The 72089-nt window shown below is 40.7% G+C and overlaps 1 protein-coding gene across 1 annotated transcript; it reads right to left on the bottom strand.

Annotated features, from left to right (window-relative positions):
* Positions 1 to 48462: 48462 nt before the first annotated feature.
* On the bottom strand, positions 48463 to 49068 carry LOC114881567. Its single transcript, XM_029198387.2, has one exon. It carries the CDS (start codon positions 49066 to 49068, stop codon positions 48463 to 48465), a length of 606 nt encoding a protein of 201 aa, XP_029054220.2.
* Between the last annotated feature and the right edge of the window lie 23021 nt (positions 49069 to 72089).

The following is a 72089-nucleotide window of genomic DNA, read 5'->3' as shown; positions in this document are numbered from 1 at the left end:
CATGTGGCATCCTCCACTGTACTTTGTATAGTTGCAGCGTGTATTTTGCACCATCTGTTCCAAAAACAGCGTTTTTGTCGTCTCGCGACCGAATCAGAATCAATTCATGATGCGCATTAATCACTATTCGTTTGTAATCTTCGCAGAAACCGAGCAGCATATTTAGAGGAACACAAAAGTTAAAGTAGTCTCCTGTATTGGGTATGTCTATCCAACCAGCGTTTTCAAGCATTTTTGATCTTGTCGTTGTCAACGATACTCCATTTTTTATCATAGTTGTTATTCCAACGTTTTTACAACGATCGATCGCCACGCCGTTTAATTCATATCGAATTTCATCAAACATAAATGCTGTGCAATTCATTTCTAGTCCAACTGAAGTTCCTGCAACATTGTCATCGCTGAGAATGAGTTTTCCTTCGACGTAAAGGTAACTCTCACTAGGAAACGTGTACAAATCTTGTTGTTGAATGGGAATTCGTATTTCGTCATTATTTCCGAACGTTGTGTTGGCGTATGAGCTGTAACTATGTAATTCGATCGTCAGAAATCGGTAAACTGGCAATGTTCAATGGATCCATCATTTTCGTTTCGTAATCACAAAATCCAACGATTGCAGAAATTGCGCGTTTTTGTCGCTCAAATCTTGCGATGTGTTCAGTTTGGAGATATTGTCCTTACTAAATGATTGTAAAGAGTCATCACCGTTTAATACATGATTATCATTCCTGTAACCGTGGTAATTGCTGCTGCAAGTACAATTTGTGCGTTTGTGATTGAAGTTCTGGTTCCATCCATTTTCTAACGATCCTTTTAGCAACTCGTTCAACGGGGTGCCCGATAATGCATTCGGCGGATTGTTGATCGGTTGAGTTTTAGCATCTGTGTACAACAGCATTATGTCTAGTAATGTTTGGAATAAGTGCTGCTAGCTCTCTTGAAAGGCTATTAAATGAACGGATATTTAACGTATATTAAATTAAATATCCGTCGTCGGAGCGTTCGATGATGTGCTCTTACGATGTGTCCGATTTGGATATATTCCCTCTACTGAATGATTGTATAATTGTTATCGTTTTTTACATCATTATCCTTACTGCAGCTGTTGCATCTGTCGTAAAATGTTCAACATGCCGCTGGGCCGTTCAGCGGGCCGATCACGGACAGTTCGAGCCGTTCGAGCTGTTCAACAGGTCATTGATTATTATGTTTATATTCATGTTATTTTCTACACCGCCTAATATGAAGCCTCACTGTCATTTCTTCTCCACGGAAATTTATCAGATTATCGTTTTGATCGGTAATGCGTATACTAAGGTGATCAATGGCTCTTACGATAACTGGAAGATAAATGACGTTCGTAGGACTTTCCGAAATTTTATATCCTGGTGGCACGCGCGGTGAAAACTCATGAATGGTATGAACACATTGACCGTTGCTGTACGCGCCAGTCGTAATATTACATTCGATCCTCAGCACATTTACTTTCATAATATTTACGGGTATATCCGACTCGTGCCATTATCCCGGCAGTAATATGCGATATGTAGAAAACCCGAGAAGCGATCCTATATTATTTGGTTTGGTAAAATCGATTGTATAATCACTATATATTTCACTTTTCAAAGTGCTGTTGTTTGTACGACATAAAATGATTTTTGTCTTGTCCATTATTTTCTCTTGCAAGTATTTATTTAGCGCTTTGAGTTCGTACCAACCATCCGGTATCGTGATCTCACCATCGGCATCAAAGTAAAATTTGTTGTTTGTAAAGTCAACGTTCGGTATTGTGTTGAAAGCTTGAAAATCAACGAGTCCGAGTTCGTAATTATCATCCTTCAAGTCTATAGGTGGAAAGTAATCAGTGCTAAGCACAGAATTTTTTCCGCTTAACGGAAACGTCAACGACATCTTTGCAACTGTGAAGACTATGCGCATCGAAACTATTTTATACATTTCTAGCTAAAAAGTGCAAGCAGAGTTGTCCGCATACACTCGTATCGAATTTTTGATACTGCGTGTGATTGTGTAAGATCGTTACATGGTTTCCGAAGTAGTTTATTAACTCTGTCGGTGGTCTCAGATTTCCAAAAGAATCGAAATATTTAACACGATTACCCCGCTTTACGTAAGCTACCCAGTGTGTACCAGGACCTTTCGATTTATCTAAATTCACGATACCGCATTCGTTTAAGAACGATTTAGATGGTAAATTTGTATGCATGAAAACACCTCGAAAATATCGAAAGTTCAACTTTCGTGCAAAGTTATATAACTGTACATTTGTCATTGCGCCCTGTGGAAGCGTTACAACTTGCCGAAGCGCTTCTATTTTTTTCTTTAATTCCTGTTCCCCGTTTATATAGTGCAAGATAAAGTCCATGTCCTTCCATAACACGATTGTGCCGTTTCACTTCCTCTAATGTTTTCCGTGCTGCAGATGCATCGTTGACTGCCTTGGCGATACTTGCTGCACCGCCAGCCACCGTACCCAAAGCTGAAAGGCCTGCAGAAATAGGTACAAGTGCTGGAAGAAATCCCCCACGTTTTATAACTGGAAGTTTGCGCGACTTCGTCTTCTTCTTCTTGTTACTTTTCCGGGGTGCCATTACTTTCTTCTTTGGCTAACTCTTTGGCTAACAATATTCCAGCAACGCGCGCAGACAAAAGTATTTTCCAATCCGGTACGAATTCTTTTTGTGCTAATTCGAAGATCAAATGTGCATATGCACATCGTCCGACTATCGTATAGGAAGTGAAATTTTTTCGTGGGATGTTTGGGTTTATATAGGTACAGAGGGAAGTTGCAAATGATGCAATACATTATGATTTATTAAAGTATAATTTGTAACATAATTTGTAACATAATCCTTTTTCCTCTGTTAAGATGTTGCTGATGCAGCTGTTATTATTGCCTGAATACCTAAAGCTACTAATTCGCAATCGATAATTGAATTTGGACCATAAATATCAGTTTCTTTGATATGCTGAACAACCTCTGCAAGCACTTTTACATCTCCGTATTCCCGAACTAATGTAACAAACTCTTTAAATTTTTATTCCACCGAATACAGTTTATCATATAATGCATTATGCATTTCAATTATATAATCATTTAAAATTACCATTTTCTCAAACGTTTTTCTCATCATGCACATACATATATCTTTGCTAATCAATTTAATTACTTTTTCGCCATATAGCACTCCAAATTTAACACTTATATCATTAAAGTTAATATTGTCGCGTGTATCTTTTGAATCGTCAAAGAAGCTGCATACGTTGCTAAGGCTTCGGCTACAATCAGCGACCATGTGACTATGTTCAGGTCCAGGCGGTTGTTTCGGCTGTCTGATAATACGAGTTGCGGGTAGAAATTGTCGCCACGTATATTTATGCCGATTTCCAAATGCTTTGTATAGGAATCCGTCAATGGATATCTTCGGTCCAAAATTCGACTTGATAATTGTGGAGCGATTCTAGAACAAATAAATACCGTTTAAGTATGTTATTAGAACAAATAAATACCGACAGCGTTAAATGAAATGTGTTTTGAACACTTACTTCACGTCATCTTGATGTTTTGTCATTTTTTTGCGTGCCTCTTCTTCTTGAGTAGAATTTGCGGGGCGTTTCCTTTGGCAAAAAAACTCTTTGAAACTTTGAGAATACATATTTCACTTTTCACAATACAATCTCGCAAAACGATGCACTTGCGGTGATGGTCACTTTGGTTTTGCGTGTGCTTCAAACTTTAGCAAACCCCCTACCTTCTATAGTCACGAATTGCAGCGTCAGATTTGCTGCGTCAACAGAAAACCTCATTTCCAAGACGTAGAAAATATCATTTCCAAGACGTAAAAAAAGTGTGCAGGGTTTTATGTCGTAAATAGTTCAAGGTCATAGGGGGTGGGGGTAGGGTGTCACATTTCTGCTAACGGCGTCATTTCCAAGAAAAAATCGTTTCCAAGACGTAGAAAAATAGTGGTCTTCCGATAAGAACAAACAGTTCAAGGTCATGGAGGGTGGGGGTAGGGTGTCATATTTCTGATGACGGTGGTGTCAAATTTCAGTTCAAGGTCATGGGGTGGGGGTTGTCGGGGGTGGTATCATATTTCTGCTGACGGTGTCAAATTACTGCTGAGTCAGCAAAAAAAATGTTAACGCCAGTGATTTAGAATCCGCATATAATAACTACTAACGTAATGCTTCATTTATATCTTCAGGCGTTTAAGCTGCAAGGAATGTACCGATTGCGATGAAACCTTTCATATTTAGTAGGATATACAGGGTGTTACGCGGTTACCTCGACACCCGAAGAGGGGTGATTGCTAAGGTAATTCTAAACAACTTTTTCCTTTGCTAAAATGATGGTTAAGGCTTGGATTTCGAGGTAATAACAAAAAACACCGACCAATCTGAGCGCGTACAGCGCGCAGTCCCAGGTACTGCAGTGTCGCGAACGACAACCGGGCCTGACATAGGTCGCGAACGAACGGCTTAGCACCCCGATGGCATAGCGAAATAAAGAAACTGAACTCGTAGAACATTTTTAGTCATTGTTTAGAATAAATACGGAACCTAATCTCTTGTCGCTTGTCATAATGTAAAATAGGAAATTCTAAGGATTCTAAACAACAAATAAAAATGTTTGAAGTGGAATAATTAATAAACATTTGAATGGGGGGCTACGTTAATGATGAATAATTTGAAAACAATTTAAGTGAAACTTACCCATTCGTTTCTAAATTAACCTGCTACGCTGAAAGCAAATAATTCCCACTGGGTCAATGCGTCGATTCTGAACATTCTACGAAGAAACACCTCGCCTATTATTCATACCAAAGTGCAATAAATGAGGGGAGTTCACTGGCCCGATCATGAAAACAGCTGTTCTGCCGAACGTGTTTCCTCGTTTCCCAGTGACAATTATTTGCTTTCAGCGTAGCAAGTTAATTTAGGAACGAATGCAAAAGTTTCATTTAAATTATTTTCAAATTTTTCATCATTAACGTAACCTCTGTTGCGCGCAGAGAATAAATTTTTTCTCTGGGCAAAATACCGGTAATTTTAGTAAGGAAGGAAGGAGTTTAATAACGTTTAGAAACACCTTTAATGTACGTAATATAATTTAATAAACAAAAAGGGTGTGTTTAGTCTCTTTACACTGCGTGGCCTTTAATTAGTAAAGGCAAAACTGGTTTATACAAATGTACTTTCAGTTGAAGTACGTTGAGCGAATTAGTCGCGTGTTCTGAATCTTTTGGAATAATAACTTGTTTTCGTCGTAAAGAGCGAAAGAGTAGGCCGATCATCGCCGCGTCGCGGTTTTTATAATCGTTAGCGCGATGACAACACCGAAGGGTTTTCGGCGTTTGGCATAACTTTGCCTAATTTAAATTGGCGCGCGCTTAATCCCGAACAACCTCCAATTCAAACGTTTAGTAATTATTCCATTTCAATAATTTTTATTTGTTGTTTAGAATGCTTGGAATTTCCTTTTTTACATTATGACAGGCAACAAGAGATTAGGTTCCGTATTCACTTTGAACGACTAAAAATGTTCTACCAGTGCAGTTTTTTTATTGTGCTATGCCAACGGGGTGCCGAGACGTACGTTCGCGACCTACGTCAGACCCGGTTTTCGTATCAGACATTGCAGTCCCTGAGCCCGCGTGCTGTACGTGCTCAGAGTGCTCGGTGTTGTTTGTTAATAACTCGAAAGCGAACCAACATTTTGGCAAAGGAAATAGTTGTTTAGAATCACCATAGCAATCATTCCTCTTCGCCTGTCGAGGTAGTGGCGTGACACCCTGTATATCCGCGATGATCCCATTTGCAAAAATTTATGAAATTTCTTGTTTATTAATCATTTAAATTCGGTCAATTTTTTTTCGGTTTATGGTTATTAGCTAAGCAACAGAAACCCAAAATCACCTAACACTGTCCTACAAATACTACTGGTTCCACTGAAAAGTGTGAAATAAAATAATTTTTAACAAAAAACAAATGCGACTTCCAAATGCACTAAAAAGTGTAAAATAATTTCTATTTCATTTATACCAATTGCGACAACAGCCGCGGATCGGCATCGCGCATCGCGGGCCCCCACCGCGGCAGCCTCCCCACTCCCGCGAGCGAGGCTATAAGTAGGATCGATCGACGCGTGGATCGCACCGCGGTCGGTTTCCCCGTGCCAGGGTTCGCTGGGGAACAGGTTCGAGAAATAACGAGTCGGTGTTAAGTGGGAAAATAGAAATATTTATTAAAAATAATAGGAATGAATTAATCTTAGGCCGGTGGGAGTGGGCCGCCGGCTGCGGACCCTGGAGATGCCGGTGTTGATGGCGGTATATCCTGCCGGGCTCGCTACAACAGAAAATCTACCGGTGAGCTGCCGATGGAGCCGTGTCGCACTTAGCCTAGTTGTACGTGACTTATGAACTACGGTCGGATCCCGGCCCGTCACAGAAGTTACGCGGTCTTACAAACTAGCGCATGTCGTAGCTGTCGCTACGCGGTCTTACGAACTAACGCAGGTCGTAACTGTCGCTACGCGGTCTTACGGACTAACGGCGCGGAGCGCGAGCGCGAACGAGAGAAACACGGTGTTCTGGCGCACGCGTGAAACGCGGAGTCGTCGGAGATTAGGAGAAGGGATGTCCCATTCGGGCCGCCGGTTTTTTATTCAAAAGTCGCGCTGCGGTGTTTCGCGCCGCGGTGGAGTTGCTGCCCGTTCGCCTACGCGGCTGTCTTCTCGTACACCGTGGTCAAACCTAGCAGTGAACGAGGCGACGACCAATCTTGGCTCGCCCTGAGTCAAGCCTCGGGACGGGACGGAATCGATTGCCATAGGCCGGATGCCGTGCCGTGTAAGCTAGCGTTCGGAACCCCGCGGACAAACCGGCGGATGTTACGGACGCGCACTAGTTTGGTCATCCTGGGTCAAACCTTGGGGCTGACGAAGCTAGGCGCCTACGGCTGTTGGACCGATTGGGAGCTGCCAGCCCGTGACGTACGTCACGGCCCGACTGCCGGTGAACTCGTCGCCTGAACAAACCGCGACGCCGAGTCTGCCGGTGCTCCGGTTCGACCTCCTAGGAGGTCTGCTCGGGGCCTCGGCCCCGAGGCAACCCATCGATCCACGCGTCGATCGATTCTACTTATAGCCTCGTTCGCGGGAGTGGGGAGGCCGCCGCGGTGAGGGCCCGCGATGCGCGATGCCGATCCGCGGCTGTCGTCGCACCCCCCTCCTCCTCCAGGAAGACCAGGCGTATCAGCCTGGTCGCGCAGATGATAAGGAATGCTACGCAAATTACCTCTGTGTACGTGCAGCGGGTCACGTTCCCTCGGCGGTCCAGTAATACCGTCCATTGCTTCCCGGCCCTCAGGAAGCGGTGACGGCGGATGGGCCTCTACAGGCGAATCGACGTCTCGTCGGGGAGGTGACAGCGGATGTACATATTGTCCGCGGCTGCTCCTGCTCCGCAGACGGTCCCTAATGTTGCCCCGGTCGGCTGTTCCGATGGTCGTTGCTGGCGCCACTGTCCCTCGCCCGGTTGGGCCATGGTTGGTAGTGGCCCCGGTGGCGGTCTTGGTGGGCTTGGTGGCGGTAAGTCTACGCCGCCTGCTGTCGCGGCTGCCCTTGCGACCGCTTACGCCGGTATCCTGGCCGGGGCTGTTGCCGGCCTGTTTTCCCCTGTCGTCTGCTTTAGTCTTGGAGGCCGGTCCCCTGGTGCCAGCGGGGCTGGTGTCCGTTTGGCGGCTATTAGTTCGCCGACGGGTGGTCGCCTCGCTGGAGTCAGGACCCTGCTGGACCGTGTCGGCTTCCTAGCCGGGGCTTGGTCCTGTGGGTCCGCCGCTACTCGTTTCGGCCTTGTGACTCGGACGAACCTTTTCCAGTCCTTGCTGGTCATGTTTTCCGGCTCGTCCCTGGCCCGTTCTCTTAAGGCCAGGCGGCGGAGTGCTGCTTCGATTTCTTGGGCGTTGGCTTGTCTCCGAGCCATCGTGAATCTGATTTCGTGGCTGCTGCTGCCGGCCTTTTATCGCCGGCGGGGCTGGCCCGTTGTGGTGGGGGCTGGTGACGTCGGCTGGCTGCGCGTCTTGGTTACGCGGTTCTGGTGCCGGTTACCGGTTTCATGTCTCGCACGTGGACGTGATCTGTGCGTCTGCCTCGGTTGTCGCTGAGGTCGAAGATGACCGGTGAGATTCTTTTGTGGACCCTAAAGGGTCCGGTGTAGCGTTCGGCGAGTTTTGCGTTTCTACCCTGCGCCTTATTTGAGAGTGTATGGGTGCGTTTCCATACGCGCTCACCGATTTTTGGTTGCCAATCGCGCCTGCGCAGATTGTAATGGCGTTGCTGGCGCTGGAATTCTTGTGCCAGCCGGACTCGTGCGAGTTCTTGTGCGTCCTGTAGATGTTTTAGCCGGGTCGTCCACAGAGTTTTAACTTTCTGGCGGTTTTCTTGTTGCAGGCTTCCTGGTGGTGTGAGCTCTCTCCCGGTATTTAGGTATGCCGGGGAGTATCCTGTTGCGTCGTGACGCGCTGGTTTGTAGGCGAACGCGATCTCGGGTAGCTGTTCGTCCCAGGTTCGTTATGATTTGCCTAGGCCTTGGCTAATCATTGTTTTTATCACCCGGTTTGTGCGCACCGACCAGACCGCCCCGTTACATGGCGCCCGAACAGTTTCGATAGAAGCGACGGTGGAGCCACCGGTGTCGAAAATTTAGTATATAAGGAACGAGCGAACGGACCCGGGATGAGAAGCTTACGAGCAATCAAAGCGACAACACCAAGAGCGATCCAGAAGAAGAACACGAGAACAAGAACGAGAAGCAGCTACGAGACCAGACCGAGCTGCAGAATCAAGTTCGAGCCGAACACCGAACCAGAGGAATCATCCTGCGATAACCAGGCCTGTTAAACCTGCCAGCCAGACGACCGAGCTAGCTACAAGCTGCCAATCCAGCCAGAACCAGTGGCAACGAAATAGTTAGCACCGTCCGAGTAACACCGAAGATGCCGAGCGAAAAGAGGACCGGTATCGCATGGGTCTACCGCCTGAAGAAGGACCAGTTGAGCGACGAGCTAAGTCGCCGAAACCAACCGACCACTGGAACTTGGGTCCAGCTGCGACAACGCTTGGTGGAGTACGTGCGAGAGCACCCGAACGAGTTTACCGATCGGCCACAGGACGAACCAGGCTACAAAGAGGACGTCGACCGGACCAGGGACTTCGAGGAGTTTCATACCGAAATCGCTCGCGATTGGCACCAAAACACCTTAGGTGCCCAACCAGCGACGGCATAGTCTACGCCGAATCGCGGCGAGACGACGAACGCCGGTATATCGGAAAGACCGCCATCCCCGGCAGGACCATCTACGCAGCCGCAACCGACCAGCCGACCACATGAAGACCGAGTAAAGACACTCGAAATGATGCGTAAATGGAACTGCCACTTCGACGGGAAGGACCCGTACGCATTCGTGGAACGTCTGGACGAACTACAGACGGCATACGGTCTATCGGACCACCAAATGTTAACGGGGTTTACCGAGCTACTACGAGGTGAAGCCCAGAGGTGGTACCGTAACGTGACAAACAAGGTTTGCACATGGCTAAATCTACAGGAGCAATTGCGTAAATTTTTCGTACCGGCAGGCGAAAAAAGACGGTTGGATCAGCAGACCGCCAACCGGAAGCAAGGTCCAGGCGAACCGCTACGGACCTTTATCACCGAAATCATGACACTGATGCGTCGCCGAGGCGAGCATACCGAGGAGGAGCTACTGGACGCAATCTACTTTAACATGGATGTAGAATTGCAACTGTATGTCAACCGATCCGACATCAAAGACGTACACGCTCTAATCACCAGAGCCGAGATTGTCGCCGGTCTTCTCGCCCAGCGCCAGAAGAGTGCGCCCAAGTACGAGAACAGGCGCAGCACAGTCAGGACGGAGCCGACTGCAGGACCCTCGAACACCACCAAGGAGGGAAAGATCGCCGCAAACTTCCACCGCGATACGCACTGCTGGCGATGCGGCAAACCTGGGCATGACCGCTCCAAGTGCCTGAATCCGGCGATAAAATTCTGCTCCCACTGTGGAAAAGTGGGCGAAATGACCAGGACCTGCCTATGCCCGAGGCAGGGAAACGCCAAAGGGGCCGGAGAGACCCGGCCCGAATAAACCAGCTAGCCAGCCTCGACCGACCAGACCAGGAAAATAACCGGCCAGGAAACGACCAGCCAGGAAACAGCCGACCAAAAAAATTACCGGGTCAACCAGACGACCAACCAGACCGGCCAGGAAACCGACCAGAGGAAAGCCAGAACACCGGCCGATACCAGATCGAAATAAACCAGCGACCAATGGCGGTCGACGACGACCGAATAATGATGAGCGTCCAAATAGGGTTACACCAGGTGGACGCGCTCCTAGACACCAGATCCGCGGCCTCGTATATCAGTAGCGAGACCGCGGAAAAATGCAACCAGACCGGATGGACGCGAGAGAAACACCAACTATCCTCCGCCCTAGCCAATGGCCAAGAGATGACCATCCATACGAGCTTCAGGGGGCTGGGACTTTACAACGGCATGCGTAGAAGACACCGCTTCTACGTCATGGACAGGAAAGACGACCAGAACCAGCTAGCGAGCCTGCCTGCACCATGCACCATGCATCGATCCCACTCCCGCGAGGGAGGCTATAAATAGGATCGATCGACGCGTGGACCGATGAGTTGCCTCGGGGCCTCGGCCCCGAGCAGACCTCCTAGGAGGTCGAACCGGAGCACCGGCAGACTCGGCGTCGCGGTTTGTCCAGGCGATGAGTTCACCGGCAGTCGGGCCGTGACGTACGTCACGGGCTGGCAGCTCCCAATCGGTCCAGCAGCCGTAGGCGCCTAGCTTCGTCAGCCCCGAGGTTTGACCCAGGATGACCAAACTAGTGCGCGTCCGTAACATCCGCCGGTTTGTCCGCGAGGTTCTGAACGCTAGCTTACACGGCACCGCATCTGGCCTATGGCAATCGATTCCGTCCAGTCCCGAGGCTTGACCCAGGACGAGCCAGGATTGGTCGTCGCCTCGTTCACTGCTAGGTTTGACCACGGTGTACGAGAAGATAGCCGCGTAGGCGAGCGGGCAGCAACTCCACCGCAGCGCGAAACACCGCAGCGCGACTTTTGAATAAAAGACCGGCGGCCCGAATGGGCCATTCCTTCTCCTAGTCTTCGACGACTCCGCGTTTCACGCATGCGCCAGAACACCGCGTCCCTCTCGTTCGCGCTCGCGCTCCGCGCCGCGCTTTCACTCCGCGCCGTTAGTCCGTAAGACCGCGTAGCGACAGTCACGAGCTGCGTTAGTTCCTAAGACCGCGTAGCGACAGCTACGACCTGCGCTAGTTTGTAAGACCGCGCAACTTCTGTGACGGGCCGGGACTCGACCGTAGTTCATAAGTCATGTACAACTAGGCTAAGTGCGACACGGCTCCATCGCCAGCTCACCGGTAGATTTTCTGTTGTAGCGAGCCCGGCAGGATATACCGCCACTAACACCGGCATCTCCAGGGGTCGCAGCCGGCGGCCCACTCCCACCAGCGTAAGATTAATTCATTTCTATTATTTTGAATAAATATTTCTATTTTCCCACTTAACACCGACTCGTTATTTCTCGAACCTGTTCCCCAGCGAACCCTGGCACGGGGAAACCGACCGCGGTGCGCAACGTCGTGCGAACTGACCAGGCCGCCCGTTTACCCTTTGGCAACCGGTTATGTTAGCAGGATCTGCTCGGTTTCTGACGCCAATCTGCTATATGATTCTGTCGGCAGGTTCTGTTTACAGAAACGCAGCCAAATGCGGAAACAGATGGCTACGGATTTGTAGACAGATTCAATCAGATCTGCTGTCAATCTGCTGTCAATCTGCTGCCAATCTGCATGCGGATGGCTATCAGGGAATACACAAAACCACTTACCAAATAATGTTAAATATATCGAATTTTTGGCATTGGCTGCAACTTAATTATTTATTGATAAAACTCTATTATATGCTCCTTTTACTGCGGTAAATAGATAGATATTACTTTGCAATGAGAATGCTACGTACTATGTCATGCCGCATTGTCAAGCACTTATGCACTACTAATGAAACAAAACAAACTAGTACATTTACATACAATTAGGCAATATTATTGTATCTTTTGTCCTATTACATGCAATACGTGGATGAATGATCCTCTGGTATCTTAATAACCACCTTGTAAATATTCCTCTACTCTAACCTGTACCTGTCAAACGATTTACATAATTTACTAACCCTAGTTGTTTTATGAAACAAGCATTGCTACACACGGTGCTAAGTCGGATTGTCAAGGAACTGGACATCTCGTTTCTTACACTATTTTGTTAAAAAATATAAGAATGTTTCGCACAAGCCTCAACATAAAATCCACATACAAATTAAATTCACTTCCTTTAATATCTTTGACCATATATGATATCATATACTTCAGCATGCATACCATTGATATATATACTATGGATACGAGATTCCCATAAGCCAGCTGTACAGCGGTTGAAGCGAATTGAAGGAGATTTTACTCGCCAAAGCCACCACCGTTCGATCGATGTATTGTATTAAAGGAAATAGCCAATCAGCGGTAAGATTTTGAGTACCGCCACCGACGAGAGACTGTCAAAAGACGAGACAGTCTTTCGACGTGGGTATCGCAGGTTGTCGCGGGGTGAGGGGAAGTAAAGTATACCAGTCGAACATATCAGTAATACATTCGCATTCAAATAGCATAGGAATTTAAATCGACGAACAATACCACCATCTGCCGACTCCCAAAAGCAATGATTTTAAAACATATGGCGTCCAAATGGCACGACTGGACGTCCAAACGACACGGCGTCCAAACGGCATGACGTCCAAAACAAACGCGTCCAATCTGCCCGGCGCACAGTGGAGTATTTGACCCGAAAACCTGGTCAAAATTCAATTTCAAAAATTGTGTCAAAACGGCTCAATTTTTTTTTTTCTGGGATAGTTGAGTATCTGAAAAACAATGTGACAGTGTTGTTTTCTTCATTTATTCACTCATAAAGCGTTATACTTTATTAAAAGTGGAGAGTTTTTGTATTACACATTTCTCTCTTACTCACTCTCTGGAATACTGTTCATTTATTAGTGATTTTTATATATCGTAAAGAAATTATATTAATTTTTTTGTTTGTAGAAGTTTTTCAGGTAAGTATGTGCTTCACTTTCCAGTAATTGTCACTTTCTTATTACTTCTGGTTTTATAATTATTGATGTTTGTAAATGATCAATAATTCGGTGAGGTATATTATGGTTGAAACATTTCATGAATGATTTTGTTATGCTTCCAAGTGAGTCCAATTGCTTGTTTTGATGTGATTACAATTAGTACAGTATCCCGTTTATGATACAAAAAGAATTAGCTGCCAACTCGTGCCTATACGGTTTTTTACACGGTTTTTCGCATCACGGTCGCGTTGTTCCAATGTTCGCGTTCCAACAATTATAGCCAAAAACAAAACAGGCCTTCGCGACACACCTCCTCTTTCCATTCCAAATAAATGCATGTATCTTGTAAAAAAAAGCTAGTACTCTAGGAAACGCGTTAAAGATCACGTAGTTAAATTGTAGTTGACAGATTGAAATTATATTATTGTGACATTATGGAATCTTCTGTAGCAGGTGCGTGTTACATCTTTGAACGTTTTGGAGATCTGTTCAAGTGTGTTATACTCTTGCAGTAACTTAATACTTGAAATAATAGAAATTACTATTAAAAGTTACTATAGTGTTGAATTAAATTTATTATAGCCGTATATTTGTTTATTATTAGGAACATCCGGGATCGAATTAAAGACACGGAGACAGTTATTTGAAATCATGCAGCAATGCACGAGTAATGATTGTAATAAAAAACTTGATTATTTAGAAAATTTATTGCTAACTCAACATAATTATACAGAAGAACAACGAAAGGTGCTAAAACATAAATTTTCTCACTTTAAGTCTCAATTTAAACGCAGATGGTCATCCGCAAAGAGAACGAACAAAGTGTTTCGAGAAAACAATAAAGATTGGCTTAATGGTTCAATTGAGTTGCGTACGGAAACCAAAGGAAATGCAGGTCGCCCAGTAAAAGATTTCGAGCAGTTAAGCGACAGAAGCAAAAGGCGAAAAACAGCACATCTGAGAGAAAATGTATCCGCTCATGAGTTAACGTATGCAGCTCAGATGAATCATCGAGCTGAAGGAAATGTTGATATTGCAGTAGTCATGAAAAACATAACTGAAACGCCAAAAGCGGCAGTCAAATTTCGAAAAGTATTTGAATATTCAGAAACAGATGTTATAGTACAAAAACACACGCGACCACAGGCGTTAGCCGTATTTATTGAAGCAAATCTATCTAGGAAACAATACGAAATCATTCAGGCTGCCAACAAGAAAATCTATCCCTGTTATTCAATTTTAAAAAAAGCTAAAGAGGAATGTTATCCAAAAGCAGAATCTATACATGTCACAGAATGTTCTGCTGAAATTAAATTACAGGATATACTTAATCATACATCTCTCAGATTGTGTCAATATTTAGATGAGGCGTTACGTACACTGTCAACAGAAGAAAAATGTAGTTTGGAATTGTTATCCAAATGGGGTTGTGATGGCTCCCACCGGAGTCAATTTAAACAAAAATTTTATAATGATACGGATGGCGCGGATTCGAATATTTTTCAAAGCTCTTTTGTCCCCTTAAGATTAAAAAGCAATATCAATGGTGTAATACGCACTATATGGCAAAATCCAGTGCCTTCATCACCAAGATACTGTAGACCAATTCGAATTCGTTTCGTACATGAAACGAGGGATATAACAAATGAAGAAATAGAATTTGTGGAAAATCAAATAAAAAGACTAACAAAAAATGATGTGCCAACATCCAGTGGGATAATTCACATCCAACATATAATGGTACCAACTATGGTGGACGCAAAAGTCTGTAACGCAGCAACATGTACCTCCTCGACTATGAGATGTTACATATGTGGGGAGACATCAAAAAATTTTAATATTTTAACACAAAGCAAGGAAGAAAATCCTGAGACTCTGAAATTCGGGCTATCAATACTTCATGCGAAAATAAGATTTTTTGAATCTCTTTTACATTTAGCTTATAAATTACCAATTAAAAAATGGCAAATCAGAACCAATGAGGATAAAAAAATTGTATCTGAAAGGAAAGACAAAATTAAAACATCTTTTAAAGAAGAAATGGGATTACTAGTGGATGCACCTAAAACGGGTTTCGGCAATTCAAATGACGGTAATACGTCACGAAGATTTTTTGCTAATCCCACAATTTTTGCACGAATCACTGGTCTGGATGTTGAACTCATACGTAAATTTAACATAATTTTAGAAACAATATCAAGTGGTTATAGGATTGATATTGACATATTTACAAAATATGCTTTAGAAACCGCAAAATTGTATATAAACCTTTATGGGTGGCACCCAATGTCACCCACAGTACACAAGATACTAGTGCATGGAGGAATAATAATTTCACATGCAATATTACCAATTGGTCAGTTGTCAGAAGAAGCTGCAGAAGCGAGAAATAAACATTTTCGTTTGTATAGGCAAAACTATGCAAGGAAATTTTCAAGAGAAGCTTGTAATAGAGATATTTTAAATAGACTTTTACTCTCCTCAGACCCGTTCGTAACTAGTTCTCGACCAAAGATATACAAAAAAAGTAAGCCATTCTCGTCAGAGACTTTGGAACTTTTAATTCTAGAGGAATATAATCTTTAATATGTACATATTGTTGCGACGATGTGAAGATACTTGGAAATGTATATAAATTTGCTTATTTGTAAATTTTTCTCCGGTGCATTTCTTTTTTTGATTGTATAAAATAATTGCATTACACCACTCTCAAGTAAAGATTGCAGAAAAACGAACAAAATAATTTTGGCCAGGTTTTCGGGTCAAATACTCCACTGTGCGGCGTCCAAAAGGAACGCGTCCGATCGGCACGGCGTCCAAAAGATACGCGTCCAAGTGGGCATCACTCCTTCAATCCATATCTGGATCCAAAAAAAGCTTGCAAGGCTCGCATTAACTGAATTTTTGTTCGCATTAAATGCGACCTGGTATCACTTTAAAATTCGCACTAAATCGAATAACGCACTATGTGAACTAACATTAATCGAGACTTACCTGTATACTGGTTTTCGGTCGACGCGATATGTGTATAGAAACAATAGAGAATAGGCGACTGCATGCTAACCCATACACCGACAGAGTAGGCGGTAGAATACACGTAAGCATACGTAGAATTCAATGTAGTAGTAACAATAGCTTTTCATGAATATCTCGGAAACTAAAGCTTCCGTTAATTATGCATAATTAAAAAGTTGTTCAGAATCATGTCCCCGACATCATATTAAAGGGTCATTGAAATTATCCTATGTTGAGATTAGAAACTTCCTGTTTTTTGCAATAATAATCCTTGGCAATGAGAAAATGCGAATACTTTTTTAACGGGACCAATCGGGAGACATACTCTACCAGATGCAAAAGGTTTCGTTCAGATTGGACCATCCGTCTCGGCGTAATCGGTGAACATACAAAAAAAAGTATACACATCGAATTGAGTATTCTCCTTCTTTTCGAAGTCGGATAAAAATAATATAGAGCCAAGATGGGAGCCCTGGGGGACACCAGATGTGACTAGGATGGATTTGGAGAGGGTGCTCTTATACTTTACTCTCTGATGTCTTCCTAGTGAGGTAACTGTATATCCATCTAAGCAGAGATCCAAAGATCCCGTAATTCACTAGTTTATCGACTAAAACATTGTGATCGACCCTGTCAAACGCCTTCGCGAGATCCATATACACTACATCTACCTGGCCAAGATTTTCCAATGTGAGAGCTATATAGCTTGTAAGACAGGCCAAATTTGTGGTGGTGGACCTGCCTCTGATAAAACCATGTTGCTCGGGAGACAGGTGTTGGTGTAGTAGCATGGATAATTTCCTGGAATCTATGGCCTCAAAGATTTTAGAAGCTATATTGAGGACGGAGATCGGCCTATAGTTACTAGTAAGTGATTTGTCGCCGGTTTTATGTACAGGAGTAATTAGGCTTGAGTTTCATAGTGTTGGAAAAATACCCAATTGCAATGATCTGTTCAATATAAGCCACAGAACCCTAGAGAATATAAACTTGCATTCCCTGAAAATAACGGCAGGAATACGGTCCTCACCCAGGCTCTTGTGAAGGTTCAGCCGATCAATCTCGATGTAGACCTCACTAATGCTTATCGTTAGATCTGGAATGTAAGGTGCGCTATTACTTTGATCTGTTAACATTGACTGAGTATAATCGTTATTTTGGTAATTAGAGACAAAGTAATCAGCGAAGAGGTCAGCGATAACCTGTGCGTCCAAGGTCGTATGTCCGTTCAATTCCATACAGACTGGAATTCCGTAAGACCAGAAGGTCTTAATATTGTTATTGATATTAGCCTCGACTCCTCGGATGAATTTAGCATGGCAGACCTCACTAAGCCTTACACATCTAGCTCTTAGCTAGGTAATAAAATCTAGTAAAGGTAATAAAATCGCTGTATCGTGAATATTTTTTGTACTTATAGTGCACAATCTTCTTAGCCTTGATGAGTGAGATCAATTCTCTGGAGAACCAGGCAGGAAACTTGGAGACTCTCATAAGCCTCTTAGACACATACTGATTAATGGCGATGTTAAGTTGTTGATAAAAATAATCAACTGCACCATTCACCGAGAGTCCAGATAATGAGCGGTCCCAATCGATGGAGTTGAAAAACTCACGTATACCCCCAAAGTCTGCATTGCTAAAATCAAACTTGTATCCAGTAGGGGGGTGGGTATTGAGGAGGGAAAAGTGTGGAGCTGTAATGAGGTGTAAAGTAGAGGATGATACGGATTAATAGGTTAATAGGAGCGGAGCAGTGGGAACAGTGGGAGGGGAGATATCGGGGAGATTAGTGAAAATGAGATCTAGAATAGAGCTAGAGTAGTTGCGATAAAAATTAAGTTGTCTAAGGCCACATATATCCAGTAATTCAGATATAGAATTATAAAGGCAGCTGACTTTGTAACTGGTGGACGTGTTTGTGAAAGGAGTAGCAGTTGAGGGACATATGACGATATTTCATCGAATGAAAAGAAGATTGAAATCACCAGCAATACGAAAGAAGGAGGAGGGATATTTTGCTGAAAAATCATTGATGCAGGAAGTGTAGCCAGAAAAAGAGAGGGAGGGGAAAGAGGAGGAAAATATACAGAGGAGACAATTAGTGAGAGAGAGGGGAGATTTATTTTAACAACTAGATGCTCGAGGTGTGAGTGAGGAGGGCGGAGAAGATTACAAAAGATCTTGACGAAGATCTCGTCGTCAAGAATGAATTTGGTGTTTTTCGCGCTCGTGTTCCGCGTCTCCGCTCGCGCCTCGCGCCTCTGCTTCCCGCGATAGCCTATAATTGATTTTTCTCGAAATTGTCTGGACGCTTCCAGACCGCGTCGTTTTCGCGAAGTTTCTTTTTACCGTTGTTACAACATAATAACGGTATACATTTTTTTTGCTGACTTAAAACTACTTATACATTAAGATTTGTTGTTTGTATTCGTTATAACATTAATACTTTATCTGTTTAGAATAGTTGCTTCGTTCAACTTTATGGAAATTAAATTGAAATGTACGTTTGTAAAAAGCGGATAATAATTTTTAATTCTTTAATGTATGGTTTGGAAAGGAAAGTTTCGACACACCAAGGGGTACTGCCAGTCTCTTGCGTATTAGTTGTACAGTCAATTGTTGTCTGTATTGAGACAGCGGGGAGCATTGCCATAACACGTTGAGATAATGTACCCGACCACTGTATTGACAGTTTGGGCTTCGTACCACGTTTACCTTTGTTAGGGCGGTAGGAATATTGTTACGACCAATACACCAATTGGCTCAATGTTTCATGACATGAAGCTATTCCTTGTTTCGAGCGGAAATGTATTATCGATTGTTTTGGGTCTCTTGGACATCCGCGCGTTATTTGAATATTGAGAAGGTCTCGAGAAGCCGACGTGTACAGATCTATAAATTTTGTTCTCGGAGTTCTTAAGTTATTTTGTACTTAAAATATACTGTTCGGATTTGTTTCGTTGTTGTTATTGTTTTAATGGAAACTACAAGCACCACCCCGCGGCGCAACAATATGTATAATCACACACATGTACACACACATCAACACATACGCGCAGCACGCAAGAGGAATTCGGCTTATACAATGCGAGCAGGCAAACTGTTACGAGTCCTTGAGTAGTCGATACTTACACTCTTGTGCCTTGCAACTCAACCGCAAATAATGAATACGTAGTTAGACACAATCTGTCCTTCTCATTACAACGTAGCGTTGTAACAGTTAAGTCTCTCTTAAGTGGAGATTTGTTGAGATTGTAATGGTTTGCCCAAGTTCCATAAATCCAGGCACCAATGTGCCGTAATTTGGATTGAACCACCCGACTTCTTCCAGAAGTGTTGTTGCGTTGTTAATTTTGTCCTGAGTAGAGCCTACAAAAATGTCGTCCGCATACTTAAGACCTTTTACACTGCTAGAAAGGCATTCGCATACTTGCGCTCTGTACAAGTTGAGCAGCAGCGGACTAAGAACTACCCCCTGTATTGACATTGCATACGACTTCCACTGGTTTCCTCGATTCATCCTGAAAACAGCAGTGCGCTATTCTATTTGTTACAAAGTTCGCAATGAAGTTCAAACGGTTTTTAGATACACCCATCTTCTCTAGCCGTTGACCTTCATTATTAAAAGTCGGATTGATATTTGGATAGTAAGGTCTGTGTTTCTATTCACCAGTAGAGTTTTCGTTTAACGAGTCTGTTTAGCAAGTTGCACATGCATGAACTCAGAGTGATAGGACTCAAGCCTTTTTACCCTGATTTGGGTATGAAGAAAACTTCGGTTTGCTGCTACTCTTCTGGGAAAAGATTTACTACGTAGATGTTGTTTAGAGCGTCTAAAAGGGATTATTTCCAGGCTGCAGGAAGGAGTGTAATCATCCTATTGTTTATGTAGTCTGGTCCAGGCGCTGACTTGCAGTTTATGATATTGAGTATTTTATAAAGTTCCTGAAGTGTAAATTTCCTATCTAGGAAAGCATTAGTTTCCGCTTCAACAGTAGGTACATGACATGGCACCCATGGCGGACTCACATCAGTTTACTAATGGTTTGCTCGTACGCTTCAAGTGGAGTTTTATGCATATTAGTGGAGACGGTAGTCCATTTGTCCTCGAACAACTTGATTCTCTTCCAGAAGAGACTAACGTTCGATTTTCGATTAAGTTCAGCAGCCATTTTACGGAAGCGATCTTTTTACGGTATGCCGTCCAATCCTGAAAGAACCTTGTTGAACTCCACTTCAGCAGTAATGCTTTCCTGCAACGAGTTGCTCTGCTGCGTTCCTTATCCCACCAGGGTACTGGTTTTCTTTTGTTGCTACCACTTGGTGTATATGCAGGGTGTTCGGTAACTGGTGGTACAAGCGAAAAGGGGGTGATTCTATATGAAAAAATAAATCGAAAATATACAATAAAAATGTTTCATGTGAAGCTTTGTTTTCGAGAAAATCGACTTTGAGTTTTCGCCAAGAGATTTTTTAAACCAACATTATCAAGGTTGGATTGGTCGTGCTGGAACAATAGCTTGGCTGCCACGCTCTCCTGACTTAACTCCGCTTGACTTATATTTATGGAGTCATATTAAATTAACTGTGTATTCTGAAGAAATCATAAATTGCGAGCAATTAAAAGAAAAGCTTATTGTACCCTTTCATACATTAAAACAACAGGTTCGAAAGCGTTCATAGAAATTTAATTAGAAGAATAGAATTATGTATTCGGCAGAATAGGCAACATTTTCAGCAATTTCTATAATAACATACTTTACTAGCTGGTTACCCGGGCTTCGCCCCGGAGTACATGTAGGACAAATAGGTGATACTCCGCATCTACAGTAATGCTCGGCTCACTGAAATCTGCTCGGTTAAATTTCTACAACCCAGCCCCACTCTTCTCCCACCACTCAGCACAACGAGCTCGGCGAAACCTGATCTCAGTAGACAAGGACAGAAAATGAATACAATGAAAAGAAAGAGAACAGACGCACATCAAATGGATGCCGCGACTGGAAAAAGTAAACATGCAGTAAAGAAAATTTTATTTTCAGTCATTTTTGTCTTACGTTTATAATTGTAGCACCGATGGATAGTTGACATTCTTCCAATTAAAATGAATCCAAACACGATATAATTTGAACCATATTTACTGTACATGATCCATTATGATTAACTCTACGTGATTTCTTATGAAATTATTAGATAACGTAAATACAATCCGATTTACGTCGTGTTTGGACTCATTTCAATCAAAAGGATCTCAATAATCCAATGGTATAATTTGCATAAAAATAAGTTGAAAATGACTAATAGTGAAATTCTCGTTATTGCATGTTCACTTTTTTCACTCGTGGCATCCCTTTGAAGTACCATGCATCGACCGTCGCTGCTAGACGTAGTACATCTATCTCGCTTCCTCCTATCGTATCTATTCTCTTACTCTGTCAAGTTCTGCTCGAGTCAATTCTCGGAATAAAAACGCTACCCTGCTTGCGTCAATTTCACTGCTGACTCCCGAACGTAATGAAATTTAGCCGAGCATTACTGTATTCTCTTCATCTGTTTACAATACATTCTAAGCGTAAACTTCAGTTTGATAATGAGTGCGACACTCGAAACACGTTTCCAAAGTGGAAAATTAAAATGTCTCGTAAGTATTACATGAACTTTAAACATCTATGTAATGTAATTGTAATTAAAGTTAGGGACAACTTCATAAATAAAGATGATTTTGTTGATGCAGTTGGTGTTGCTGTTGCTGCAGCAATTGTTGCAATTGCAGCGGCAACCGCAATAACAGCAACAGCGATAACAGGAGCAGATAGGACAATGTAAGTAATAACATTGTACATTTTTTGTTATGAAGTAAATAAATGATCACGAATATGTATTACTACTCTATTACGTAAAATATTTATTATATATATTCTTCAGATTATTGACGCGGACAGCGTCACGGCCGCGAGCGTGCCCGGTGATACCAGTGCCGGGCTCGATATAATAAATTTAACATAATTTTTAAATAACATGTAATCGATCAGATAATAAAAAATATTTTTCTCAAAATATTTCCTATGAGCTGTATTTATCATTATCTTGGAGACAATATATTGTAGTGCAAACTGACGTTAACATAGTGGCAAAGTAGTATAATGAGCGAAATTATTTTATTCGAAACCAAATAAATAATTACAGGGTGTAGTCTGGACAACGTACACCTTAGTATGCGATCGCCGCTTTTCTACTGTGTCTGCAGGCAACAGCATGACGACCGATGACCAATATATATACCTTGTGTATTGATGATTTCAACATATCGTAGCTATGACGGCAACCGGGAATCGAATGTAGCCTAATCTAACCTAATCTAATCTAGCTAATCAGTGAATTAGGTTGGGTTAGGGTAAAGTAATATTTTGGTCGCCGTTAGGCAACCAAATACATACGCTGAGATTCCAAATTATTAAAATTAGTTAAATTTGATTTTTAAGCCCACCCGTTATGTATGTGTGTACATATATAGCGCCGTGTTACTGCATGCAGAAACAGTACAAAAGCGGTGATCCCATACTAACACGTACGTTGTCTCGATCATACACGGATAGGCAGAATTCAATGCGATAGTTTCAACAGTTTTTCGGAAATATCGCAAAAATCCTATACTGTTATATGTATAGAAAAAAGTGGTCCAAAATGTTGATATCTACAACATATTTAAAAATTATCGAAATTGGTGATACCGTCTGTAATCCAAATAATTACCTTCACCCCAGAATCTAGATTTTCGCCTTCAGAGGTTGATTAGAACAAAATCCTGAATTATGTTTTAATCAATTGTATGGGTAACCTTCGTAAGCAAAAACCAAGTCGATATCTATCGGGCCTAAGAGATATTGAAGAAACCCGTGTACATAGATTTTAACCCTTTTTACACACTTAAGGGTCGAATTTCTAAAAATCCCTTCTTAGTGGGTGCTTACGTCATGAGAGGAATACACTACCCGAATTTCATGTTTCTAGGTTTAGGGGTTTGGGCTGGGCGCTGATGAGTCAGGACATTTGTCTTTATATATATAGATTATAGTCAATATAGGTATAGTAATAATGATATTGTTATTAAATGTACATTGATCTGTGGGAATGGATCAGTATATTACATTATACCCAATATAGATATAGTAATAATGATATTGTTAATAAGTGTACATTGATCTGTGGGAATACATTAGAATATTACATTATAGCCAATGTAGATATAGTAATAATGTTATTGTTATTAAATATGTATTACATATCTAACGCAGATATAGTAATAATGATATTGTTGTTTAATGTACATTGATGTGTGGGAATGGATCAGTATATTACATTATAGCCAATGTAGATATAGTAATAATGATACTGTTATTAAATGTACATTGATCTGTACGAAGGAATCAGTATATTACATTATATCTAATGTTGATATAGTAATAATGATATTGTTATTAAATGTACATTGATCTGTGGAAAGGAATCAGTATATTACATTATGTCTAATGTAGATACAGTAATAACGATATTGTTACTAATGTACATTGATCTGTGGGAATAAATCAGTATATTAAATTATAGCCAATGTAAATATAGTAATAATGATATTGTTATTAAATGTTTGAAGTGGAATAATTAATAAACGTTTGAATTTGTCGGGAGCATGATTCTAAACCTCTCCTGGCGAAAGCCCGAAAAAAATATATATACTGATCAAATTGAGTATCCTCCTCCTTTTGGAAGTCGGATGAAAATGCTTGGTTGGTATATATTAATACACTGCTTAGACTATAGGTAAAGTCAACACTCTGAATATTACCAAAGACTCTAAGTATTGGAAATAATCAGAGACAGTGACTTGTACAGTCTCTTTAGATACGAGCAGACTCTTATCGACAGGCCGCAATTGGTTTCTGGGCAATCCAGAGCCTTGTGTAGTATAGGCAACATTCAAGGAGCTCCGCTCCCTGCTAGCTGTTTACACTTGATAGCGAACTGTATACCAACATGTAGTTAACACGTTGCGAACCACGAGTAAAGTGTCTGCAGATCCGCTGAAACTCGTTCTTGTCACTGAAAATAAAGATTTTGTTACTCTTATCACTGCATCTTTGTCTAAGCAAGTCAGCGCGGAGCTTTTCTCTATGGTTAGAGTGGTGACTACACTCGATCGAAGTCGGAGAAGATCTGATCTGGCTCTGCGTGGAGCGCCTCTATTTATAGTCAAATTCTGCTGATCACCCCCTTTTTTTCTACATATGATTCCTTCAGGAATCTGGCGGACTTTGGACTCTAGGTACGTGACTCCCGAGCACCCCTACTCCCTGATCTAGCGCGATCTCCGACTTACCGACTAATCAAACTATCGACTTATCACATAAATGAAATTACCGACAAAATACATAATGAATACCATATTTATTATAACAAAAATTATAATGTCTTAAATATGTTACGCCCCGCCGGAAAATTGAAATTTATCCGCCTTGCGTCCCTTATCAAGCCCTTTTGCGTTACGAGAATTTCTCAATGTAAAGGGTGTGAGGGAGGTGTTTCTCTTTTCCGCCAACCTTTTCCATTCCTCCTCGACCTTGTGCATTCTCATTAAGCCTTCGGGTTACGAGAATTTCTCAATGTGAGGATGTACAAGGGAGAGTTTGAGTTTATTGCTTTTCTATTTTTGACTTTTTCTATAGCTTTCCTTTCTTTAGCTGCTCTACCCTGGCCTCGTGTATCTTGTCAAGCCCTTCGGGGTTGCAAGAATTTCTCATGCGAGGTACACGAGGAATGGTCGTTTCTCTTTCCTTCTTTTCAATAGTATTCGTACAAAATTCGCACAAAAACTCGAGTCCGCTCGAGAGAGATAGCGACATTAGCGTAAACACCAGCGCTACGTAGTTAGCCAGTGCTTCGCGTTACGGGAATTTCCCTGGCTAACTGCGTAGAAACGGGAAAACCGTAATAACTTCTTTTGTAGAGCGCTCTTTCTCTCTCTTTTGCACAAAGCGCCAGCCGGTCCAACAAGGATCATTGTCATGTGAACGAATAACCAAAGAAATGATAGTATGAATGAGTGGACGAATGCAAATATATTTAGACAATGAGAGAAAGGAATGAGAATCCTTACGAAAGCGAACGTTGCGAACGTTTGAACGCCGTTTGAAACCAAGGGTCGTTAAGGCGATAAACACCATTGTATCGAAAATTCCGAGAAATTTGCCTGGAGAAAGGAACGTTCTCGAAGGAATGTTCGTTTGATTAAAATTGTTTAAATTCAGTAGGAAGCGAATGCCGAATGCACCTGATAAAAATGCATATAAATTCAACAAAATGTGTAGATTGTTACGGCATTGCAGTCACCGAAATCACATCGTCTATTGTCAAACTATCATAATCTTTTAATAACTTTCGTTGCAAACGAAAAGCGAATAATTTTGATCCTTTGTTAAAGTAAAACTATTCGGGTGACGGCATTATCATTAAAGGACTACATGTTTCATTTTAATTAATGGTTTCAATTTGATAAATGATCATTATTTCACCGCGATACAATAATTATAACTTTCGAATAGAAATATACTGCGTAGTTTCTGGAAACCGCTGAGCGGAAAAAAATGGACGACGAACTAAGAAAGAAAAAGGAACACCAAAGAAAGGGATGAAAGAATTTCGTCTAGCCCGATTCGTCAAACCGTCCCCTCCAAGGACGACGATCGCGCGACGAGCCCTTCAGGACCGATCACGCACGAAATTTGTCACTCTTGATCGATCAATCGTAAGTACGTTATCGGGAGCCCGTGTGTCCGAGAGACAGAGTTATTTCTGAACTTCGCGATATTTTCTCTGCGGCAGAGTTCTCCGCGTCGCGAGGCAGAGTGTCGTGCAAGTGAAGTTTTTCGAATTCAAAATAAGGACTCATAGACACGCACGTAAAACCTTTTCTCTACTTAAATAATCTATCTTTTTCTTTCTTCTTTTAAATCATTTGCTCTTGTAATTATCATATTAACTTCTTCCGCGTATTATAAGTCATTTTAATCTCGCAGTTCGTCAATCGTGTCTGTCTCTCGTCCACGTTCTCGTTCGTTTGGTTCAATTTTCGCCGCGACAAGTGCGTGATCGGCAAAAATCTTACCGTTCTTTGGTGTTCCAGATCATCAAGCGAACACAGAGCATTCACACAAGCGTTTATAAATATTATCTTATTTCATTTAGACCTGGTAAGTCGATCCTATTACTTTTCCGTAACACGACGGTTTCAATTTGGCAAAACGGGTGATCTGATAAGCCTTCCGTGGTTATGAGAGTGTCTCACGTCAGTTCGTCCCACCAATCGAGGTATTTCAAAGTTATAATATCGAATATTTTTACATCAATATCGAATATTTTTACTTCGTTTACTTCAAAAAGGGGCATCTCGGTCAGCCTTCCGGGGTTACGAGAGAGTCTCCGGCCGAGGTGCTCTCCTCGCGGTCAAGAACCGCTAGTTTTCCATTAAACTATATTTTGAACTAACGATTTAAGAAGCGAAATAATGGGACACGTTCGCGTATCCGGTTTAATATCATACACGCTTCAATTTGTGATTTCAAAGTGTTGTTTCCGAATAATTCATTTTGCTAACTATTAATAAGCATCTTTACGCTTGTTGATGTTCATGAGTACAAGTTTTACACAAACTGGTATTTTTCTAAATTTAGTAAATTTTCATAATCAATTCAAGTTCAAATTCAATTTTTCTGTTATTTACTTTATACATTCAATTTCTTTTCTAATTAAACCAGTTTCATTATTCAAACAGTGTCATATTCATTTTCAAATGGCTACTTTCACCTTAGTTTTAAAAATCACGATTACCAATTTATACAGTTTCAAGGAGGAACCCGTACGGGACCCAAAGCACTGACGAACCCAACAGAAGACTAATTATCCAATTTTTTATAAAACCTAACATCACGTTTACATTACGTTTCGTCTTTCCGTCTTTTAATCGTCGTGAGCGTTAAACGCGCTCAAGACTGGTGGCAGCGAATACCAACCATCGCGCCAAAATCGGGAGAAAGAAATTGGGGGTAGCTTTGCAACCATCTAATTGTAACACTAACTTTTTTATTTTATTATTTCCCCTTTTACGTTGCGCCGTCTCACGCGCAACGTAACAAATACAAATAAAATTAATCATTTTAACAATTTTAAACCAAAAACAATTATCATAATAACAATGAAAAAATTATAAAAAGGGTGGTGACTTCGCTTAGCGGGACGTTACAGCTTCCCCCGTGCGTTAGTCTCTTGTCCTCAAGAGACCGTGGTTGAACCACTTCAAAACGCAAAGGGCACAGCGACATTTCTCCTTGCTGTTCCATGGGGATGCCGCCAGTACCCCGAACAATTGCAGGATCCTCCCATGTTTTCTTCTGGGGTCTCCTTTCTTTAATTTTCGGTATGCCCGCCAGTCAATTTCAGGGATGTTGATTGGGGTTAACCTCCATAGTAGTGATGGTGATTCTTCGTCTACCTTTTTCGTCTTTTGTATCGGCATCTTTGGAATTTTTCGAGGCAACCAAATAATTAGTAATGGAAGGAATTTGATGAAAATATAATTGTACTTCTCTGAATTGTATGAGGGCTCTTAGGTTTGTTTAGCCTTTGGCGTCTGCCAGCGCGTCGTACCATGTTCGCTTTCTGAAATTGAACACGGCGGTATCTGTGAAGCGTCGCTTCATGCTGTTATGTTTCTCTTATCCTTTATCTCTTTCTCTTTCTTTCTTTTCATACTAATATGGTGGACTTGTGAGTCTACGCCTCAACAAATCGAATATATGAATAATTTGAAATAAATGGTCTCATTTGTTTGGAATAATAAAGAAAGATTATATATTTTATGGTTATTTAATTATAAATCAGTGTTAGTTGTGGGTGAGGACACGATACTCCCCATTTTGTACTACGACATCTTTTAGAGGAAATATGTTCGGATCTATGGTTAGTAGGATGAACCCTTCACGGAAAACCTCCTTATCGTCGTCGTTAGCTGCGAAAATCCGGCTTCTACAGCAAGTGCAGGACGCTGCTAGTCTTATCCTGCTTAATAACTTTCTGCATACAATGCAGTGAGTGTAGTCAATATCGGTGGTTCTCATGACATGGCTGTGCCATCCCATAAACATCCAAATTTCCGTTGCTCCTGGAACCATTTTAAACGCACAACCGATACAGGTACGGCCGATTCGGTGCGCTACACTATACACCGGGCCGTTATCCCGGGTACATATAGCCTCTAGTATGAATTGGAGCCAAAACTATAATAAAAGCAAAATCTTAACTTTCTTATTCTAAATTTATTATCCGACTTCGAAAAGGAGGAGGATACTCAATCCGATGTGTATATTTTTTTTTATTTATTTTTTTTTTATGTATGTTCACCGATTACGCCGAGACGGATGGACCAATCGGAACGAAACCTTTTGCATCTGGTAAAGTATGTCCCCCGATTGGTCCCGTTAAAAAAACATTTTGTATTTTTTCACCCCGAACGCTTTTTATTGCAAAAAAACGTACTATTTCATCTACATGCGGCGTACGGTCGCCGATTACTGCGAGACGGATGGACCAATCGGAACGAAACTTTTTGCGTCTTATAGAGTACACCTCCCCATTGGTCCTGTAGAAAAATTTTTTGCGTTTTTTCATTCTTAATGACTTTTTTTTCTAAAAGTATGTTCGCCGATTACTCCGAGACGGATGGACTAATCGGAACGAAACTTTTTCTATCTTGCGACGACAGCCGCGGATCGGCGTCGCGCATCGCGGGCCCCCACCGCGGCGGCCTCCCCTCTCCCGCGAGCGAGGTTATAAGTAGGATCGATCGACACGCGGATCGATTAGTTGCCTCGGGGCCTCGGCCCCGAGCAGACCTCCTAGGAGGTCGGGGCGGAGCACCGGCAGACTCGGCGTCGCGGTTTGTCCAGGCGACGAGTTCACCGGCAGTCGGACCGTGACGTACGTCACGGGCTGGCAGCTCCCAATCGGTCTAGCAGCCGTAGGCACCTAGTTTCATCAGCCCCGAGGTTTGACCCAGGATGACCAAACTAGTGCGCGTCCGTAACATCCGCCGGTTTGTCCGCGGGGTTCCGAACGCTAGCTTACACGGCACCGCATCCGGCCTATGACAATCGATTCCGTCCCGTCCCGAGGCTTGACCCAGGGTGAGCCGGGATTGGTCGTCGCCTAGTTCACTGCTAGGTTTGACCACGGTATACGAGAAGACAGCCGCGTTAGGCAAGCGGGCAGCAACTCCATCGCAGCGCGAAACACCGCAGCGCAACTTTTAAATAAAAGACCGGCGGCCCGATTGGGCCATCCCTCTCCTAGTCTTCGACGACTCCGCGTTTCACGCGTGCGCCAGAACACCGCAGCTCTCTCGTTCGCGCTCGCGCTCCGCGCCGCGCTTTCACTCCGCGCCGTTAGTCTGTAAGACCGTGTAGCAACAGCTACGATCTGCGCTAGTTTGTAAGACCGCGCAACTTCTGTGACGGGCCGGATCCCGACCGTAGTTCATAAGTCACGTAAACTTAGAGTAAATGCGACACGGCTCCATCGCCAGCTCACCGGTAGATTTTCTGTTATAGCGAGCCCGGCAGGAGATACCGTCACCGACATCGGCAGCTCCAGGGGCCGCAGCCGGCGGCCCACTCCCGCCAGTTTAAGCTTATTTCTTTTCTGAATAAATATTTCTATTTTTCATATTAAGGGGGTAGACACGGGTAATGCAGCGAGGTGACATTACCGGCAAAAATGGGCCTAAAAATGGGTTTACGGGAATACACTTTTCGTCCTTATATGAGAAGATTTGGAGCTGGGTGAGGGCTCATTCGAAAGAGGAAGGTCCAATGCAGCGCGGTCTGGTCATGGTTCAACAAAATTGTGTTGATATCTAATAATATGAGTGTCCAAAGTAGAGGAAACATCGACAAAATACATCCGCAGATTCCAAGTATTTTTTAGGTCACTAAAACAGTTCTGTGACTCAAACCGTGACCAGACCGCGCTGCATTGAACCTTCCTCTTTCGAATGAACCCTTATTTAGATCAAAATCTTCTCATATAAGGACGAAAAGTGTATTCCCGTAAAAGCATTCCCAAAGACGAGTTCCGCCATTATCTGGATACTACAGAGCAAGTTACGTGACAAATTTAGTTCAGCTAGTAGTTATAAGGTGGCGTCTAAGTAGAAAGGCTGCCGATCTGGAATCGTAGCCAGAATCAAGCGTCAGCTTGATTACGTCACTCGAACTGTGCTGCGAAGGCAAGCGAAAAAGGCAACATCGCCCGAACGCTGAGTGAGACGCACTACAGTCATGCTGTCCTTCTCTCATTCTGCATGTTGAGATTGTCCCTTTTCTCTAATTGTAAGATTTGACTGCCATCCGCCTGGATTTTTCACAGCGCCCCATAACAAACCTCGCCTCGTTCAAACTATATTGTGTTTGGTATCATTTTAATCAGAAAAGTTTCACCAATGCGCTAGTAAAAATTTCATTTAAAAAAAGTCAAAAATAAAAAAGTTTTATAATTGAATTAGTATTAGTCACACCGATATGTTTCGGCTCTTTCCTTTGATCATTGGACCTCTCGCTCTCTCCTCCACTGTCTGTCCCTTTCTACGTTCATGTTTGGCTGGCCATCGCATATAATCCGAGATTCGACACCTCGGCTGAATACATATATGAATTGTTGCACATATTCAACTTTTACTGTATAGACACGAGGTCCCTCCATTTATTAGTTCTAATAGTACCATAGTACTTTTTTATGCAGAATATTTCAAGGAGTTGACACAAGTAAAAAAAAAATGCAATCCATTTAAATAAAAAGTGGATTTGCATTTTTTGAGTGCATCGTTGCATTCACGAAGAAAATGAAATCACAGAAAAATATACATTATCATACCATGACGTATCCTGTATACTTTTATTAATTAAAAAACATTTATTTAAAAAAGTTAATAACTTCTTCTAAAAATAATTCTCAGATTGCCCGTTCCTTCGGAGCAGGCATATATTTTTCAGCAGCGAGGAGTGCTACGGTGTGCTATGTAAAATCCACGCGTTTGGTCAGTCAGAATTTATCGGAGCGTGACAATTCTGTCATTTGGGTTGAAAGAAAGATAGCATGATCACCGTACATCTCACTCTAAACGCGCGCCAATGTTTCGCTTTCGTTCTTCAGGCGTATCGTGGCAATGCCTCTGGCGAGATGAGCGTTTGAATGTGTTTGTAAAAATACTTGAGGCGCTGTTGCCTTCCTAGATCGTGTTGCGCGCACGCTAGCTGAGAATTAAACCTTTCAAGTTCGTAACAAAACACGCAAGTGGCTCCACCAGGCCCAACGAAAAAACTACTGTAATACCGACGTCCCGAATCGGTGACGTCACGTACTGTGTCTACCCCCTTAACACCGACTCGTTATTTCACCGAACTTGTTCCCAAGCGAACCCTGGCACGGGGAAACAGACCGCGGTGCGCAACGCCATGCGCACCGACCAGACCGCCCTGTTACAATCTTATAGAGTATATCTCCCGATTGGTCCCGCAAAACAATTTTTCATTCCTAACAACTTTTATCGCAAAAAACGTAATACTTCATTTATATCAGCCGGCGTTTATGCTGCAGGGAATTTACCGATTGCGATGAAACCTTTCACATTTAGTAGGAGGTATACCCGCAATGATCCCACTTGCGAAAATTTATGGAATTTGTTAACTGTTATAGCAAAAAATCTATTCCTTCATGGTACTGTGCAAGGAATGTATCGTTCGAGACGAAACCTTTCATATTTAGTAGGATATACAGGGTGTCACGCCACTACATTGACAGCCGAAGAGGGATGATTGCTAAGGTGATTCTAAGCAAATTTTTCTTTTGCCAAAATGTTGGGTAAGGCTTGGTTCTCGAGTTAATAACAAAAACCACCGACCAATCCGAGCGCGTATGGCGCGCAGTCCAAGGGACTGCAGTGTCGGGTACGAAGACCGGGCCTGACGTAGGTCGCGAATGCACGGCTTGGCACCCCGTTGGTATAGCACAATAAAAAAACTGAACTGGTAGAACATTTTTAGTCATTGTTTAGAATGAATACGGAACCTAATCTCTTGTCGCCTGTCATAATCTAAAAGAGGATATTCTAAGGATTCTAAGCAACAAACAAAAATGTTTGAAGTGGTATAATTGCGACGACAGCCGCGAATCGGCGTCGCGCATCGCGGGCCCCCACCGCCGCGGCATCCCCACTCCCGTGCGATTAGACTATAAGTAGGACCGATCGATGCGTTGATCGATGAGTTGCCTCGGGGCTTCGGCCCCGAGGGGACCTCCTAGGTGGTCCGGACCGGAGTACCAGGGCTCTCGACGCCATGGCTGACCTGGTGAATAGATCTCTGTCCGACGGTCCGTAGCATTGCATTACGCTACGACCTGACAGCTCCCATAGGTCTAGCGGCCGTAGGCGCCTAGCCTCGTCAGTCCAGTGGTTGACCCGAAGTGACCAAGCTAGTGCGCGTTCATAATCTCTGCCGGTGCTTCCACGTGGAGTCCGAACGCTAGTCTACTCGGCACCGCATTCTGCCTTTGGCAGCCGATTCCGTCCAGTTTCGTGGAGTTATCCAGGCTGGCCAGGATTGGTCGTCGTCTCGTTCGGTGTTCGGTTCTACCTCGGCGTACGAGAAGACGAGCCGCGTGAGGCAAACGGCCAACAACTCCACCGCAGCGCGTTTAGATAAAACACCGTCGGCCCAACCGGGTCAATCCTTCCTCCCGACTCTTGCGTCCGCTATCTCGACACTCGATAGTGTCTCGGCGCTTTCGCTCGTTTGTTCGTGTTCGCGCTCCGCGTACACCTGCGTGTGTCCGTACTCGTTCAGTTATAAGGCGGTAACGACCGCAATAGTATGTAAGAGCATTAGATATAAGTTCCGCGGAGAATCTCTGTGACGAACCGGGTTCCGACCGTAGTATGTAAGTCCTGTACTCTAGTTTTAAGTAATACGGCTCCACGCGTCTAACTACCAGACGATCTTTTGCTTGTAGTACCCGAGGCAGGAAACGGCCGCAGCCAGACCAGCCTGGCGAGAGTGACCAGAACACCATGTACAGGGTGTAAAAAAATTAATGGTCACGGCTCCAGGGGGTGAATCTACACCCTAGGATCGGTGGACATTTGTAAAAAAAACCTGCCGCAAAATTGTTTATAACATTGAAAATTGTTGTTAAATTTTTTTTTTACACCAACACATTCTGCACACTGAGAGGAGAAAAAGTTTGAGAGGAACTATATGTCGCAAACGAACCGTTTCATCAGGAAAAGTTATTAAATAATTCATAGCGATTTGATTGTGTAGTGTTGCACGTATAGGCGAGGGCCTACCACTACCCTGCCACTTGAGCGTATCTACCCCAACGCTGGGGCCTGGCACAGCTGTGCGCCGTACCCCTACCCTAAACTGACACCATGCGACGTTTAAAGGGACAGTAGACCTAGTAAGGTGCATTGACCTACTTGTATAGGTTTCGGTCAAGTGACTTTTCTTATCTTTCACCATTGGGGCAATACCATTTTAGAATGGAATACCATTTTACCGATGGAAATCACGAGAAGGTGGTGGGTATTCTTCCATCAAGATGGAATGGGATATAATTAGATTAGGTTAAAGGATAACTATTTGGTTATATTGATGAGCGTCTAATTATATCAATCATTTATAAATTATGTAAATTATGGAATGCCCCCGTTTAAAGTAGAATATATCAATACGGCATGATTTCTGTCGGCTGCATCGATGGTACGAAGCACTTAATGCACAGTTATAAATGTGTAATTATTATTTCTTCTATGACGCTTCATAATGTGCGAGTATTTATTATGGATTATTGACAAATTTATTAATACCACCATTCTACACTCACAATTAATATTATTATTACTACAATGCTACTACTATTACTATTACGATACATAATTAAAAAATAAAGAAAACATATAAATTACTATATTATGGTAGCAATCATGATAATAATGAAAACATTATAGACTTAAGAATAAAGTAGATGCTTCAATTGAAACTGAAAGGAGAATGACTGTCGCTTGGAAATATTCTCGTTACTGTTGTCAAAACGATTTTAAGGCTTTTCAAGAACTCCATGAAGATAGTGTTGGTTTTCTACATAGAGGAAAAATGCGCTGCAATTAATGCAATTAATTATAAAGAATGCAGGGAGTGATTCGATAGGTCATTGAAACCAAGAGTCTGACGTAGAACAAAATTTACAATATTCGTATCCTGTGGTGCTTTCCCACCAAAAATTCGGGATTGACGCTAACCAGTTACAAACTTCACGTATCCTTTTTTCAGGGATACTCCGCGCAAGGATAGGAATTGACAATAGAAAAAATAACCTAATGTCTTCGCTTACTTAAATCCAGATGTTAAAACGTGCGTTCCTCTTCTTTATTGTCGACGCCTACCCTTGCAAAGAATGTCTCTAGGAAAAAGACACGCAAAATTTGTAACTGGTTACTGTCATCTCTGAATTTCCGATGGGAAAGCACCACAGGATACGAACATCGTAAACTTTGTTCTACTCCAAACTGTCGGTTTCAATGGTCTTCCAAAACACATTTTTAACTTTCTCTAACCAACTACAACGCATTTGACTTCTTTGTGGAAAACTAACACTAATTTCATTGGGGTTTGGAAAGCCATTGCAAGAACTCTAGAACGTCAGAATCGCTTTGACATCGACAGAGTGAACATTTCGCAACGAGTACGATTTCCTTCGAGTTTTACTCAAAGTATTTACTTTGCATGAACTTTTGTTTATTTCGTTTATTATTATTATTATTATTATTATTATTATAGCAATAGTGTAGTTATTTGTGTTTTTCTGTATTTTATTATTATTTATCGTAGTAGTAATAGTGTTAATATTAAGTGTAGAGTACTAGTGTGGCATAGTGTGTTAATAGTATTATTTAGTGTTATTTAGTGTTATTAATTTTAATAATTAGTAATAAACACCCGTGCATTATGGAGCGTCGTGGCCAAAACAATAATCATTCATTTGTGAATGTGCGTCAAATGCTCCGTGCCATCGATGCAGCTAATAGGGACTATACCCTAGCTCGGGATATATACCGCGAATGGCTAGAAAATAGTGGAAGATCAATGCGAATGAGATCCGTTCCTGATAGACGGCAGTTTCAAAGACTGGACCACCGTTTTAGTGAAGCCTCACTATCAGACGCCGGCAACAACCACCGCCATGCTGGTCGACCACGGACGCATTGGAGGACGGAAGAGCAAGTGATTGCACTTGCAAGAACTTATCCGTTCATGGGACTCCGTGGCATTGCACGACGCGTGAATATTTCACATATGACGGTACGTCGTGTAATCCGTGAAGAAGGCTTGAGACCATATCGTATCCAGAAGGTCCAAGCGTTAAGGGAATCGGATTATCAACAGAGGATAAACTTTTGTCAGTGGATGTTGAGGAAAGTGGAGAATAACGAGGATTTTTTTAAAAACATTATATTTACGGATGAAAGTAGTTTCTCCAACACCAACATCCAAAATCGGCAAAACACCAGGATCTGGGCAGAAAGAAATCCGCATGTTATGCATTTTAATCAAGGCCGGTTTTCAGTAAATGTGTGGGCTGGCATAATCGGTGATAATATAATCGGTCCTATTTATCTACCGGCGCCATTAACTAGCCAACGATATTGCCAATTTTTGCGATCGCAATTGATCACAGAATTAAGAAGGCTCATTCCCCAACAAAGAAGAAGAAGGATTTATTTTATGCACGATGGCGCGCCACCACATTTTAGCAGACCAGTACGCGAACATTTGTCGCAAATGTTTGGATCGCGATGGATTGGGAGAACACCTGCTCCACATTTGTGGCCTCCACGCTCCCCCGATTTAAATCCACTGGATTTTTTTCTGTGGGGCGCAGTGAAGCAAATTGTGTATAAATCGGGCACTGAAATAAGGACTGTGGCGGATTTAAAAGGACGTATTAATTATGCCTTTGAAAAAATTCAAAACAAAGCAGACATTTTTTATAAAGTGCGTAGAAACTTAAAATACAGATTAGAAACTGTGTAAACAGTGGTGGTGGACACATTGAAGCTGGTGACCAAGCAAGACTGTTACGGAGCATTGGTGAGTACGGCAGTGTCTTGTGGGAGAGGCAAAGACAGAGATAATTGGTAAGTAAATATATTATTATTGCATGAAATCCTAGGGTACTAGATTCTTAGTATTGATATATTCTACTTTAAACAGGGGCATTCCATAATTTATATAATTTATAAATAATTGATATAATTAGACGCTCATGAATATAACCAAATAGTTATCCTTTAACCTAATCTAATCATATCCCATCCCATCCTGATGGAAGAATACTCACCACCTTCTCGTGGTTTCCATCGAACAATGACAACTTGAATGTATATAACAATAAGTATCATTGACAAAGAGTGAGTTTTCAATAGTTGTTAGACCTCACAGCGATCCCATACCCTATTAACAATAGCAGGTATAGCCGCTTGGCCGCTACTAGCACCGCGCAACTCGGCCGGTCGAGCCAGCGTGTCCTGACGCAGCGTTAAGTTTAATTAATTTTCCTATGGCCAATTTTAAAGTGTTCGTATTTTTGGAAACAGGTCCGTAAAAGGGACAAATAGGACTATATCCTCAATTTTTTTCAGATTTTTAAATATTTGCCCGCTATTCTAAAATGGTATTGCCCCAATGGTGAAAGATAAGAAAAGTCACTTGACCGAAACCTATACAAGTAGGTCAATGCACCTTACTAGGTCTACTGTCCCTTTAAACGTCGCATGGTGTCAGTTTAGGGTAGGGGTACGGCGCACAGCTGTGCCAGGCCCCAGCGTTGGGGTAGATACGCTCAAGTGGCAGGGTAGTGGTAGGCCCTCGCCTATACGTGAAACACTACACAATCAAATCGCTATGAATTATTTAATAACTTTTCCTGATGAAACGGTTCGTTTGCGACATATAGTTCCTCTCAAACTTTTTCTCCTCTCAGTGTGCAGAATGTGTTGGTGTAAAAAAAAAATTTAACAACAATTTTCAATGTTATAAACAATTTTGCGGCAGGTTTTTTTTACAAATGTCCACCGATCCTAGGGTGTAGATTCACCCCCTGGAGCCGTGACCATTAATTTTTTTACACCCTGTACAGGATGTAAAAAAATTAAATGTCACGACATATATGGGGTGATTCTACACCTCAGGATCGGTGGAGATCTGTCAAACAAAGCGACCGCAAAATTGACCTTGACCCCTAATTTCAAGGTCAAATCTTTTTATTGGCTTATCGTATAGTGCTCATCAAGGGGATAAAAAGTCTGAAAGGAACCATGTGCCGGAAATCAACCCTTCTCCTAGAAAAAAGCCGTCATAGTTTCCATATACGTTAATGCATTAAACGTTGAGTCGCCCGGTACCCCCCTCCAGTGATCTTGGCTCGTCAGTCTCGCGTATCGCTCGAATTTCATGGTATAGGACAATTCTTGAATTTCAATCACAATGTCAGCATATAGGAAGGGTAAATTCTAAGAGAGCATATTTAAAAAGGCAAAATAACTACTGCGTTTAAATGAAAATAAAAATGAATTTAATTCACTGAAGTTTTGCACTTCGAATATAAACGCAAGATAAATGTTTAGTTTTATCATTTCACAGTTCGTTAACACATCGCAGTTATGCGGTTAATGCATCAGTTAATTATTACGCAAAGGACTGCATCAAATATTTATTATCTTATTATATTTATTATTATATTACTTATTATTATTATTATCTTATATTATATATTATTATTTTATATAATTATTTTATATTATATTTTTATTATTATTGTTATTTATATATTATATTACTTATCATACTTGTATGATATTATATTATATTACGAATGTTTCGATTAAATTCATTTTTATTTTCATTTAAACGCAGTAGTTATTTTGCCTTTTAAATATGCTCTCTTACAATTTACCCTTCCTATATGCTGGCATTGTGATTGAAATTCAAGAATTGTCCTATACCATGAAATTCGAGCGATACGCGAGACTGACGCGCCAAGATTACTGGAGAGGGGTTCCGGGCGACTCAACGTTTAATGCATTAACGTATATGGAAACTTTAACGGTTTTTTTTCTAGGAGAAGGGTTGATTTCCGGCACATGGTTCCTTACAGACTTTTTATCCCCTCCACGAGCACTATACGGTAAGCCAATAAAAAAATTTGACCTTGAAATTAGGGGTCAAGGTCAATTTTGCGGTCACTTTCTTTGACAGATCTCCACCGATCCAGAGGTGTAGAATCACCCCATATAGGTCGTAACATTTAATTTTTTTACACCCTGCACATATACCGTAGTCATCTTTAGTTTTGAATAAACATGTATTTCTCTACGTATATCTGCCTCGTTATTTACCGACCTGTTCCCTTGCGAATCCTGGCACGGGGAAACCGACCGCGGTGCGCAACGCCGTGCGCACCGAACCGACCGACCCCGTTACATAATTAATAAACATTTGAATTGGAGGCTACGTTAATGATAAAAAATTTGAAAACAATTTAAATGAAACTTACCGATTGGTTTCTAAATTAACTTGCTACGCTGAAAGAAAAAATTCCCGGTAGGTCACGGTGTCGATTCTGAACATTCGATGAGAAAACAGCTCGTCTATTATTCATACCTAAGTGCAATAAATGAGGGCAGTTCACTGAACCGATCATGAAAACAGATGTTCTACCGAACGTGTTTCCTCGTTTCCCAGTGACAATTATCTGCTTTCAGCGTAGCAGGTTAATTTAGGAACGAATGCGAAAGTTTCATTTAAATCGTTTTCAAATTTTTCATCATTAACCTAGCCTCCAATTCAAACGTTTATTAATTATTCCATTTCAATCATTTTTATTTGTTGTATAGAATGCTTGGAATTGCCTTTTTTACATTATGACAAACGACAAGAGATTTGGTTCCATACTCATTTTAAACGACTAGAAATGTTCTACAAATTCAGTTTTTTTATTGTGCTATGCCAACGGGGTGCCGAGTCGTTCGTTCGCGACCTACGTCAGGCCCGGTTTTCGTAGCCGACATTGCAGTCCCTGAGCCCGCGAACTGTACGCGCTCAGATTAGTCGGTGTTTTTTGTTAATAACTCAAAAACGAACCAACATTTTGGCAAAGGAAAAAGTTGTTTAGAATCACCTTAGCAATCATCCCTCTTCGGCTGTGGAGGTAGACGCGTGACACCCTGTATTTCCGCGATGATCCCAATCGCAAAAATTTATTATTAACCATTTAAATTCGGTCAATTTTGTCCGGTTTATAGTTATTAGGTAAGCAACAGAAACCCAAAATCACCTTACACTATTCCACAAATACTACTGGTTCCACTAAAAAGTGTCAAATAAAATAATTTTTAACAAAAAACAAATCCGACTTCGAAACGCACTAAAAAGTGTAAAATAATTTCTATTTCATTTATACCAATATTCCATAGCTATTAATAATATCTACTTAATCGTTAAATAGGATACCAAATTCATTTCAAAGTTTTCAAAGGCTAGAGGTGGTTCCGCTTCCGTACCAGCAGCGACGACAATTTCCACGGCCCTGATGAGGGAGGTGATAAGTCGGCATGGAGTACCGTTAGAGCTTCATTCTGATCAGGGTCGCAGTTTTGAGTCAACTGTCTTTAAAGAGTTGATGAAGATGTTGGGAATAAAGAAAACGAGAACAACTCCCTTGCACCGTCAGTCGGATGGACTCGTAGAACGGTTGATACGGACCTTGATGCAGTATTTATCCCAGTTTGTTGCGGAACATCAAAAGGACTGGAATGAGTGGATTCCGACGTTTTTATTGGCATATCGTACATCTCGACATGAAATTACTCAGAATAGCCCTTCAGTGCTTCTGATGGGACGTGAGTTATGTTTGCCTTTGGATCTGCTCAGAGGAACTATTGCCTTAGAACATAAAGAAGAAACTGTTTACATCGAGGAAACCAGAAAGAAGATTGAAGAGATTCACAAATTCGTTCGTCATCATATGCGAATTTGTGCGGAGAAGACAAAATCCTGGTACGATTCTTTTGCGAGACCAATTTCCTTTATTCCTGGAGACAAGGTGTAGTTTTACAATCCCCGAAGAACGAAGGGAAAATGTCCCAAACTCCAGTTTGATTGGGAAGGAATTAATCTACCGCATATTCTCTCCCCAAAGTCTAAACCTAAAGTAGTTCACTTGAATCGTTTGGCTCTTTATGAACATTCACGGGGAAGTAACACCTAAATAGGAAAGAATCAAGAATAGAAGACTGAGGAGGGTGTTTCTGAAGTCCTCGTCCAAGAAGAAGACGCTTCGTCGCACAAAGCCAGGGTGAAGTTTCTTTCGGCCATGGTAAACTTGCTAGCTACGCGTGTCTAAACGATGGAGGAAGTGTTGTTCTCTTCGGAGGAAGAATACATCCCCTCAGCCGGTGTTCCGTTTATTTTTGATTTTTGTATTCGGGGTTCTGGTCATCGGACTGCGTAGTTGTAGTATGCTCCGGCCCACCATACCATCAAGGAAAGATTTTGCTTGATGGCTGGGGAGCATCTAGGGATGGGCAATATGTTTCGATTAATTAAATATCGATAGTTTTTTTCCTAATAATCGATTGCTTTTATCGATGTTTAAACAAATCAATTAATCGATTATCGATACTTTTTTACATAACATCGATATTTTTTATCTCTGTGAGAAAACTGAACAGCATGATGCGAAGCGCACTATTCAATGAGCGTATAATTTTCGAAAAGTATTGTATGCTCATTGGATATAAGTCGTGTTCCGAAATTCATTGCCAGCACTGAAAATCTGTAATACGTAACTAGTTTCCAGCATTGGCAGTGAATTTCGGAACGCGACTAAATAAGAACGCCATACGCATTTGTGTGATTATATTCTTGTAACTCTTATTAATTGTTCTTCATTCTGATTCTGTGATCGTAGATTTTAAGAATTATCTTATCCAAATGCTCCATCTATAATTTTTTTTATCATCTCAATCCTTTTACATCTGTTCTGCTATCGCAGGTACAGTGACTTTTTATAATGTACGCATAATATTTTGATGTTTATGCTGCTTATGCATTCTTAGAATATCCCATTCCCTATAGATTTAATAAAAATATTTTTTCTAGTCACGAAGTCAACCCTGTTGCACTTACAGCTCAAGAACTCGCAAAATACTATTACTACTATTATTACCTGTATATGCTTTTTCTAGGCTACACTCCAGGAAATGTGCTTAGGGCGATGTTTCCAAAATCAGCCGTAGGAAAAAAGAATTCGATACTTCGATATTTTTTAAAAAGCATTGATGTTCAATTATCGATTTTTTAACTAATCGATTATTTTAACATCGATATTTTTTTCGAACATCGCCCATCCCTAGGAGCATCCCCCAGTAGAGTGGACCCGTCGGACTGGGGGCTTCTTCATCCTAGAAGACTTTGAAAGGAAGGCGTGAAGGCCCAGGGAATCAAGAGGAAGGGTGAGGAACTGTCAGGACCTCCTCGAAGAAAGAAGAATGCTAAGAAGAATTGGCAATCGAAGAAAGAAGAATGCTAAGAAGAACTGGAAATTTGAGCGGATTCTAAGATGACCTGTGCACACTGAACCGGCGCACAGTGGCGAGAATCGCCGAAAACGTGGACAAAAGTCAAAAAATGAAAATCGGAATTCTTGAAATCTGTTTAATGGAACTTGTTCATAAGGAATGTGAGCATAATGTTCTGACACTTTTAATGATTTCATTATTACCATTTAGCAGATATGAGCCTTCAAAGTTGATGATTTTGTGAAGTCAGTTTCATCGTGCAAAGTTTAACATAATGCTGTTCATTATTTTTTAACTATTATGTTCTTTCGCTAATATTGCCACTTTATATGATCCTTTTTGAATATATTTATGTAATTTGCACAACAAAATGTTTATTTTTAACTGTGATATAGGACGAAATAGAAAGAATGGACATATTTAATGTTTATGTATGGTAAAAGTTGTGTTCTACACGAATCTACACGTTCAAATTAGGCTTAAATTAAAGCTGGAAGTTTCCTGAATAAAGATCTGTAAAAGTATCTTGCGGTAATTTGCGGTCTTCTGAGTTATTCACATTTTTGTGCACACGCGCACCCTATTAGCGTACATGACACGTACGGACCAGTCAAGTTATAAAAGTATTTAGCACTGCTTTTTGCAGCTGTTTACAGAAACTCCCTTTCTTCTTTCACTCAAATTTTCAGGGGAGGAAAGTTAGTTACACACAGTGACGAATTTGCCCGAAATCGTGGAGAAAATTAATATTTAAAAATGTGAGGTAAATTAATGAAATAAATTACAATATTACAGTTGTGGAAGGATAATAATATACTTTTTTAATGAAAAATATTGTATGTTTATATAGTGTGACTGTATGTTTTTTATGTATGAGGATGGTATGGCCGAAAAAAGGAAAAACATATCTGCGAGATGTAATTCAATTTTTCGATATTGCTAATATCAACGAATCTGAAGAAGAAGAAGAAGAAGAAGATGATGATGAGAAGAAGAAGCAGAAAAATAAGAAGAAGAAGTAGAAGAAGTAGAAGATGAACAGGAAAGTAACTTAGAATAATTTATGTATATAAGTATGTTTATCAGTAAATATTATCTATTTTGTATATATTAATGTATATATGTATTATATTGTGCATTTCTTTTCATTCTTTTAATATTACACGTATAAAAAAAGATGTGCGATTCTAATTAACAATTTAAATGTAACTTTCAAGTCACACTATATAAAAATAAAATATTTTTCATTAGAAACATAGTATTATCCTTCCGCAATTATAATATTGTAATTTATTTGATTAATTTACCTCACATTTTAAGATATTAATTTTGTCCACGTTTTCGGCGATTCTCGCCACTGTGCGGCGGCGTCTTGCTCAGGGTTTTTGAGTGGTTTTCCCCTGGGACGAAGGACGAATGTCAAGACGTTAGCTGCCTGATAGAGCCACTAAGGTAAATGTTACGTCTTTGGTTTTTACCTCCTTTCAGGCAGAGGTACTAGAGCAGAGGTTAGCAACCTTGAGAGACTGACAGCACGAGGTTAGAGACCATGGCTTGAATTGGGTCGATGATCTGCTCACGTGAAGATGGTCACAAGAACGAAGATGGTCGCGGTCGGGACGACCGCTTATTGAAAGAAGCAGCAATGTTGCAACGGCCAGAATTTCCCGCTCTTTCGGCGCATCGACCGCTTCTTGATGTATCGAAAGAACCATCGACTGCCCCGTCCGAAGCTGTCGACGAATCATGACGAGAAGCTATTTCTTGTTTCGAGCGGAAACACGTCACCGGATGTTTGAGGTCTCTTAGACAACCGCGCGCCTTTTGAATATTAGAATGTATCGGGTAGCCGACCTGTACGGACCTATTGCATAAAACTCCTGTGTATTTGAAATATAGACAGTGTAGTTAGTTCTTTGTTTATTTATTTAACTATGGAAAGTGCGAGCACTACTCCCTGGCGCAACAATACATTTAATAACAATATCATTATTACTATATCTACATCGGGTGTAATGTAATATACTGATCCATTCCCACAGATCAATGTACATTTAATAACAATATCATTATTACTATATCGACACTAGATATAATGTAATATACTGATTCCTTCCTACAGATCAATGTACATTTAATAACAATATCATCATTACTATATCTACATTGGAAGTAATGTAATATACTAATCGATTCCCACCGATCAAAGTACATTTAATAACAATATCATTATTACTATATCTATATTAGATGTAATGTAATATACAGATCCATTACCACAGATCAATGTACATTTAATAACAATATTATTATTACTACGTCTACGTTAGATATAATGTAATATAGTGATGCCTTCCCACAGATTAATGTACATTTAGTAACTAAATCATTATTATTATATGTACATTAGATATGTGATATACATTTAACAACAATATCAATATTGCTATATCTGCATTGGCTAAAATGTAATATACTGATCCATTCCCACTGAACAATGTACATTTAATAACAATATCATTATTACTATATCTACATTGGGTGAAGTGTAATATACTGATCCATTCCCATGTACGTATCGCGAGATAGGGAGCCCACGCCGTCCCATAAGTCACGGTTGTTAACCGATATTCCACCGGCGTCTCCGACGTGCTAGGACCCCACACTATTTTTTGCAAATCTTGATCGCCACGCGCAACCCGAATTTGCCGAAACGTCTTAACAACATCCGCCGTAAACACAAAACGATACCGGCGCCAATTTAGCAGAATTAACGACAGATCGCGCTGCAGAGCCGGCCCCGTCAGAAGAAAGTCGTTCATACATTGGCCTTCGCGAGTCTTTCTCGACGCATCGAAAACTACCAGAATCTTCCAGTTCGACGGCGACGAGGCAAATACCAAGCACGCGGATTATCGAGTTCAGACGCCGGAACGCGCTCCATATGCCCCAAATTTTCATAAACCGCCATAAATTCGCGATATGCCAAAGCTATCCCAGGATCGACGGTACATATGCGTAAGTGTGCCCATGGTCATATGTCTGGTTTCCGGACCAACCGCTGGCGGCTCTGACTTTAAAGGAAGACGTGCCATGAACCGACCGTCAAAATTACGAACATGCGAGTCTCTAAATAATTTTTCGCATGCTTCATCTAGAGGCTTAAGCGACGCGGTGACCGTTGGCAATTCTTCAAGGGTCCAAAAGGCTGTAACGACTCGTCTAAGTCTTCCTCCCTTGCACAGTGCAGTGCTTAAAACGGAGCTGTCTCATGGTTGACCGCCCGCCGTGAACCGACCGTAAGCACAAGGCAGGAGACAATCCAACCGAGGACTGTTTCCTGCGCAACCAGGGACGAAGGAGGAAAACTCCGCAGACCCGAACGCAATAGCTGCTCATAAATATCCGCGCCTAAAATAATATCGACAGACCCTGAAATATAAAATTGCGGATCGGCCAAGGATAATCCCGCAAACAGGCCGAGATTCAACTCCATGCAGCATCGAGCTGGAAGCTGCGACGTGAGCTTCGACAAAATAAAAGCATCCGTTTCAACTTGAAACAACGGGTCAATTAACGAAAGTATTCTAAAACTCGTAGCTTGGCAAGCAGTGCCAGCCGACTTCGCCCCGCGGCCCATCAATGGAACGTCGACGCAACGCTTCTGCAAACCCAACAAGTTAGCGACCGATTCGGAGACAAAAAAACTTTGGAAACCTTGATCTAACAAAGCCCGCACACGAGTCTGCACCCCGTGCGGTCCCACCAACGTTAGCTGAGCAGTCGCTACCAGCACCATATATATACGCGACGCGACACGAGCAGTGTGTATATTAACGCCCGATGACGTTGAAGGCTTGTCTTTGCGAAACCCTTGTGCCTCAACCGAACATTTCTCTCTCGCATGAAAACCACTAGCCTGCACGGGATGAAGCATCGTATGGTGTTTTTCCCTACACTGCATGCAACGAAACGACGACATGCACTCAGAAACTTTATGCCGACCGAGACAGTTAAAACAAAGCTGTAGTCGACGTACTTCTCTACGGCGTTCAAAGGGACTCTTAGCCTGAAATTTGAAGCATTTGGAAAGCAAATACACTCCACAATTATACGCAAATCCGTAATTATATTAATTACGCGGATTTGCGTGCTTTAAATTGATCGCGAGTTCGCGGTAGCCGTTGGCACTGAATTCGCTTTGCGAGTTTGAGCTTTTTGAACCGAAATTCTGATGATCGCACAAAAAATTTACTACTTTGTATGTACACGTGTGTAAGCGTGGCGGTGCAAAATCGTAATGGCCGAACCACCGGCTTCGTCGTAGCAAGAGCCGTTGGCTTCTTCCCGGTAACGTCAAGCTCGGTGATTGGTCGGCCTGACCGGCATCCAAGGTGGCTGCCGGTCGCGCTGAAGAGTGCTGCCGCGGTTCGCGTGGCGACGGTTGAAATCAATGCATTTTCGAACAGACTGATAACGTACAAGCCTGAAAAATGGAAGAGGGTTGGATACATAAGCATTGGGAGACCCATGTGAAGAGGGCCATCTGCCAGTACGAGATATGATTGGGAAAGGAAAATGGTAAAAGTCTGGAAACATAAATAGTGACCGCATCTGCTTGTCTCGGGACCGTAGATTAGATCAGTATCAAGAGGAAGATAGTACGACACATTTATCCAGCTTTTACTGTATTACATTATATCTAATGTAGATATATTAATAATGATGTTGTTATTAAATGTATATTGATCTGTGGGAAGGAATCAATATATCTACATTATCTCTAATGTAGATATAGTAATAATGATATTTGTTCGTTAGAGAACGAGCGGAATTCAGCGGGTTCCGCTTTCTCGCCGGTAAAACGTTCGGAGGAACGCTCGAAGTCCTGGATGCGCGTCGCGCGGAAGCGGGTGGTCAATGAGAAAAACTCAGAGGTTCCACAGACAGAAAATAGTTCGTTTTATTATAGCTTTGTTTGAACCCAACTCGAAGCACGAACGGGTTAAAAGTTGGCGGTCGCGATGGTCTCAAGGTGTTTGTCGAATTAACGCGTTCCGTAAATTTGGCTCAGAACGCGAGTGGGGAGAAAGATCGTGCCGTCTTCCCCGACCATTGTCTCCCAAACAATATTGTTATTAAATGTATATTAATCTGTGGAAGGAGTCAGTATATTACATTATATCTACTGTAGATATAGTAATAATGACATTATTATGAAATGTATTTTACATTATATTTAAGGTATTATAGATATAGTAATAATGATATTGTTATTAAATGTATATTGATCTGTGGGACGGAATCAATATATTACATTATATCTAATGTAGATATAGTAATTGTTGAGGATTAGTATTAATCCCGATGAAATTGCGCTGGTAGAAATAATTTTACATTTGCTGGTTCGGGTTTCACAAGTTAATTTATTCGAATCACAAAATTGAAATAAATTAAATACCACTTGAGTCACGCGATAGAGAAATTGAACAAGTGAACAAGTTGATCTGTTTTGAATTGTACAATGATCTGACACGAGTTGTATCGCATACACAAGGACGAAAATTGAATTCCATCACCTTGATCCGCCGCGGTTGACCAATACTTTACAAGAGTGCTAGCAGCGAGCAAATAAGCGCCGTTAATTATATAAATTCAGCCCGCTACTGGTGATGATGCCCATGAACATCGTGCTTGATCAACACGTGGTCGGCGTTTCACGTGTACGTTGAATTAACAATGTAATTGATTCATACCTGTAGATCCAGCAGCCTGCACGGTGTATATGGATCGTAAGTGTTAGTTAAGCGGTTGTTGAGCGAGCTGAGAAGGCTGAGGAGTTGCACTTGAACAAAACTTGCTTGAACCATCCGAACACTATGCGTCGCAGTACGATAATGGCGTCGTTGAGGGCCTTGCGCGCAAACCGGCGAGAAGACCCCTACTTACGCGTTGATCTAGATGGTCGACTCCCGATCGATAAATCGATCGATCGTGAGCGTCATCATGGCAGAGCGGATTCTCAAACATTTCCGCTCGCCACCAGCAATTCGTTGATGGTGAATCCGTTGAGGTGAGCTAAGCTGGATGGTGCATAGGCAAGACAATGAGGTTGGTGGTCGGTCGAACGAGAGTGGTGGTTGCAGTCTTGACGGTTGTAACCCTGGTGAGACCATCGTTGCCTGGGTGAACTTCGGTCACTCTTGCGAGCGGCCATTTATTGGGCGGAAGATGCTCGTTCATGAGTAGCACCAACGAGCCTGTCTGAATGTCGTGAGACGGATGGTGCCGCTTTGAAATTGATTGAAGTCGCTGCAGATAGTGTCGTGACCACTGAGGCCAGAGGTATTGAACTCGTTGTTGAATCAGTTGCCAGTTGGAGAGTCGACCTGCTGACACTTCGAGCAGCGATGGTTCTAGTACTGAATTAAGCGCTAAGCCGATGGAGGAAGTGTCCTGGTGTGAGCGCAGATATGTCGTCGGGATCGTCGTTGAGCGGTTCCAATAGTCTTGAGTTGAGCACCGCTTCGATCTGTGTGAGAAGAGTGGAAAACTCTTCAAATGTTAATAAGAGCTCGCCAATAGTTCTTCTGAGATGGAACTTGATCGATTTCACTATAGCTTCCCATTTTCCTCCCATGTGAGGAGCTGCTGGTGGGGTGAACATCCATTGAGTGCTGTCTGCTGAGAGAATCGATGCGACGTATTGGTGCTCCTTTGAACTTGACGTGAACAGGCGTTTGAGCTCTGCCTGAGCTCCAATGAAATTTGTACCACAGTCAGAGTACAATTTGTGAGCGATCCCTCTTCTCGACAAAAATCTTCTATAGGCTGCCAGAAATCCTTCGGTTGAGTAGTCGCTGACAACCGTAAGGTGAACTGCCGATGAGGAGAAACAGACAAACACGCAGATCCATCCTTTGATCGTTTTCGAGCTTCTTCCTTTTAAATTCTTCAATGTGATCGGTCCCGTATAATCGACGCCAATGTAAACGAATGGCCGTGATGGTAGAGAGAAGGGTAGTTGGCCCATCATCTGACGCGCACGGATCCCCCTCTAACGATCACACTTGACGCATCTCAAGATGTGAGATTTCACCGGTGCTCTTCCACCGATGACCCAGTGCTTCTGTCGAATGTATGCGAGAGTCTGTTGAGTTCCTCCATGGAGAGTTCGCTTGTGAGCATCTTCAATGATGAGTCTCGATAGGTGAACGTCCCGTGGGAGCGTTTGTACGAAATCATCACATCATATCATACTATTATATAAAGAGACAGCGTTTGTTTGTATGTACAGAAAAATTTCAAAAACTACTTATCCGATTGATATCAAATTTTAACAGTGGCTTCCATGCCTTCTCTGGAGTGACATAGGCTATATTATTTTAATAAAAATAATATTACATCCGCGTAAAAGTACGTAAGAATATGTTGAGCGCTCAGCACTCTGAGCCTATGCCCGCACTCCCTAACTACCGCTCCCAATCGTTAGGTGACTGCACGTTCGTGGCTACCCAAAAGAGAACTCGTAAAGTTTGCATGATATCCCTACTCCTTACTAATATATAAAAGTGAAATCAATATATAAATAAATGAATGTTTCTTTGTTTGTCCCGTATGTGTTCCTACACCATTCATCCGATTGCGATTAAACTTTGGTGAGTTGTTGTGCGAATACCCGCGAAGGTTTCTGGGCGTGTACAGTAAATCCTGGATATATGCAAGAGAAATTGGGACCCAAACATTGCATATATCCAGTCGAGGTGTCGAATCTCGGATTACACGCGACGACTAGTCAAGCGTGAACGTAGAAAGGGACAGACAGAGGAGGAAAAAGAGAGGTTCAATGATCAAAGGAAAGAGCCGAAACGTATCGGCGTGACTAATACTAATTCAATTATAAAACTTTTTTATTTTTTTTTAATGAAACTTTTACTAGCGCATTGGTGAGATTTTTCTGATTAAAATGATAGCAAACACGATATAGTTTGAATTATAATTACTTGCTAAAATTGATAAAAGTAGGCAAAAAGCCAGAGAGATTGAATCAAAACATTGCATATACATACTGGAGGTCTCGAAATTTGACCGGACAAGAAGGATAAATGTCCTGACCGATTCATCAATGCCCAGCCCAAACTCCTAAACCTAGAAACATGAAATTCGAGTAGTGTATTCCTCTCATGGCGTAAGCACCCACTAAGAAGGGATTTTTAGAACTTGGACCCTTAACAGTGTAAAAAGGATTGTAACCGCACTCTTACCTTAAGAGTGGGTTGACGAGGAATTTATAGTAAGGAGGAAATGACTGAGAGACAGAGTTTGATTGAGGAACAATTAACAAAATTATTTATTCAATTAACACGCGAGGATTGCTCCTGTCTATCTTCGGATATACGCAAGTAATTTGAACCCGCGGCCGTTACGTTCGTTTGCGAGGGGACAACAACTGTGACTTCCCGGAACGCCATGTCCTCGACGCTCGCGTCGCGTTTACAAATAGGCTTACGACGGTACGCTCGCAGAAGCATTCGCATGCGACAACGCTGTCGAACATTCGAGATTTCGAACATTGACACGGGAACCTGTAGTCGAGTTCCTTCTTTAAGTTATTTTAATGATACGCGGGCACCGACAGTCTCTTCACATCGCACAGCTCGCTTATGCGATTTCCTCATTCGTGCGAGTTCTTACGAACCCGGTTGATGAAGGAAATCGCCTCAGGTTGCACGTGAAGCATGGGAGCAGTCTCGGAAGCAATACCAGAGCACGGTGTTTCGTAACTGCTGGTTGGCTTGCGAAGAGTGCAGATTTCTCGATCGATTCTAACTGAGCTCGGTATGCGTCTGTTCGCATTGAAGCCTCGACGACAAGTGCTCGTTCCGCGGATCGGCAGGCACCTCGCTCGGTGCTCCCGGCAGCGAAGGGGTATCTTACGCTTGCGCGATTCGTACTATGACATGATAGTAGGGCCGGCCCTACGGGCCCCTACACTATGTGACGTATCGATGGCCTAATCGATCGGTTACAGGATTACAATTTATTTACACGGATTACACAAACCGGACTTAGTTTTTGCTTACGAAGGTCACCCATATAAATGATTTAAAACATAATTCAGGATTTCGTTCTAATTCAGGGGTGAAGGTAATTATTTAGATTACGGACCTCACCTCCGATTTTGACGATTTTTAAATATGGTGTAGAAATCAACATTTTGAACAACATTTTGCTATACATATAACCGCCGCTCGACCTTAGTTTTTGAGATATTTTCGAAAAACTGTGGAAACTATCGCATTGAATTCTGCCTATCCGTGTGCGATCGTGACAACATACGCGTTAGTATGGAATCGCCGCTTTTCTACTGTTTCTACAGGCAGCAATACTTTTCTGAAATACTAGAGATTGATCACCAAAAAATAATACAACCATTATTACTTCAAATACTCGACGTTTTTATTTATGAGAGCGGGCGAAGCCGCAACGGGGATGTTAGTAAAATATAAACCAGGCAAACAAAATATGAATGCAGAGGCTATCTCGCGCAATCCCATTGAAGATATTAACGCCTTACAAGTACATGCCAAACGATTACATTCATCCACGTCTGGATCGAAATGGAAAGAATGTCATCAATATCCCACTCGCCCTAGACAAACTACAACTATAGAATCTGGGGAACATAAAAAGAAGAAAGAGTGGCACCAATATGCCACTCGTCCTAGACGACTTACGACAACTTCGGAGTCAAGGGAATTTAAGAAGAAGAAGAAATGGCACCAGTATTCTACTCGACCCAGGGCAACGACAACAACAGAATCAGAAGAACATAAAAGAAGGAAGGAATGGCATCAATATCCAAGACGACCGAGACCAACTACATCATCATGCTCGAGAGATATAAAGAAAAGAAAAATTACTCATCAGCATTTAACACGACCACGGGACGGCTCCTCAGATTCCGAAACTGAATTCATCAAGACAAAACTCGATCTAGAAGCTATTTCCGGGATGATGGTATAACAAGGAAAAGAATCAAGGAAGAAGACATAAATTCAGATAAGTCTCAATACTATGTGACTGATGGATCAGAAAAACAACCAAGGCAAAGAAAAAGAGCAAATTTAAACCCAACATTATATTCCTCCGAAGAAATTAAAAAGAGAAGACCTAATGAAGAACAGGTCACCGTAGAAATACACCAACCCCCTCAAGGCAATAAATACATTATTCCACAAGAACGATCTACAACAAAAGAACCAGTCGTTATGAAGTTTGTTTTTGTGTTTGGATGCGAGAGGAATGATTGGGTTGGCAGGAATGAGTGATTGGCAGAAGTGAGTGGTTGGTAGGAGTGAATGATTGGCAGGATTGAATGGTAATGCGTGCGTGAGTCGTGGGATGTGTTGCGTCAGAAGGAAACGTGTGAAAGAATTTTGAAATTGTCAGATAATAAACTTATTTTTCATATCAAAAAATGTAAAAAGTCTAGTGCCTTCCCCACAGTCGTAATTGGGGACAACATCGAGGAGTTTAATGAAGAAACAATCATACCAAGACACATCTTTAGAGAACCACCCAGAATAGATTCCTCTTCAGAAACCAAAGAAAGATCTTCAATACCTAAAAGGGAAGAAAGAGAAATTTTCAGTGACACTCTAACAGCACCTATTACACCCATCAAAATAAAGAAAAAAGAATAAAATCAACTCACCATTTTCAAACGAGCAAAACCTAACATAATCAGTAATAATTATTACTGATATGGCTTAAGCCAGTCACACTCAGGATTGTAGAAACCGAAGACCACCTAAGGATGAAGAAGGGAACAGTAATTACATTTCTCAATAAAGAGGGACAAGCAGATGAAATACAACAAGACAATGTGTAGAGAAGAAAAAATTAAAACATACACACCACAAAATAACATCACACAGTACAAATTAAAAAATAGATTAGTTTTTGGAATATTAGTATCATCTACAGAAACGTTACCACAAGCAATAAAAATTCTTCGTCATGAACTGCAATAGAGAGGAATCTAGGATTGTAGCATGCCAGAAAAGCAAGGGCTAAAAACCATTCTTCAAGTAGTCTTTGCAGACTCTAACATTAATATAACCACCTGCAAACGACCAATCCAAATTCCACCTAAAGAAGAAAAGAAAAACATAATGAAAGGTGTATCGAATTAACCAAAATAGAAAAATATAAAAGTATGGGTGAACCGTAATAGGAGATGGAATCGTGTGACCAAGGTTATTAAATATAAAATAATTTTTAACAAAAAAAAAATCCGACTTCGAAATGCACTAAAAAGTATAAAATAATTTCTATTTCATTTATATCTGTATTCCACAGCTATTAATACAATCTACTTAATCGTTAAATAGGATACTAAATATATTTCAAAGTTTTCGGAGGCGGCGGAAAATTAAAAACTATTCCTCTACTAGGTAGATCCTAACTCGGTCGTCGGCAACCTATTGTAACGTCCCGGAATTATACGCGAGCACGCTACTGCACCGACGCGTAGGGAGAGCGGTTCCCTATGAGAAGGCAACTCGTATTTTATGATATATATATATTATGCATTATATATTAATTATAGGAAGGGATTATAGGTTCGGGTGGCACGTGGTAAAGGAGTAAAATCCAACGCTAGATTCCTTTCTCAAAATGATATAAGTGTGTTTATTCAAGAAATTAAATGTGGTGTCTTGTGTATAATATAAAAATAAAAAAAGAAAGAAGGTAAGTAATATAAAAGAATATTGAACGTAATTAAATAATGTGATTAAATATTGAATTTAAATAATGAATTGAAGTAATTAAATATTGAATTGAATTAATGTAGTTAATTAACAAATGTTGCGCCCTGTGTTTGAAATACAAAAGAAAATAATGGTATTAGTAATGTACAATGAGTACGCCCTGGATTGAAAAATACAAAGAAACTAACAATCGTGTTTGTGCCTAAATTGGAATACAATAAAAGAAAATTAGATTATTACAAAAATAATTCAACCTAAAATAAAAATACAGAGTAAATAAATTGATTAGTGAACGCGGTTCTAGATACGATTATAAAACTTGAATTTATAATTTAATATAATTTAATATAATTTAATATAATATAAATGATTTGAATGAATTGTCGGGAAATTGGCCAAGATCCGTTCCGACGCTGTAGGAGTTGGCTCGTTCGGCCGCAGTTCGGTTTCTGGGCAACTTAGCCGTCACTGAACAGGCCGCATCCAAGGAGCTTCTGCTTTCGCTCGCTCGTTAAGCTTGGTAGCGAACTCTGCAAAACGGTATCGTCGCTCTAGAGCCAGTGTACTGATAGGCCGCATCCAAGAAGCTTCGGCTTTCGCTCGCTCGTTAAACTTGGGTGCGAACCTGACACGTAGGAGAACCGCTGCGAACCGATAGTTGAGCGCCCCGGGTCTGACGCGGAACCTTTGCCGCTTTGCCGACAAAAGAGTCTAAGATTACTGAATTCTGTATAAATCGTATCATAGACCCGTCTCGGACTACGATCAGAATCGAAGTGAAAATTCTTTGTGCGGCACGCTCGTATTTATACCGGAGAACTGCTGACGTAGCAGTTTTTTCTACCTGTGTTTTCGATACCGGAAGTGTTCGGACTTTGACCTGCGCGTACGTGACTACGTGCGTATCGCTATCTCTGTCTACGCGCTATTGCCGTCTCTTTCTACTCTGCTCTTGTTCCTATCTCTTTCTATTCGCTATTGCTGTCTTTCTCTATTTATTTCGCGCGCTGTGTCGATCTTTTATCGACGCGGTAGAATTATCGACGCGGTAGAATTATCGACGCGGTAGAATTATCGACGCGGTAGAATTATCGACGCGGTAGAATTATCGACGCGGTAGAATTATCGACGTATATTTTAAAGTATATAAAATTTTTGTAAATATTAATAAATATAGAATTCTTTTTAGTTATTAAGTATGAATATAATTATTTGAAGCAATATAGTACAATAATAAAACAAACTGTTACACTTTGTAATTATATAAAAACGAAGAAAAAAAAATGAATAAATATATTAATAAATATTAATTATTAAATTTCTCTTGTTCATTCTTCTTGTAGGATGTTACACTATGATAAATCACCCATTTGATAATTTCAAGTAAACAATATTCAACGAGAATCAACAAACCCATTGCGAATTAACTATACTGCAGTTCACGAGTGACGGCATTTGACTCGCGCAGCTAGTGACCTACTGAGGTCTAGGGAGATTTTTAATAGTGCGTGTGATTCCCCTTTATAGCTTGCTTCTTACTTTGCGTTCACATCATTTTTTTCCGGAAAATAATAGAATTTTCATTGCATCGTGAAACTTTACAATATCATCACCGGTTTTCAGTTATCGTAAGTCATATATTTCTGCCCACCATTTATATGATCGCAAAGTATAATAAGAAGCAAACTGGAGAAGGGAATAACACACGTCATTAAAAATCTCTCTACACCTAGTGAGCGGCGCGAGTTAACTATGGTCTCTTGTGAACTGCAGTATAGTGCATGTCCTTCAGGAGTGCTGACAATTTCTCATACAATCGTTGCAATTACAAATGTTTTCAGCCGGACCTATAATTTTTCTCTTACGACTTATTAATTACCAAGTTTGCCATACCACAATCAAATCGTTATTGGCAGCACCGTTTGAAAACTTTGAAATATATTTAGTATCCTATTTAACGATTAAGTAGATTGTATTAATAGCTGTGGAATACAGATATAAATGAAATAGAAATTATTTTATACTTTTTAGTGCATTTCGAAGTCGGATGTTTTTTTTGTTAAAAATTATTTTATTTCATACTTTTTAGTGGAACGAGCAGTATTCGAAGGATACCGTATTAGCAAGCAATTGGTAAAGAAACGAAGTTTACTTGCAGGGACAACTTTGAAAAATCGCGATCGGTATATTCCTTGAAGCGTAACCCTAAAGAATAGCCTTTTTATTATAATAACAATAGTTATTAACAATAAGAAGTTAGATAAATTTTGGGAAATGGAATCATCGTGGAATGATCTACGAAATGTGAAAACTCTCATCGCAATCGGTGCATTACTTGAACCAGAACGTATTTTGCAGTAATGAATACCGTTCGGAATAAAAAAATGCGAAATGTTTTTATAACGGGACCAATCGGAAGACATATCCTACGAGACGCAAAAGATTTCATTCCGATTGGTCCATCCGTCTCGGAGTAATCAGCGAACGTACATTTAGAAAAAAAAGTCGTTAGGAATAAAAAAATGCAAAATATTTTTTTTACAGGACCAATGGGGAGATATACTGTACAAGATGCAAAAAGTCTCATTCCGATTGGTCCATCCGTCTCAGAATAATCGGTGAACATACACCGCACGTACATGAAATAGTACGTTTTTTGCAATAAAATCCGTTCGGAATGAAAAAATATAGAATGTTTTTTTAACGGGTCCAATCGGGGGACATACTTTAGAAGATGCAAAAGGTTTCGTTCCAATTGGTCCATCCGTCTCGGAATAATCGGCGAACAAAGGCAGAAAAAATAATAATAGTTTTTCACGAATATCTCGAAAACTAAAGGCTTCCGTTAATTATGCATAATGAAAAAGTTGTTCAGAATCGTGCCCCCGATAATATATTAAAGGATCAATGAAGTCATTCTATGTTGAGATTAGAAACTTCCCGTTTTTTATCCGACTTCGAAAAGGAGGAGGATACTCAATTCGATCAGTATATATATATATATATTTTTTTTTTTGCTGGGTTTGTTCGCCGATTACGCCGAGACGGATGGACCAATCGGAACCAAACCTTTTGCATCTGGTAGAGTATGTCTTCCGATTGGTCCCGTTATAAAAACATTTCGCATTTTTTTATTTCGAACGGTTTTTATTGCAAAATAAAATAATTTTTAACAAAAAAAAAATCCGACTTCGAAATGCACTAAAAAGTATAAAATAATTTCCATTTCATTTATATCTGTATTCCACAGCTATTAATACAATCTACTTAATCATTAAATAGGATACTAAATATATTTCAAAGTTTTCGGAGGCGGCGCAAAATTAAAAATACCCGAACAAACGGTGCTGCCAATAACGATTTGATTGTGGTATGGCAAACTTGGTAATTAATAAGTCGTAAGAGAAAAATTATAGGTCCGGTTGAAAACATTTGTAATTGTAACGATTGTATGAGAAATTGTCAGCACTCCTGATGGACATGCACTATACTGCAGTTCACAAGAGACCATAGTTAACTCGCGCCGCTCACTAGGTGTAGAGAGATTTTTAATGACGTGTGTTATTCCCTTCTCCAGCTTGCTTCTTATTATACTTTGCGATCATATAAATGGTGGGCAGAAGTATATGACGTGCGATAACTGAAAACCGGTGATGATATTGTAAAGTTTCACGATGCAATGAAAATTCTATTATTTTCCGGAAAAAAATGATGTGAACGCAAAGTAAGAAGCAAGCTGTAAAGGGGAATCACACGCACTATTAAAAATCTCCCTAGACCTCAGTAGGTCACTAGCTGCGCGAGTTAAGTGCGATCACTCGTGAACTGCAGTATAGTTAATTCGTAATGGGTATATTGATTCCCATTGAATATTGTTTACTTGAAATTATCAAATGGGTCATTTGTCACTGGTTGCCGACACCTGAACTAGGATCTTCCTAGTAGAGGAAAAGTTTTTAATTTTGCGCCGCCTCCGAAAACTTTGAAATATATTTAGTATCCTATTTAATGATTAAGTAGATTGTATTAATAGCTGTGGAATACAGATATAAATGAAATAGAAATTATTTTATACTTTTTAGTGCATTTGGAAGTCGGACTTTTTTTTGTTAAAAATTATTTTATTTTGCAATAAAAACCGTTCGGAATAAAAAAATGCGAAATGTTTTTATAACGGGACCAATCGGAAGACATATCCTACAAGACGTAAAAGATTTCATTCCGATTGGTCCATTCTTCTCGGAGTAATCGGTGAACAAAGCCAGAAAAAAAAATATATATATATATATATATATACTGATCGAATTGAGTATCCTCCTCCTTTTCGAAGTGGGATAAAAACACAGAATATTGCGGGGGGAAGAAAACCAAAGAAAATAAAGTTTATTTGAAACAGGGGGGGGGGGGAGAGCACGCGATACCGGCGGTAAAAAACCCTGGTTTTATGCAGGGAAAAAGCCTGGTTTACAAACGCTTAATAACGACGCAGATTGAAGACTAATACATAACGAAACGCATACTTTATCGCTGAACACGCTGTACATGTGTATGACGTAATCCACATACCGCTCGTAATCCGTTTCTCGCTCGCCCCCCGCACCACGGAGGGAAAATGCACGCTCATCACTCGTGTCCAATCAAGATCAGGGGGGAAAGCACGCTATGCCGTGCTTTCCATGGGGAAACATCTCATTGCACATACATGTGCCCGTTCAGGGGGAGTGCACGCCATGCCATGCACTCCATGGGGAAAATGCACATACATGTGCCCGTTCAGGGAAAAAGGGGAATGCACGTTCCGTGCCCGTTCAAGGGGAAGGGAAATGCACGTTTCCGTGCCCGTTCACCGCACTCAAATACATCACACCGTTCGGACGACCGGATCGTGAGGCCTCGCACGTGGGTACCGTTTCAGTTCCGCAGCGCGTGTACAACGCGACGCGCGACACTTTTCCGTTTTTCGCGTGCAATGCACGACGCTCCGTACCGTGTTATATCGCTTTCGCGAATGCTCGCTGGCGCGTCACGGCGCCCCTGTCTTTTCTTTAAATTCGCCTAGACTAAACGCTGTCGTCATCGGGCGACCTATTGTCAAAATAGTTTGCACCAGAAACAATCAGCGCGATTCGTGCGAACAAAAGGGAATCACGAAAGCCCAGTCGTAGATCATAAAGGCATCAAAATACTTATAAGGTTATTTAAATCTCAAAATGATTAGGAAGAGGCAGGAATAAAAACAACACTGAGTTTCTCCAGTCAAAAGAGAAACGACATTAAATGTCCTTTATTCGTGGCGTCTCCTTCCTTAATCACTATTCTAATTGTACTTAGATTACTTTTAATCACTTATTGCACGTTTTTCGCTTGCTGTTCTCTCCTCAGTCTTTCTTCTCTTTTCTTCCTCTCCCAGTCTCCCTCTTGTGTCGACTTTATTAATGCGCCGTAAATACGCGGGATAGTTCGAAAGGAAGTACTACGTACTTTCTTTACATACTTACCATAGAATCAGAAGCAAATATTATTGTAAAAACATGAAAAAAGAAGTTACAGACAACGTTAAATCATGCATCAACTGTCAGCAAACCAAACTAGTTAGGATGAAGAATAAGGAACCTATGGTGATCACAGACACTCCTTCAGACGCATTCGATAAGGTATCTCTAGACATCCTTGGACCTTTACCGATGACGCAGAAAGGATACAGTTATATCCTAACTATTCAAGATAATTTAACCAAATATTCCGTAGCAGTTCCTCTAGTATCAACTACATCTGAGAACGTAGCTAAAGCATTTACAAACTCCTTCATTTGCCAATTTGGAAGTCCTAAAGCTATCCTTACCGATCAAGGAACATGCTTTACATCCTCGTTAATCAAAAAATTAGCAAAAATCTTCCACATCAAGACGTATAAAACGTCATCCTTTCATCCTCAGTCAAATGGTTCCCTAGAAAGAAGTCACCAGGTCGAGTGCCTGAAACATATTTCTAAACAAGAACAATGTGATGAATGGCTACAGCAAGCAATGTTCTCCTACAATACTAGTGTTCATGAGGGAACAATGTTTACACCTCATGAACTAGTATATGGAAAAAAGACGAGATTGCCATAAAGTTTTATACCTTCAGACGGTTTGGAAACATATCCTGATTACATAGACAAATTAGTGCAAACTCTACATGATATTAGACAAACCGCAAGAATAAACTTACAACAATCGAAAGACAGGCAGAAATATTATTATGGTAAAAAAATACGCCTAATAAATTACGAAACAGAACCAGTTATGTTATTAAATCCACCAAGAAAGAGTAAATTACAAAAGGAATACACTGGACCGTACACTGTTTTGAGAAACAGAACGAAACAATGTAGAATTGCAAGTAGGTCCCAAAAAGAATAGGATTGTTCATAAAGATAGACTGAAGAGGGCCTATCTACCAATCAGTAACGCGGATCAGATATAGAATATCGATAGTAAAATCTATAAAGTTTCGAAACATGCGCATGTGCACATGCAAAATTTTGAACCTACCGCCAGATTGAATTAGAACACTAAACAAAAAAGAAGCAAGTACACTGAAGCGACGCTATAATTTAATTTTATAAGAAAAAGAAAAAATTAAAAAAAACATCAACAAGCAAAATATGGATTTAAACGAGGTGGAACATATTTTAAATATAAATTTATAATAAGAAAATTAAGATTTTGCTTTTATTATAGTTTGGGGAAATAAGCCAATACATACTGGAGGCTATATGTACCCGGGATAACGGCCCGGTGTATAATTTAGCGCACCGAATCGGCCGAACCTGTATCGATTGTGCGTTTAAAATGGTTCCAGAAGCAACGGAAATTTGGACGTTTATGGGATGGCACAGCCACGTCATGAGAACCACCGATATTGACTACACTCACTGCATTGTATGCAGAAAGTTGTTAGGCAAGAGAAGACCAGCAGCATCCTGTACTTGCTGTAGAAGCAGGATTTTCGCAGGTAACGACGACGGTAAGGAGGTTTTCCGTGAAAGGTTCATCCTACCAACTATAGATCCGAACATATTTCCTATAAAAGATGTCGTAGTACAAAATGGGGAGTATCGTGTCCTCACCCACAACTAACACTGATTTATAATTAAATAACCATAAAATATATAATCTTTCTTTATTATTCCAAACAAATAAGACCATTTATTTCAAATCTTCCGAACCATTATTCATATATTCGATTTGTTGAGGCACAGACTCACAAGTCCACCATATTAGTATGAAAAGAAAGAAAGAGAAAGAGATAAAGAATAAGAGAAAGATAACAGTATGAAGCGACGCTTCACAGATACCGCCGTGTTCAATTTTAAAAAGCGAACATGGTACGACGCGCCGGCAGACGCCAAAGCTAAAAAAGCTAAGAGCCCTCAAACAATTCAGAGAGGTACAATTATATTTTTAATAAATTCCTCCCATTACTAATTATTTGGTTGCCTCGGAAAATTCCAAATATGCCGATACAAAAGACGAAAAAGGTAGACGAAGAATCACCACCACTACCATGAAGGTTAACCCCAATCAACATCCCTGAAATTGACTGGCGGGCATACCGAAAATTGAAGAAAGGAGACCCCAGAAGAAAACATGGGAGGATCTGCAATTGTTCGGTGTACTGGCGGCATCCCCAAGGAACAGCAAGGAGAAATGTCGCTGTGCCCTTTGCGTTTTGAAGTGGTGCAACCACGGTCTCTTGGGGATAAGAGACTAACGCACGGGGTAAGCTGCAACATCCTGCTAAGCGAAGTCACCACCCTTTTTTTAATTTTTTCATTGTTATTATAATAATTATTTTTAGTTTAAAATTGTTAAAATGATTAATTTTATTTGTATTTGTTACGTTGCGCGTGCGACGGCGCAACGTAAAAGGGGAAATAATAAAATAAAAAGGTTAGTGTTACAATTACATGGTTGCAAAGCTACCCCAAATTTCTTTCTCCCGATTTTGGCGCGATGGTTGGTATTCGCTGCCACCAGTCTTGAGCGCGTTTAACGCTCACGACGATTAAAAGACGGAAAGACGAAACGTAATGTAAACGTGATGTTAGGTTTTATAAAAAATTGGATAATTAGTCTTCCGTTGGGTTCGTCAGTGCTTTAGGTCCCGTACGGGTTCCTCCTTGAAACTGTATAAGTTGGTAATCGTGGTTTTTAAAACTAAGGTGAAAGTAGCCGTTTGAAAATGAATATGACACTGTTTGAATAATGAAACTGGTTTAATTAGAAAAGAAATTGAATGTATAAAGTAAATAACAGAAAAATTGAATTTGAACTTGAATTGATTATGAAAATTTACTAAATTTAGAAAAATACCAGTTTGTGTAAAACTTGTACTCATGAACATCAACACGCGTAAAGATGCTTATTAATAGTTAGCAAAATGAATTATTCGGAAACAACACTTTGAAATCACAAATTGAAGCGTGTATGATATTAAACCGGATACGCGAACGTGTCCCATTATTTCAAAATATAGTTCAATGGAAAACTAGCGGTTCTTGACCTCGAGGAGAGCACCTCGGCCGGAGACACTCTCGTAACCCCGGAAGGCTGACCGAGATGCCCCTTTTTGAAGTAAACGAAATAAAAATATGCGATATTATAACTTTGAAATACCTCGATTGGAGGGACGATCTGACGTGAGACACTCTCGTAACCACGGAAGGCTTATCAGATCACCCGTTTTGCCAAATTGAAACTGTCGTGTTACGGAAAAGTAATAGGATCGAAGAATACCTCATTTAAAATTGGAGCAAATAACTTGAGGTTTTTTTTTATTGAGAAGTTATATAAATTTATTTATTAAGATATGTGTTTTTGTCGTTTTAAAAAATTACAATTTGTTGAAATCGTGAAAAAAAATAGTAAAAGACAATTTTTCATCTCTTTTATGTGAACCTATAATAAGAATTTAAAATATATCTTTCGTAGATTCAAATAAGTTGTGGGTATGCAGAAAATTTTGTCGAGATCGGCCAATGCACTTAGAAGTTACAAATAATTACAATTTTTGAACATCACAACTTTTCATTTAAAAATGTGTGTTTGCGAGTTCACGTGGGCTGAGCTGACAGAGAAATGAGGCACAGTTTGCAACAAACACAAGTCATTTATTGCACGTCAACTATGTACAACGGTGAATTACAATTACACGAAACACTGAACAATGAATATACTGCGTGGTCAAAATACAAGTACAATAATGGTGCGTGGACGAAGCGTGATCAATACGCGATACAACACTATTAATTGCGTGGACAAGGCGCGTTCAACGATTATTATATTAATAATGAAAGACTAAAGCTTGATCTAAGCGTGAGCGTGAGCATACGAAAAACACGTGCGAGTACTCTGAGCGTTCGATCAAGAAGACGGAAATCGATCATGGCGTCGATCGTGCCGGTTCCGGCGTGGAAGGGGAACCGCGTGGACAAAGTGGGTCCGAGAGGTGCTGCCGCTATCGGTAACGACGCACCAACGAATTATTTTCGCTGCCAATTTCGTCACGCTGCGTGTACGTAGGGGATTTCGCCAACAATGTGACTAGTTATGTTCTTAGATGAAAAAGTCGCGATTTTCGAAAATTTTAATTACTTGGTAGTACTAAATACATTGATCGATCTCGATGAAATTTTCAGCATACAGATAACACACTTAAATTTACTGTTTCTCGAGTACGCGTCCGCGACGAGACTAGCGGATTGCAAAATGATTCGCGTCAACGAGGGTTGTAAATCCTCGCTACGGTTTGACCGATGCCACGAAGCGCGTACTACTCTGCTCGGGTTAAGGAGACAGAGCTCATTAGGGTTGTAATTAATTATGTAAAGATTATGATGGTTATATGTATTTAATGGTTGCACAAGATTTGATGGTTTGACGAGTTACTCTGACTCAAGTATTTACAGTTGTTCGTATGTTTGATTTAACGTATATGTGCTTATGAAGCAAACTGATCGGAGTCTCAACGGAGGCTTTAGAATACGAATGAAGTGATCTGGTCGGAAGACCGACAAGAAGTGTCCAGAGTTTTGATGGTTTGTTTCTAGTTTCTATTTTCCCTCTCTCGGGTCTCAAGAACGGTCAGTTAGGAACTGCCGCGAACTAGCTGAACCCAACAGCCGCGATGCACATGGGAGCCCTTTGGTTTAGAAGGATCGGTTGTACCTCAGGCGATACATGAATGAATGCTTTTATGGTCAAGGTGACCGTTGGTGCCTGGGACCGATAACTGGACTGCGCAGACACGTGCATCACAGAGGTTCTGTCTAAAACCCAGAAGAGCCGAAGGTTTGGGCCTTTGTTTAGGCAGTGGAAATGAATGTTCCGAGTTTATGCTTTGGAATCTTCTATGCCCTGGGTGGTAATTTCTTTAATACGTGATGAACTACCACTCCGGCCAGCTTAGGGTGGTTTTTAAGAGTCATGTTAAATATGACCGATCGTGTTTTCTGACTTACAAGGGACATTACCCAATCGACACACGCCGATTTTGATGCCCTTTGAGTATGATATAGAACTCAAAAAAATATTTGACACGTATTTTTTTTTATCGGCAATCGTCCATGCTGAAGGGGTGAAAAAAATGACAAAAATAGATTATTTTTTAATATATTTTTTAAACAAATAAATTTATCAAAAAGGTGGCTACATAGAAAAATTTGCTGTTCTAAAACACACAAATTTCATTTTTAATTTTTCGCCTACACCTAATAGTTCCTGAGATATTCAAGAAAATATGTTTTGCAACCCCAACTTTGAGGGCTATTTTCATCCCTTCAGCATGGACGATTGCCGATAGAAAAAAATACGTGTCAAATATTTCTTTGAGTTCTATATCATACTCAAAGGGCATCAAAATCGGCGTGTGTCGATTGGGTAATGTCCCTTGTTAGTGCAATAAACTGTGAAAGCTGCCATGCCGCACAACATTTACAAATGTCATATTTTAAATTTTCATTGCAAATTCACATAAAAAAGTTAATAAAAAATTGCCTTCTACTATTTTCTTTCACGATTTCAACAAATTGTAATTATTTAAAACGACAGAAGTACATATCTTAGTAAATTAATGTGTATAACTTCTCGGCGAATACGTTTTTCGATCAAACGCAATGTGTCGCGATGTACTTTTACAATCCGACTTGCCACCGTAGCAAAAGAGTTGAAGATTATTCAGTTCGAAGAATAATAAAGAAGAATAAAATTATACACTGGGCATTAAGCAATCTTCATTTGAACCCAATGAAGAATTTATTGGAAATTATGAAAAATTTAATGTACAGAAGAAAACCTGTAAACAAAAATGAGCTTCGTGAAGCAGATAAGGCATCGTGAGATAAAATCATAACGATATAAATATTCGAATCAATGCCAAGACGCATAAAAAGGCGCGTAGAAATGTAATTGAATATTAGGTAATGCAAATTTTAATTAAATTGCAAGTATTTGCATTGAAATTAATGTTATATTAGATCCACTTAACATTGCCATGAGTTTTGTACTTATATCGCATTGCTTTACGTATGAAAAACGTTCATGTTCCTCGTTGACCTCGTATCATCGCATTCAAACAAAAACTTATTGCCGCAAAATTCATGATTATTTTCCACTTATCACTCAATGTAACGGAATTCTACTGTAAGTTGGCATATTATTCCAATTGTAACGACCCAGAGATAGGTACGTCACTGCACCGACTTATAGGGAGAGCGGTTCCCTTAGAAAGCGACTCGTATTAAGTATTAGGGATTATGGATTCGCGTGGTATGCGGTTGAGGAGTAAAATCCAAACATTAATGTGTGTTAATTCATCACGTTTAGTTTAACGCGAAGTTGGGTAGCTTAATATTAATGGTATTAACTCCCAAATGAATAACAAATTGTAAGAGTTAAATATATGTTGTCTTTAATTTTGATACACATGTGACTCGGAAGATAGAAATTGTATTTTTTAATTACAATTATACGTTTGGCTCGTCAGATATATCAATTTGTTCGATGATTCTGTTTGACGAATGTAGTTGTTCTACGAGAGTGTTCTGAACTATAATGAAGTTGTTCTACGACAGTGTTCTGAACTGTAATGTCTGATTAGGGAACTTGTTTCCTGTTTTTATGTTCTGGTCAAGGAGTACAAATTTTAGGCGAAGCATTCCTATTGGCCTGATTTTAGTGGAGGTGGAAACTGTTCCTTATTCGTTGTCAGGGTACATGGTGGAAGTTGGTGAAAATTGTCGCGTGGAAAGGGCGAAGGTACGAAGCCTACGTAGCTGGTTTTTCCAAGTTCCAGGTATGTAGGGTGATGTTGGTACCGGAATGGTACCGTTAAGTTTGGTCGAGCGGTTTATGATTACTGACTAATTTAAAATTCTGTCGAACTTTTTATGGCGGATTTAGCGACGTTGATTTCCAGTAATATAATAATAAAATAATCTAGAGGTTCGACGACGGTAGATGTATTGTGATTAATTTGAAAGAAAATATATAAAGTTTTGAAAGGGACAGATATAACGGTAAAGTTTGCCAAAAATTCTGGAGGCGAAGATTATGATCTATTGTTAAGACTATTGCTAATTTAACATGCCGGTCCCCTTGAACGGACACGTTCAACATAAATTCAATGATACAATCTTATCGACGCCGACATGGCTTAAGTAATTAAAATTAATTATAAAGGATTCGAATAAGGTTTCGTTACTAGAACTAGAATTGTCATGAATAAATGAATTATTAAACTAATTACAATGTTCGTATATCTATAAATATGTTTCACTATGCCTTGTAACTGTCCTCTTATTTTTGTCAATTTTTGGAATTTCAGTCGATAGGGAGAGGGCACAACTTTTTAACGCAACGTTTGTATTCCCCTGTTTCGGTTTTCAAAGTGGCTACTCTGATGACGTTGTCTGGTCCAGGATGAACAGCGCTGATTCTTCCTAATTTCCAATGTAGCGGCGGAATATTGTCCTCCTTTATGACAACTAGGGTTCCGAGTTTTATATCATCATTGGAATTAGACTGCCATTTGCTGCGGACAGTCAGATGATGCAGATATTCCTTATACCATCTGCGCCAAAAGTGTTCACGCAGTTTTTGTGCGTGTTGCCAGGCCGATAGACGATTAGATGGTGTGTCTTCAAAGTTCATCTGTGGAAAGCTTGTTAAGGGACCACCAATTAGGAAATGGCCAGGAGTCAAAGGTTGTAAATCATTAGGATCAGAAGACATAGGTGAAAGAGGACGAGAATTAAGTATGGCTTCAATTTCAATAACACACGTTTCTAATTGCTCGAAAGTCAATAAACTATTTCCCACTGTGCGGATAAGGTGGTGTTTAAAGGACTTCACTGCCGCTTCCCATAAACCACCGAAATGAGGTGAACGTGGAGGAATAAAGCTCCACGTGATCTTTTGATCGGTAAGAAAATTTTGTACTGTTTCTTTATGTTCATCTGATTGAAATAATTTATAAAGTTCGATAAGTTCTCGGCTAGCGCCGACGAAATTTGTTGCATTGTCGGAGTGGATTGTTTTTGATAATCCTCGTCTGGAGAAAAGTCGCTTCAGACAAGCGAGAAAGGCTTCTGAAGTCAAGTCGCTAACCAATTCAAGATGTACTGCTTTGGTGGCCATGCATACGAAAATAGCGACATAAACCTTGAGTTTGTTGCGGTTTCTAAAACGTTTTTCTTTAATATATAATGGGCCACAGTAATCGACACCGACATTAAGAAAAGGGCGAGACAAAGACACGCGTTCTTGTGGAAGATCCCCCATTACATAGTCCACGCCTCGCGGTTTTGCACGAAAGCATTTTATACAGTTATGAATAATTTTTCGCGTGTTGTTTCGACCGTCCAGTGGCCAAAAATATTCATGAACCGAATACAGGGTTGCTTGTGGTCCCGCATGTTTTAGTCTTTCATGTTCCCCACGAATAATCAGTTGAGTTACGTGATGATCAGAAGGTAATAAAACTTGATGTTTTTTCTCGTCTGATAATTCCGAATGACTCAACCTACCACCTACTCTAAGAATCCCGTGATTGTCTAAAAAGGGCTTCAACGGAATTAGACGACTTTTATCGGCTACTCTTCCCTTGATTTTTAGAGCTTGAATCTCTTTTGAAAACGCGTAATTTTGCAGTATCATTTGATTAGCTTCTTCCATTTCAATTGCAGTGAGAGGGCCAATCCGTTTTTCTAATTTTTCTTTTTTGTCATTGAATGGTAACCTGACAATGTAACGACCTTCAGAGTTACGCCGAGTGTTATCCTTGAAATGAGATTCACATGCTTGTTCCTCTGGAGATAATAACTTTATGGATGGAATTTCCTCTATTTCCCAAAACTGTTTAAGATTTGCGTCTAATGGAGTCGAATGCATTGTTAGACAACATTGAATTTCCTCCTTGGGGGAGGATCCATTTATCTCTCCCGCAACAATCCAACCTAGTTGGGTTTTTTGCAACAATACATCGGGAAGATTAGCTAACGAAATTTGTCCTACGCATAGTAACTTATAGAACAATTTGACTCCAATGAGAATATCGATCTCAGACGATTTGTAAAATTCAGGATCAGCTAATGTTATGTTTTTCGGAATATCAAACTTTGCACGATTAACTTTAATTGATGGCATGTCTTTTGTAATTCGATTTAAGACGAGAAATTCTAAATCCTTTGAATATTTACTAAATCGTGATTTTAATCTTGCTGATACTGAATGCTTTATTTCCGTCGAAATATTTTCAACACCCGAGACCGAAATGTGTACTGATTTTCTAGGTAAATTCAAAAATGATGCTACGCTATCAGTTATAAAATTCGCCTGCGATCCAGCATCCAAAAATGCTCGACAAGTTTTGATTTCTCCTTGAGTATTCATTAAATCCACAACGGCAGTAGCTAGCAGGCCTTCTGACGAAATTTGAGCATGTAAATTAACAACAGATTGCTTTGCTGGAGCGGATTCTAGACTACTAGTGTTTTCATGAGGCTTTTTCTCGAAATGTAAAAGAACATTGTGTTTTTTACGGCAAGTACGACATGGAGATGCCGTACAGTCAATTACGCGATGATTTGAACGTAAACAATTTATGCAAAGAGTGGCCTTTTTTGCCGCTTCGAAACGTTCCATTGGAGACAATTTTTTAAAGGTTTCACAATAATAAATCGCATGTTCTCCTTTACAGTGAGGACAGGCAATCTTTGTGGTGGACGAAATGAATGCTTGTGCGCGACTCTTAAAACGAGGATGCGACAGTTTTGTTTCCGACGGAGGTTGAGGTTTACTCGAGCTCTGATGCGCTTTTGTATCTTCAAATTGTGCGCGACGTTGTAGAAAATTCAACAATTCTTTAAAGGTGGGAGTAACAGATTCACAACTAGAGTCTTCCCATTTTTCGAGAAGGAACGCAGTTAATTTTTGTTTAATTACCTCGATTAATAAGGTATCCCAGTGGTCAACGGGTTCCTTTAAAGCTTCGAGTGCTCGCACATGCTTATGAATTTGATCGAGAAATGAGCGAACGGAAAATTCTTTTGAGATACACTGCAGATTCAATAGAGCTTTAACATGTGTTTGGCGAATGATTTTACGGTTGTCATATCGTTCTTTTAGCAAACCCCAAGCAACCCGGTAGTTTTCGCCTGACAATTCAATTGACGCGAGGACCTCTGCGGCTTCATCCTTTAAACAACCCTTTAAGTGATACAATTTTTCGATGTCTGGTATGTTTACATCATCATCAACAAGTGATTTAAATAAATCATGAAACCCTAACCAGGATTCATAAGAACCACTAAAGGACGGCAAATTTACTCGCGGGAGGGACCTTCTAGAAGTTTGAACGATGCCTGTTGGAGACTCGCGGATCCCGCTCTGCAAGAACGTTGAAGGAATAGGTTCGGTGAGATAATTCGTTGGGGATGAAGCTTCTTTCATGAACGACGTGGCTTTACCATACGCGGTATAATAAATTTCTTCATATTCTGTACAAATATCCGCAATGCTCGGATCATCCACAAGCGCCTCTAAGTCTGTATAATTTTTTCCAAACTCTACGAACTCCCTATCAATGTCTTGCATTCTCTTCTCCAGACTAGGAAAATCCCGTTCCGCGACATATCCATCGACAAATTTAACGAAATTAGTTATTTTTCTTTTCGAACCGGCGATTTTGCCTTTTAGTTTTTGTATGCTTTCAGCCATTTCAATACCTTCGACAATGTATTACCTCGAGCAATTAGATTATTGTGGCGTCAAAATGAGGATATGGAATATTGAATGGAATTAATTGGTGGTACAATAACTTGCCTACCTTGGCGATGAACTTCGAATTGATATCCTGGGCGCTGTGACAACGTTGATCCTTGGATTGGTTGTGAATTTGATGTGTGATGAAACGGGTAATTCGGTGATATCTGAATTGCCGAATCTCGATCCTCTTCCTCCCTGCTATGTAGCTGACCCTCTATATGTAAGGAAACGAATCTTCCTTGTGGTCCAATGCCCCTTGCGATGAGAGCCTCTGCTTGGTCCAGGGGGATGTTTTGCTTCAATCACCGACGAGTAGCGGCACAGTGATTTATTCCAAATTTGTTTAAACGTGAGAGGTTCACGACAATTTGAAACTTCACGTTTGATTTAATTTTTGACGACAACGAAAATGTTCTGCAGTCACTTGTGACTCAGTACGACACTTGCCATAAAGCACGACACTTGCTATAGGCACGATAGTTTTGGTATATTGTATGTTCGATACTCACTCCCGAATCACTTTGATAACTCTTTTCGACAATACCGAATATTCACTGATGCGCGTATCCGGCTCGAAGTACCATGTTAATTCATCACGTTTAGTTTAACGCGAAGTTGGGTAGCTTAAAATTAATAGTATTAACTCCCAAATGAATAACAAATTGTAAGAGTTAAATATATGTTGTCTTTAATTTTGATACACATGTGACTCGGAAGATAGAAATTGTATTTTTTAATTACAATTATACGTTTGGCTCGTCAGATATATCAATTTGTTCGATGATTCTGTTTGACGAATGTAGTTGTTCTACGTGAGTGTTCTGAACTATAATGAAGTTGTTCTACGACAGTGTTCTGAACTGTAATGTCTGATTAGGGAACTTGTTTCCTGTTTTTATGTTCTGGTCAAGGAGTACAAATTTTAGGCGAAGCATTCCTATTGGCCTGATTTTAGTGGAGGTGGAAACTGTTCCTTATTCGTTGTCAGGGTACATGGTGGAAGTTGGTGAAAATTGTCGCGTGGAAAGGGCGAAGGTACGAAGCCTACGTAGCTGGTTTTTCCAAGTTCCAGGTATGTAGGGTGATGTTGGTACCGGAATGGTACCGTTAAGTTTGGTCGAGCGGTTTATGATTACTGACTAATTTAAAATTCTGTCGAACTTTTTATGGCGGATTTAGCGACGTTGATTTCCAGTAATATAATAATAAAATAATCTAGAGGTTCGACGACGGTAGATGTATTGTGATTAATTTGAAAGAAAATATATAAAGTTTTGAAAGGGACAGATATAACGGTAAAGTTTGCCAAAAATTCTGGAGGCGAAGATTATGATCTATTGTTAAGACTATTGCTAATTTAACAATGTGCTAGAATAATGGTTTATTCTAATGAGTAAGTACTTGATAATTGAATATACTTTTTCTCAATATAATATAAAATAATAATGTTAACGTTGATAGTACAATAAGTGCGGGCTAGAATAGGAATACAATGAGAAATTATAATAAGTTCGTCCTAGATTGGAAATACAGTGAAGAATATACGATTAGTAATTAATATACAAAAAATAGAAATTAGTAATTAGTAATAAATGATAATTAATTATAATAACGCTAACGCTAACGCGAACGCGGCTTAGTCTTCGATCACAGTCAACACTCTGTACAATTTGCCAATTAGTCTAAGTACTGGAAACTATTTCCCAGTGACTTGTACAGTACCCTCAGACACGAGCGGACTTTTCCTACGGGTCGCAATCGGTTTCTGGGCTAGCTAGAGCTGTGTTAAGTACAGGCCGTTTCAAGGAGCTTCGCTCCTCGCTAGCCCTTTATACTTGAGTATGGCTTAGTAGAAAACACCTGATTAACACGTTGCGTACCGTGAGTAGGATGTCCACAGATCTGAAGTCTTGTACGTCACCACTGGAAAAGAAGGATAAAGCTATTACTCGCGCTCTATGGTTGCC

This window comes from Osmia bicornis, chromosome 2, assembly GCF_907164935.1.
Source record: "Osmia bicornis bicornis chromosome 2, iOsmBic2.1, whole genome shotgun sequence".
NCBI classification, from domain to species: domain Eukaryota; kingdom Metazoa; phylum Arthropoda; class Insecta; order Hymenoptera; family Megachilidae; genus Osmia; species Osmia bicornis.
The sequence above is the reverse complement of the archived record's forward strand: the minus strand, read 5'-3'. Positions and strand labels throughout refer to the sequence as shown.

Excerpts from the sequence above, each read along its gene's own strand:
- LOC114881567 (XM_029198387.2), bottom strand. The coding sequence starts at position 49,068 with ATGGGCCAACTACCCTTCTCTCTACCATCACGGCCATTCGTTTACATT.